At 42.1% G+C, this 72,089-nt stretch overlaps 1 protein-coding gene across 1 annotated transcript; it reads left to right on the top strand.

The window, feature by feature from the left end:
• Positions 1 to 35,889: 35,889 nt before the first annotated feature.
• LOC128704810 (uncharacterized) lies at positions 35,890 to 64,769 on the top strand. Its single transcript, XM_053799951.2, has 5 exons — positions 35,890 to 38,379; positions 44,950 to 45,098; positions 45,913 to 46,137; positions 49,558 to 49,770; positions 62,094 to 64,769. Exons 1-5 carry the CDS (start codon positions 35,967 to 35,969, stop codon positions 62,259 to 62,261), a joined length of 3,168 nt encoding a protein of 1,055 aa, XP_053655926.2. The 5' UTR covers positions 35,890 to 35,966; the 3' UTR covers positions 62,262 to 64,769.
• The last annotated feature ends 7,320 nt before the right edge of the window (positions 64,770 to 72,089 follow it).

Genomic DNA, 72,089 nt, shown 5'->3' with positions numbered 1-72,089 from the left:
TATTATTCCTGGGACCAAGAGAACATGTAGGTCTGGGACCAAGAGAACATGTAGGTCTGGGACCAAGAGAACATGTAGGTCTGGGACCAAGAGAACATGTAGGTCTGGGACCAAGAGAACATGTAGGTCTGGGACCAAGAGAATATGTAGGCCTGGGTACAAGAGAACATGTAGGTCTGGGACCAAGAGAACATGTAGGTCTGGGACCAAGAGAACATGTAGGTCTGGGACCAAGAGAACATGTAGGTCTGGGACCAAGAGAACATGTAGGTCTGGGACCAAGAGAACATGTAGGTCTGGGACCAAGAGAACATGTAGGTCTGGGACCAAGAGAACATGTAGGTCTGGGACCAAGAGAATATGTAGGCCTGGGTACAAGAGAACATGTAGGTCTGGGACCAAGAGAACATGTAGGTCTGGGACCAAGAGAACATGTAGGTCTGGGACCAAGAGAACATGTAGGTCTGGGACCAAGAGAACATGTAGGTCTGGGACCAAGAGAACATGTAGGTCTCGGTACAAGAGAACATGTAGGCCTGGGACCAAGAGAACATGTAGGTCTGGGACCAAGAGAATATGTAGGTCTCGGTACAAGAGAACATGTAGGCCTGGGACCAAGAGAACATGTAGGCCTGGGACCAAGAGAACATGTAGGTCTGGGACCAAGAGAACATGTAGGTCTGGGACCAAGAGAACATGTAGGTCTCGGTACAAGAGAACATGTAGGCCTGGGAACAAGAGAACATGTAGGTCTGGGACCAAGAGAACATGTAGGTCTCGGTACAAGAGAACATGTAGGCCTGGGACCAAGAGAACATGTAGGCCTGGGACCAAGAGAACATGTAGGTCTGGGACCAAGTGAACATGTAGGTCTGGGTCCAAGAGAACATGTAGGTCTGGGTCCAAGAGAACATGTAGGTCTGGGACCAAGAGACCATGTAGGTCTGGGTCCAAGAGACCATGTAGGTCTGGGTCCAAGAGAACATGTAGGTCTGGGACCAAGAGAACATGTAGGTCTGGGTCCACGTGAACATGTAGGTCTGGGTCCAAGTGACCATGTAGGTCTGGGTCCAAGTGAACATGTAGGTCTGGGTCCAAGTGAACATGTAGGCCTGGGTCCAAGAGAACATGTAGGTCTGGGCCCAAGTGAACATGTAGGTCTGGGTCCAAGTGAACATGTAGGTCTGGGTCCAAGTGAACATGTAGGCCTGGGTCCAAGAGAACATGTAGGTCTGGGTCCAAGTGAACATGTAGGTCTGGGTCCAAGTGAACATGTAGGCCTGGGTCCAAGAGAACATGTAGGTCTGGGTCCAAGTGAACATGTAGGTCTGGGTCCAAGTGAACATGTAGGTCTGGGTCCAAGTGAACATGTAGGCCTGGGTCCAAGAGAACATGTAGGTCTGGGTCCAAGTGAACATGTAGGTCTGGGTCCAAGTGAACATGTAGGTCTGGGTCCAGGTGAACATGTAGGCCTGGGTCCAAGTGAACATGTAGGTCTGGGTCCAAGTGAACATGTAGGCCTGGGTCCAAGAGAACATGTAGGTCTGGGTCCAAGTGAACATGTAGGTCTGGGTCCAAGTGAACATGTAGGCCTGGGTCCAAGAGAACGTGTAGGCTGGGAACCACAACAATCATAGTACTAGGGGGAGAGAACACAACAGTCACAGTACTAGGGGGAGAGAACACAACAGTCACAGTACTAGGTGGAGAGAACACAACAGTCACAGTACTAGGTGGAGAGAACACAACAGTCACAGTACTAGGGGGAGAGAACACAACAGTCACAGTACTAGGTGGAGAGAACACAACAGTCACAGTACTAGGTGGAGAGAACACAACAGTCACAGTACTAGGGGGAGAGAACACAACAGTCACAGTACTAGGTGGAGAGAACACAACAGTCACAGTACTAGGGGGAGAGAACACAACAGTCACAGTACTAGGGGGAGAGAACACAACAGTCACAGTACTAGGTGGAGAGAACACAACAGTCACAGTACTAGGTGGAGAGAACACAGCAGTCACAGTACTAGGGGGAGAGAACACAGCACAGTACTAGGGGGAGATAACACGACAATCATAGTACTAGGGGGAGAGAACAAAACAGTCAGAGTACTAGGGGGAGAGAACACAAGTCACAGTACTAGGGGGAGAGAACACGACAGTCACAGTACTAGGGGAAGAGAACACAACAGTCACAGTACTAGGTGGAGAGAACACAACAGTCACAGTACTAGGTGGAGAGAACACAACAGTCACAGTACTAGGGGGAGAGAACACAACAGTCACAGTACTAGGGGGAGAGAACACAACAGTCACAGTACTAGGGGGAGAGAACACAACAGTCACAGTACTAGGTGGAGAGAACACAACAGTCACAGTACTAGGGGGAGAGAACACAACAGTCACAGTACTAGGGGGAGAGAACACAACAGTCACAGTACTAGGGGAGAGAACACAACAGTCACAGTACTAGGTGGAGAGAACACAACAGTCACAGTACTAGGGGGAGAGAACACAACAATCACAGGACTAGGGGGAGAGAACACAACAGTCACAGTACTAGGTGGAGAGAACACAACAGTCACAGTACTAGGGGGAGAGAACACAACAGTCACAGTACTAGGGGGAGAGAACACAACAGTCACAGTACTAGGTGGAGAGAACACAACAGTCACAGTACTAGGGGGAGCGAACACAACAGTCACAGTACTAGTAGGAGAGAACACAACAGTCACAGTACTAGGTGGAGAGAACACAACAGTCACAGTACTAGGTGGAGAGAACACAACAGTCACAGTACTAGGGGGAGAGAACACAACAGTCACAGTACTAGGGGGAGAGAACACAACAGTCACAGTACTAGGTGGAGAGAACACAACAGTCACAGTACTAGGTGGAGAGAACACAACAGTCACAGTACTAGGGGGAGAGAACACAACAGTCACAGTACTAGGTGGAGAGAACACAACAGTCACAGTACTAGGGGGAGAGAACACAACAGTCACAGTACTAGGGTGAGAGAACACAGCAGTCACAGTACTAAAGGAAGAGAACACAACAGTCACAGTACTAGGGGGAGAGAACACAACAGTCACAGTACTAGGTGGAGAGAACACAACAGTCACAGTACTAGGGGGAGAGAACACAACAGTCACAGTACTAGGGGGAGAGAACACAACAGTCACAGTACTAGGTGGAGAGAACACAACAGTCACAGTACTAGGGGGAGCGAACACAACAGTCACAGTACTAGTAGGAGAGAACACAACAGTCACAGTACTAGGTGGAGAGAACACAACAGTCACAGTACTAGGTGGAGAGAACACAACAGTCACAGTACTAGGGGGAGAGAACACAACAGTCACAGTACTAGGGGGAGAGAACACAACAGTCACAGTACTAGGTGGAGAGAACACAACAGTCACAGTACTAGGTGGAGAGAACACAACAGTCACAGTACTAGGGGGAGAGAACACAACAGTCACAGTACTAGGTGGAGAGAACACAACAGTCACAGTACTAGGGGGAGAGAACACAACAGTCACAGTACTAGGGGGAGAGAACAAAGCAGTCACAGTACTAGGGGGAGAGAACACAACAGTCACAGTACTAGGGGGAGAGAACACAACAGTCACAGTACTAGGTGGAGAGAACACAAGTCACAGTACTAGGGGGAGAGAACACAACAGTCACAGTACTAGGTGGAGAGAACACAAGTCACAGTACTAGGGGGAGAGAACACAACAGTCACAGTACTAGGGGGAGAGAACACAACAGTCACAGTACTAGGGGGAGAGAACACAACAGTCACAGTACTAGGTGGAGAGAACACAACAGTCACAGTACTAGGGGGAGAGAACACAACAGTCACAGTACTAGGTGGAGAGAACACAACAGTCACAGTACTAGGTGGAGAGAACACAACAGTCACAGTACTAGGGGGAGAGAACACAACAGTCACAGTACTAGGGGGAGAGAAAACAGAGCAGTCACAGTACTAGGGGGAGAGAACACAACAGTCACAGTACTAGGTGGAGAGAACACAACAGTCACAGTACTAGGGGGAGAGAAAACACAGCAGTCACAGTACTAGGGGGAGAGAACACAAGTCACAGTACTAGGGGGAGAGAACACAACAGTCACAGTACTAGGTGGAGAGAACACAACAGTCACAGTACTAGGTGGAGAGAACACAACAGTCACAGTACTAGGGGGAGAGAAAACACAGCAGTCACAGTACTAGGGGGAGAGAACACAAGTCACAGTACTAGGGGGAGAGAACACAACAGTCACAGTACCAGGGGGAGAGAACACAACAGTCACAGTACTAGGTGGAGAGAACACAACAGTCACAGTACTAGGTGGAGAGAACACAACAGTCACAGTACTAGGTGGAGAGAACACAACAGTCACAGTACTAGGTGGAGAGAACACAACAGTCACAGTACTAGGTGGAGAGAACACAACAGTCACAGTACTAGGGGGAGAGAAAACACAGCAGTCACAGTACTAGGGGGAGAGAACACAAGTCACAGTACTAGGGGGAGAGAACACAACAGTCACAGTACTAGGTGGAGAGAACACAACAGTCACAGTACTAGGGGGAGAGAACACACCTGTGTAGTAGCCAGTCACTGCCAGGCATCAAACACCTTTTATTGCAGAGTAATAAAGGAATGGAACAGACTGCCTGCACATGTCAGAGCCAGTCATAGCATGAACCAGTTCAAGTAGACAGCTACAAGGTACCTAATGAATGTAGCCACAGAAAGGTGCCTAATTAATGTAGCCACAGAAAGGTACCTAATTAATGTAACCACAGAAAGGTACCTAATTAATGTAGCCACAGAAAGGTACCTAATGAATGTAGCCACAGAAAGGTACCTAATTAATGTAGCCACAGAAAGGTACCTAATTAATGTAGCCACAGAAAGGTACCTAATGAATGTAGCCACAGAAAGGTACCTAATTAATGTAGCCACAGAAAGGTATCTAATTAATGTAGCCACAGAAAGGTACCTAATGAATGTAGCCACAGAAAGGTACCTAATGAATGTAGCCACAGAAAGGTACCTAATTAATGTAGCCACAGAAAGGTACCTAATTAATGTAGCCACAGAAAGGTACCTAATGAATGTAGCCACAGAAAGGTACCTAATGAATGTAGCCACAGAAAGGTACCTAATTAATGTAGCCACAGAAAGGTACCTAATTAATGTAGCCACAAAAAGGTACCTAATTAATGTAGCCACAGAAAGGTACCTAATTAATGTAGCCACAGAAAGGTACCTAATGAATGTAGCCACAGAAAGGTACCTAATTAATGTAGCCACAGAAAGGTACCTAATTAATGTAGCCACAGAAAGGTGCCTAATTAATGTAGCCACAGAAAGGTACCTAATGAATGTAGCCACAGAAAGGTACCTAATTAATGTAGCCACAGAAAGGTACCTAATTAATGTAGCCACAGAAAGGTACTTAATTAATGTAGCCACAGAAAGGTACCTAATTAATGTAGCCACAGAAAGGTACCTAATTAATGTAGCCACAGAAAGGTACCTAATTAATGTAGCCACAGAAAGGTACCTAATTAATGTAGCCACAGAAAGGTACCTAATTAATGTAGCCACAGAAAGGTACCTAATGAATGTAGCCACAGAAAGGGACCTAATTAATGTAGCCACAGAAAGGTACCTAATTAATGTAGCCACAGAAAGGTACCTAATTAATGTAGCCACAGAAAGGTACCTAATTAATGTAGCCACAGAAAGGTACCTAATGAATGTAGCCACAGAAAGGTACCTAATTAATGTAGCCACAGAAAGGTACCTAATTAATGTAGCCACAGAAAGGTGCCTAATTAATGTAGCCACAGAAAGGTACCTAATGAATGTAGCCACAGAAAGGTACCTAATTAATGTAGCCACAGAAAGGTACCTAATTAATGTAGCCACAGAAAGGTACCTAATTAATGTAGCCACAGAAAGGTACCTAATTAATGTAGCCACAGAAAGGTACCTAATGAATGTAGCCACAGAAAGGTACCTAATGAATGTAAGCACAGAAAGGTACCTGATGATTGTAACCACGGAAAGGTACCTAATGAATGTAACCACAGAAAGGTACCTTATGTATGTAACCACAGAAAGGTACCTAATGAAAGTAGCCACAGAAAGGTACCTAATGAATGTAACCACAGAAAGGTACCTAATGAATGTATCCACACAAAGGAACCTAATGAAAGTAACCACAGAAAGGTACCTAATGAATGTAACCACAAAAAGGTACCTAATGAATGTAGCCACAGAAAGGTACCTAATGAATATTACCACAAAAAGGTACCTAATGAATGTAACCACAGAAAGGTACCTAATGAATGTATCCACACAAAGGAACCTAATGAAAGTAACCATAGAAAGGTACCTAATGAATGTAACCACAAAAATGTACCTAATGAATGTAGCCACAGAAAGGTAACTAATGAATGTAACCACAGAAAGGCATCTAATGAATGTAGCCACAGAAAGGTATCTAATGAATGTAACCACAGAAACGTACCTAATGAATGTAGCCACAGAAAGGTACCTAATGAATGTAACCACAGTAAGGTACCTAATGAATGTAACTACAGAAAGAAACCTAATGAATGCAACCACAGAAAGGTACCTAATGAATGTAACCACAGAGAGGTACCTAATGAATGTAACCACAGAAAGGTACCTAATGAATGTAACCACAGAAAGGTACCTAATGAATGTAACTAGAGAAAAGTACCTAATGGATGTAACCACAGAAAGGTATGCAATGAATGGAACCACAGAAAGGTACCTAATGAATGAAACCACAGAAAGGTACCTAATGAATGTAACCACAGAAAGGTACCTAATGAATGTAACCACAGAAAGTTACCTAATGAATGTAACCACAGAAAGATACCTAATGAATGTAACCACAGAAAGGTTAAAAATGAATGTAGCCACAGAAAGGTACCTAATGAATGTAACCACAGAAAGGTACCTAATGAATGTAACTACAGAAAGGTACCTAATGAATGCAACCACAGAAAGGTACCTAATTAATGTAACCACAGAGAGGTACCTAATGAATGTAACCACAGAAAGGTACCTAATGAATGTAACCACAGAAAGGTACCTAATTAATGTAACCACAGAGAGGTACCTAATGAATGTAACCACAGAAAGGTACCTAATGAATGTAACCACAGAAAGGTACCTAATGAATGTAACTAGAGAAAGGTACCTAATGAATGTAACCACAGAAAGGTACACAATGAATGGAACCACAGAAAGGTACCTAATGAATGTAACCACAGAAAGGTACCTAATGAATGTAACCACAGAAAGGTACCTAATGAATGTAACCACAGAAAGTTACCTAATGAATGTAACCACAGAAAGGTACCTAATGAATGTAACCACAGAAAGGTTAAAAATGAATGTAGCCACAGAAAGGTACCTAATGAATGTAACCATAGAAAGGTACCTAATGAATGTAACTACAGAAATGTACCTAATGAATGCAACCACAGAAAGGTACCTAATGAATGTAACCACAGAGCAGTACCTAATGAATGTAACCACAGAAAGTTGACGATCAAGAAGACGAATGGAAAGGTAGAAACGATGAAGAAGAAAGAGACTGCTGTGGAAACTGTTGTGGAAACATCTAATACATTCTCAGTGCTACCCGACGAATGTGAGTCGACTACTGGGAACGTCATGACGAACGACACCAAGGAAGGTACGAATATTGTTGTTGTTGGGGATAGCCAAGTAAGGTATATGGATAGGGCGTTCTGCTTGAAGGACAGGAGTAGGAGACAGAGAGTTTGCTTTCCTGGGGCTGGGATGGAGGATATTGTTAGCCGTCTGGATGACATCATGAGAGGTAATGGGAGTAATCCTATTATCTGTCTCAGTGCTGGAGGCAACAATGTTGGCAGACGTAGGAGTGAAGACCTGATTAGCAGGTATAGATCAGCAATAGAAATAATTAGGAGTAAGGGTGGGAACCCTCTCATATGTGGTATTTTGCCAAGGAGAGGAGTTGGAAATGAATGGTTGTCCAGGGCAATTGGTGTCAATTGCTGGCTGGACAAATACTGTAAGGAAAATGCGGTAACATTCATTGACAACTGGGACCTCTTCTATGGCAGAAATGACATGTATGCCAGGGATGGGGTTCACTTATCTAGGTGTGGGGTGGGAGCACTGGCAACTGCAGTGGAGGGAGCAGTTAGGACTTTAAACTAGGAGTAGTTAGTGGTATGGGTTTTGGCAGGAAAACAGTGAAGTCCCAGTGTAGTAATATTACGAGTTCTAGGGGAACTAGTAATAATAAGAACGAGGTAGATATTGAAAAGCCAGGGACCTTGGGTGATAAGGACAGTAATAGGTTTAGTAGAAAAATAGAAATGAGCAGGAAGGGTAAAGAGAAAGGAGAGTCTTTCAATGTTTATTATGCTAATTGTCGTAGTGCTAGGAATAAGATGGACGAGTTGAGATTAGTTGCTAGTGCAGGTAACATTGATGTATTTGCCTTAACTGAGACGTGGTTTAATTCAAAAAGTCGGGACATGCCTGCGGAATGTCATATTCAGGGTTTTAAATTGTTCCAAGAAGATAGAAGTATTGGGAAGGGGGGTGGGGTGGCATTGTATGTCCGAGATCGCTTGAACTGTTGCATAAAAACGGGTATTAAGTCTGAAGTAACACATACAGAGTCTGTTTGGATAGAATTTTCAGAGGGGCATGAAAAACTGATTTTAGGAGTGATATACCGTCCCCCAAACTTAGATAGGGACCAAGGGAAACTACTATGGGAGGAAATTGTTAAGGCCACAAGGCACGATAATGTAGTAATTCTAGGAGACTTTAACTTTAGTCATGTTGATTGGAATTTCTTGACTGGGAATTTAGAATCATACGACTTCTTAGAAGTATTTCAGGATTGTTTTTTGAAGCAGTTTGTGACAGAACCTACAAGGGGAAATAACCTGCTTGACTTAGTTATGGCAAACAATGAATCCCTTGTTAATAATTTAGAAATTTCAGAGGAACTGGGTGCTAGCGACCACAAATCAATTACATTTAGCATTGAATGGAAGTACGATAGTAGCGATAACTCAGTAACAGTCCCAGATTTTCGCTTAGCAGATTACGATGGGCTTAGAGAACACTTATCATCTGTTGACTGGGGTAACGAAGAGAGCTATCAATATGACAGTTTTCTGAACACTATACATGCTGCTCAAAGAGCGTTTATCCCATATAAAGAAATTAGATCAAATAGAAATGACCCAAAATGGATGAATAATAGGCTCAAATATCTACTAGGGCATAAGAAATGAATTTATAGGCGTATCAAAAGAGGTGAGGGTCATCTTATGAATCAGTATATTGACATTAAGAGGGACATTAAAAAGGGGATAAGAAAAGCTAAAAGGGACTATGAAATTAAAGTTGCTAGGGATTCTAAAACTAACCCAAAAAGTTTTTTCCAGGTCTATAGAACAAAAGTTAGAGATAAGATAGGTCCCCTTAAAAATAACTATGGGCACCTTACTGACAAAGAGAATGAAATGTGCTCGATTTTTAATAATTATTTTCTCTCAGTTTTTACACAGGAAGACACTAACAATATTCCAGTAATTAATTTTTACAGTGGGCCAGAAGAAGATAAATTATGTAACATCACAGTCACTAGTGAGATGGTTGTGAAGCAGATAGACAGACTGAAGCAAAATAAGTCACCGGGTCCTGATGAGGTTTTTTCAAGGGTTCTTAAGGAATGCAAAATGGAACTCTGTGAACCATTAACTAATATTTTTAATTTATCTCTTCAAACAGGTGTAGTGTCTGATATGTGGAAGATGGCTAATGTAATTCCTATTTTTAAAACAGGGGACAAGTCGTTACCGTCAAATTACCGCCCAATAAGCCTGACCTCAATTGTAGGCAAATTACTAGAGTCAATTATAGCTGAGATTATAAGAAGCCATCTCGATAAGCATAGCTTGATTAATGATACTCAGCATGGATTCACAAGAGGCCGGTCTTGTCTAACTAATTTATTAACTTTCTTCAGTAAAGCTTTTGAGGCTGTTGACCACGATAAAGAATTTGATATTATTTACTTAGATTTTAGTAAGGCTTTTGATAGAGTTCCGCACCATAGACTGTTAAAGAAAGTGGCAGCTCATGGCATTGGGGGAAAAGTGCTCTCGTGGATCGAGTCATGGCTCACTGACAGGAAGCAGAGAGTGTCCATAAATGGGGTTAAATCCGAGTGGGGATCTGTAACAACTGGCGTTCCACAGGGATCAGTCTTGGGCCCATTGTTGTTTATAATATATATCAATGATCTTGATGAGGGAATTACTAGTGATATGAGCAAATTCGCCGATGACACAAAGATAGGTAGGATAATTGATTCAAACGTAGATGTTATGGAACTTCAGGAGGATTTAAACAAACTCTATTCTTGGTCAGAAAAGTGGCAGATGCAGTTCAATGCAGATAAATGCAAGGTTCTGAAGCTTGGGAGTGCCCATAACCCTAGTACTTGGGGGTTATGGTGAGCAGCAACCTTAAACCAAGACAGCAATGCCTAAGCGTACGTAATAAGGTAAATAGATTACTGGGATTTATATAAAGAAGTGTAAGCAACAGAAGTCCAGAGGTCATACTGCAGCTTTATACATCATTAGTAAGGCCTCACCTAGATTATGCAGCTCAGTTCAGGTCTCCGTATTACAAAATGAACATAAATTCGTTAGAAAACATTCAGCGTAGGATGACTAAATTAACACATAGCATTAGAAATCTTCCTTATGAAGACAGATTGAAGACTCTTAAGTTACATTCACTTGTTAGACGAAGAATGAAGGGAGACCTGATCGAAGTGTATAAGTGGAAGATAGGTATTAATAAAGGGGATATTAATAAGGTCTTGAGGATGTCTCTCCAAGAGAGAACCCGCAGTAATGGATTTAAATTAGATAAGTTTAGATTTAGAAAGGACATAGGAAAGTATTGGTTTGGAAATAGGGTAGTTGATGAGTGGAACAGTCTACCTAGTTGGGTTATTGAGGCTAGGACTTTGGGTAGTTTCAAATCTAGGTTGGATAAGTACATGAGTGGGAGGGGTTGGATTTGAGTGGGACTTTCACATCAGAGCTTATTTCTTGGGTGGCATTCAAAATTGGGTTGGGCAAATGTTTGTTAGTGGGATGAATTGTAAAGGACCTGCCTAGTATGGGCCAACAGGCCTCCTGCAGTGTTCCTCCTTTCTTATGTATGTTCTTATGTATGTATCTAATGAATGTAACCACAGAAAGGTACCTAATGAATGTAACCACAGAAAGGTACCTAATGAATGTAACCACAGAAAGGTTAAAAATGAATGTAGCCACAGAAAGGTACCTAATGAATGTAACCATAGAAAGGTACCTAATGAATGTAACTACAGAAATGTACCTAATGAATGCAACCACAGAAAGGTACCTAATGAATGTAACCACAGAGAGGTACCTAATGAATGTCACCACAGAAAGGTACCTAATGAACGTAACCACAGAAAGGTACCTAATGAATGTAGCCACAGAAAGGTACCTAATGAATGTAACCACAGAAAGGTACCTAATGAATGTAATCACAGAAAGGTACCTAATGAATATAACCACAGAAAGGTACCTAATGAATGTAACCACAGAAAGGTATCTAATGAATGTAACCACAGAAAGGTACCTAATGAATGTAACCACAGAAAGGTACCTAATGAATATAACCACAGAAAGGTACCTAATGAATGTAGCCACAGAAAGGTACCTAATGAATATAACCACAGAAAGGTACCTAATGAATGTAATCACAGAAAGGTACCTAATGAAAATAACCACAGAAAGGTACCTAATGAATATAACCGCAGAAAGGTACCTAATAAATGTAACCACAGAAAGGTATCTAATGAATGTAACCACAGAAAGGTACCTAATGAATGTAACCACAGAAAGGTACCTAATGAATGTAACCACAGAAAGGTACATAATGAATGTAACCACAGAAAGGTACCTAATGAATGTAACCACAGAAAGGTACCTAATGAATGTAACCACAGAAAGGTTAAAAATTAATGTAACCACGGAAAGGTACCTAATGAATGTAACCACAGAAAGGTACCTAATGAATGTAACCACAGAAAGGTACCTAATGAATGTAATCACAGAAAGGTAAGTACTGAATGTAACCACAGAAAGGTACCTAATGAATGTAACCACAGAAAGGTAACTAATGGATGTAACCACAGAAAGGTACCTAATGAATGTAACCACAGAAAGGTACCTAATGAATGTAACCCTAGAAAGGTACCTAATGAATGTAGCCACAGAAAGGTACCTAATGAATGTAACCACAGAAACGTACCTAATGAATGTAAAAACAGAAAGGTACCTAATGAATGTAAACACAGAAAGGTACCTAATGAATGTAGCCACAGAAAGGTAAATAATGAATGTAACCACAGAAAGGTACCTAATGAATGTAACCACAGAAAGGTAACTAATGAATGTAGCCACAGAAAGGTACCTAATGAATGTAACCACAGAAAGGCACCTAATGAATGTAGCCACAGAAAGGTAACTAATGAATGTAACCACAGAAAGGTACCTAATGAATGTAAACACAGAAAGGTAACTAATGAATGTAACCACAGAAAGGTACCTAATGAATGTAAAAACAGAAAGGTACCTAATGAATGTAAACACAGAAACGTAACTAATGAATGTAACCACAGAAAGGTACCTAATGAATGTAACCACAGAAAGGTACCTAATGAATGTAGCCACAGAATGGTACCTAATGAATGTAAACACAGAAACGTAAGTAATGAATGTAACCACAGAAAGGTACCTAATGAATGTAACCACAGAAAAGTACCTAATTAATGTAACCACAGAAAGGTACCTAATGAATGTAACCAAAGAAAGGTACCTAATGAATGTAACCACAGAAAGGTAACTAATGAATGTAACCACAGAAAGGTACCTAATGAATGTAAACACAGAAAGGTACCTAATGAATGTAAACATAGAAACGTAACTAATGAATGTAACCACAGAAAAGTACCTAATGAATGTAACCACAGAATGGTACCTAATGAATGTAACCACAGAAAGGTACCTAATGAATGTAACCACAGAAAGGTACCTAATGAATGTAACCACAGAAAGGTAAGTACTGAATGTAACCACAGAAAGATACCTAATGAATGTAACCATAGAAAGGTACCTAATGAATGTAACCACAGAAAGGTACCTAATGAATGTAACCACAGAAAGGTTAATAATGAATGTAGCCACAGAAAGGTACCTAATGAATGTAACCATAGAAAGGTACCTAATGAATGTAACTACAGAAATGTACCTAATGAATGTAACCACAGAAAGGTAACTAATGAATGTAACCACAGAAAGGTACCTAATGAATGTAACCACAGAAAGGTTAATAATGAATGTAACCACAGAAAGGTACCTAATGAATGTAACCACAGAAAGGTACCTAATGAATGTAACCACAGAAAGGTACCTAATGAATGTAACCACAGAAAGGTTAATAATGAATGTAACCACAGAAAGGTTCCTAATGAATGTAGCCACAGAAAGGTACCTAATGAATGTAACCACAGAAAGGTATCTAATGAATGTAACCACAGACAGGTACCTAATGAATGTAACCAAAGAAAGGTACCTAATGAATGTAACCACAGAAAGGTACCTAATGAATGTAACCACAGAAAGGTACCTAATGAATGTAACCACAGAAAGGTACCTAATGAATGTAACCACAGAAAGGTACCTAATGAATGTAACCACAGAAAGGTACCTAATGAATGTAACCACAGAAAGGTACCTAATGAATGTAAACACAGAAAGGTACCTAATGAATGTAACCACAGAAAGGTACCTAATGAATGTAAACACAGAAAGGTACCTAATGAATGTAAACACAGAAAGGTACCTAATGAATGTAACCACAGAAAGGTACCTAATGAATGTAACCACAGAAAGGTACCTAATGAATGTAACCACAGAAAGGTACCTAATGAATGTAACCACAGAAAGGTACCTAATGAATGTAACCACAGAAAGGTACCTAATGAATGTAACCACAGAAAGGTACCTAATGAATGTAACCACAGAAAGGTACCTAATGAATGTAACCACAGAAAGGTACCTAATGAATGTAACCACAGAAAGGTACCTAATGAATGTAAACACAGAAAGGTACCTAATGAATGTAACCACAGAAAGGTACCTAATGAATGTAACCACAGAAAGGTACCTAATGAATGTAACCACAGAAAGGTACCTAATGAATGTAACCACAGAAAGGTACCTAATGAATGTAACCACAGAAAGGTACCTAATGAATGTAAACACAGAAAGGTACCTAATGAATGTAACCACAGAAAGGTACCTAATGAATGTAGCCACAGAAAGGTACCTAATGAATGTAACCACAGAAAGGTACCTAATGAATGTAACCACAGAAAGGTACCTAATGAATGTAACCACAGAAAGGTACCTAATGAATGTAACCACAGAAAGGTACCTAATGAATGTAACCACAGAAAGGTACCTAATGAATGTAACCACAGAAAGGTACCTAATGAATGTAAACACAGAAAGGTACCTAATGAATGTAACACAGAAACCTAATGAATGTACCTACCTATGAATGTAACCACAGAAAGGTACCTAATGAATGTAACCACAGAAAGGTACCTAATGAATGTAACCACAGAAAGGTACCTAATGAATGTAACCACAGAAAGGTACCTAATGAATGTAACCACAGAAAGGTACCTAATGAATGTAACCACAGAAAGGTACCTAATGAATGTAACCACAGAAAGGTACCTAATGAATGTAACCACAGAAAGGTACCTAATGAATGTAACCACAGAAAGGTACCTAATGAATGTAACCACAGAAAGGTACCTAATGAATGTAACCACAGAAAGGTACCTAATGAATGTAACCACAGAAAGGTACCTAATGAATGTAACCACAGAAAGGTACCTAATGAATGTAACCACAGAAAGGTACCTAATGAATGTAACCACAGAAAGGTACCTAATGAATGTAACCACAGAAAGGTACCTAATGAATGTAACCACAGAAAGGTACCTAATGAATGTAACCACAGAAAGGTACCTAATGAATGTAACCACAGAAAGGTACCTAATGAATGTAACCACAGAAAGGTACCTAATGAATGTAACCACAGAAAGGTACCTAATGAATGTAACCACAGAAAGGTACCTAATGAATGTAACCACAGAAAGGTACCTAATGAATGTAACCACAGAAAGGTACCTAATGAATGTAACCACAGAAAGGTACCTAATGAATGTAACCACAGAAAGGTACCTAATGAATGTAACCACAGAAAGGTACCTAATGAATGTAACCACAGAAAGGTACCTAATGAATGTAACCACAGAAAGGTACCTAATGAATGTAACCACAGAAAGGTACCTAATGAATGTAACCACAGAAAGGTACCTAATGAATGTAACCACAGAAAGTTACCTAATGAATGTAACCACAGAAAGGTACCTAATGAATGTAACCACAGAAAGGTACCTAATGAATGTAACCACAGAAAGGTACCTAATGAATGTAACCACAGAAAGGTACCTAATGAATGTAACCACAGAAAGGTACCTAATGAATGTAACCACAGAAAGGTACCTAATGAATGTAACCACAGAAAGGTACCTAATGAATGTAACCACAGAAAGGTACCTAATGAATGTAACCACAGAAAGGTACCTAATGAATGTAACCACAGAAAGGTACCTAATGAATGTAACCACAGAAAGGTACCTAATGAATGTAACCACAGAAAGGTACCTAATGAATGTAACCACAGAAAGGTACCTAATGAATGTAACCACAGAAAGGTACCTAATGAATGTAACCACAGAAAGGTACCTAATGAATGTAACCACAGAAAGGTAACTAATGAATGTAACCACAGAAAGGTACCTAATGAATGTAACCACAGAAAGGTACCTAATGAATGTAACCACAGAAAGGTACCTAATGAATGTAACCACAGAAAGGTACCTAATGAATGTAACCACAGAAAGGTACCTAATGAATGTAACCACAGAAAGGTACCTAATGAATGTAACCACAGAAAGGTACCTAATGAATGTAACCACAGAAAGGTACCTAATGAATGTAACCACAGAAAGGTACCTAATGAATGTAGCCACAGAAAGGTACCTAATGAATGTAACCACAGAAAGGTACCTAATGAATGTAACCACAGAAAGGTACCTAATGAATGTAACCACAGAAAGGTACCTAATGAATGTAACCACAGAAAGGTACCTAATGAATGTAACCACAGAAATGTACCTAATGAATGTAACCACAGAAAGGTACCTAATGAATGTAACCACAGAAAGGTACCTAATGAATGTAACCACAGAAAGGTACCTAATGAATGTAACCACAGAAAGGTACCTAATGAATGTAACCACAGAAAGGTACCTAATGAATGTAACCACAGAAAGGTACCTAATGAATGTAACCACAGAAAGGTACCTAATGAATGTAACCACAGAAAGGTACCTAATGAATGTAACCACAGAAAGGTACCTAATGAATGTAACCACAGAAAGGTAACTAATGAATGTAACCACAGAAAGGCAGGAGAATTATTTACTGTTCTAGCTAACACTTGTAAATATAAATAAGTAATTTTTATAGTATAAGATATTATCTTATTTATAGTATAGTAATAAGTTATTATCTTATTTATAGTATAGTAATAAGATATTATCTTATTTATAGTATAATAATAAGTTATTATCTTATTTATAGTATAGTAATAAGTTATTATCTTATTTATAGTATAATAATAAGTTATTATCTTATTTATAGTATAATAATAAGTTATTATCTTATTATAGTATAATAATAAGTTATTATCTTATTTATAGTATAGTAATAAGTTATTATCTTATTATAGTATAATAATAAGTTATTATCTTATTTATAGTATAATAATAAGTTATTATCTTATTTATAGTATAATAATAAGTTATTATCTTATTTATAGTATAATAATAAGTTATTATCTTATTTATAGTATAATAATAAGTTATTATCTTATTATAGTATAATAATAAGTTATTATCTTATTTATAGTATAATAATAAGTTATTATCTTATTTATAGTATAATAATAAGTTATTATCTTATTTATAGTATAATAATAAGTTATTATCTTATTTATAGTATAATAATAAGTTATTATCTTATTTATAGTATAATAATAAGATATTACTAAGGCCACAGTAGTAATAAGTCATTTGGTCTGACTTTTCTGGGTAATCCTGGAGAATTATTTACACATATACTGCCATGATAATCTATGTAACTGTTATAATAATCTATGTAACTGTTATGATAATCTATGTAACTGTTATGATAATCTATGTAACTGTTATGTTAATCTATGTAACTGTTATGATAATCTATGTAACTGTTATAATAATCTATGTAACTGTTATGATAATCTATGTAACTGTTATGATAATCTATGTAACTGTTATGATAATCTGTGTAACTGTTATGATAATCTATGTAACTGTTATGTTAATCTATGTAACTGTTATGATAATCTATGTAACTGTTATGATAATCTATGTAACTGATATGATAATCTATGTATCTGTTATGATAATCTATGTAACTGTTATGATAATCTATGTAACTGTTATGATAATCTATGTAACTGTTATGATAATCTATGTAACTGTTATGATAATCTATGTAACTGTTATGATAATCTATGTAACTGTTATGATAATCTATGTAACTGTTATGATAATCTATGTAACTGTTATGATAATCTATGTAACTGTTATGATAATCTATGTAACTGCCATGATAATCTATGTAACTGTTATGATAATCTATGTAACTGTTATGATAATCTATGTAACTGCCATGATAATCTATGTAACTGTTATGATAATCTATGTAACTGTTATGATAATCTGTGTAACTGTTATGATAATCTATGTAACTGTTATGATAATCTATGTAACTGTTATGATAATCTATGTAACTGTTATGATAATCTATGTAACTGTTATGATAATCTATGTAACTGTTATGTTATGATAATCTATGTAACTGTTATGATAATCTATGTAACTGTTATGATAATCTGTGTAACTGTTATGATAATCTATGTAACTGTTATGATAATCTATGTAACTGTTATGATAATCTGTGTAACTGTTATGATAATCTATGTAACTGTTATGATAATCTATGTAACTTATGATAATTTATGTAACTGTTATGTTATGATAATCTATGTAAAGGTTATGATGATCTATGTAACTGTTATGATAATCTATGTAACTGTTATGTTATGATAATCTATGTAACTGTTACGATAATCTATGTAACTGTTATGATAATCTATGTAATTGTTATGATAATCTATGTAACTGTTATGATAATCTATGTAACTGTTATGTTATGATAATCTATGTAACTGTTATGATAATCTATGTAAAGGTTATGATGATCTATGTAACTGTTATGATAATCTATGTAACTGTTACGATAATCTATGTAACTGTTATGATAATCTATGTAATTGTTATGATAATCTATGTAACTGTTATGATAATCTATGTAACTGTTATGATAATCTGTGTAACTGTTATGATAATCTATGTAACTGTTATGATAATCTATGTAACTGTTATGATAATCTATGTAACTGTTACGATAATCTATGTAACTGTTACGTTATGATAATCTATGTAACTGTTATGATAATCTATGTAACTGTTATGATACTCTATGTAACTGTTATGTTATGATAATCTATGTAACTGTTATGATAATCTATGTAACTGTTATGATAATCTATGTAACTGTTATGATAATCTATGTAACTGTTATGATAATCTATGTAACTGTTATGATAATCTATGTAACTGTTACGATAATCTATGTAACTGTTATGTTATGATAATCTATGTAACTGTTATGATAATCTATGTAACTGTTATGATAATCTATGTAACTGTTATGATAATCTATGTGACTGTTATGATAATCTATGTAATTATGATAATTTATGTAACTGTTATGATAATCTATGTAACTGTTATGATAATCTCTGTGACTGTTATGATAATCTATGTAACTGTTATGTTATGATAATCTATGTAACTGTTATGTTATGATAATCTATGTAACTTTTATGATAATCTATGTATTATTATTATTATTATAATCAAGGGGGAAGCGCTAAACCCGGAGGATTATACAGCGCCTGGGGGGGGGATGTGGAAGGCATTCAGGCTTAATTCGGGGAACTGGAGCACAGATCCAATTCCCTAAATCAAGAGCCCCTCACCAACATCAAGGAACCTTCCTTGAGGGGATAATCTATGTAACTGTTATGATAATCTATGTGACTGTTATGATAATCTATGTAACTGTTATGATAATCTATGTAACTGTTATGATAATCTATGTAACTGTTATGATAATCTATGTAATTATGATAATCTATGTAACTGTTATGATAATCTATGTGACTGTTATGATAATCTATGTGACTGTTATGATAATCTATGTAATTATGATAATCTATGTAACTGTTATGATAATCTATGTAACTGTTATGATAATCTATGTAATTATGATAATCTATGTAACTGTTATGATAATCTATGTAACTGTTATGATAATCTCTGTGACTGTTATGATAATCTATGTAACTGTTATGTTATGATAATCTATGTAATTATGATAATCTATGTAATTATGATAATCTATGTAATTATGATAATCTATGTAACTGTTATGATAATCTATGTAACTGTTATGATAATCTCTGTGACTGTTATGATAATCTATGTAACTGTTATGTTATGATAATCTATGTAACTGTTATGTTATGATAATCTATGTAATTATGATAATCTATGTAATTATGATAATTTATGTAATTATGATAATCTATGTAACTGTTATGATAATCTATGTAACTGTGAATACCTAAATAAACTTATTAAGGGGAGTTTGGCTCCAACACCTGGGATGAAGATCCCTGGCTAGGAGATAATAGGTCTGACACAGCAGTGGTGTGATGTAGTGGTCAGCAGGTGTGGCTGTGTCAGCTGGCTGACTGGCTGCTCTGCTGACACAACCCTCCATCACCTGGATGGTCAACCCTCCATCACTGTTACTCCATCACTGTTACTCCATCACTGTTACTCCATCACTGTTACTCCATCACAGTTACTCCATCACTGTTATTCCATCACTGTTATTCCATCACTGTTATTCCATCACTGTTATTCCATCACTGTTACTCCATCACTTACTCCATCACTGTTACTCCATCACAGTTACTCCATCACTTACTCCATCACTTACTCCATCACTGTTACTCCATCACAGTTACTCCATCACTGTTATTCCATCACTGTTATTCCATCACTGTTATTCCATCACTGTTACTCCATCACTTACTCCATCACTGTTACTCCATCACAGTTACTCCATCACTTACTCCAGTGTTACTCCATCACTGTTACTCCAGTGTTACTTCCTCGCTGTTACTCCAGTGTTACTTCCTCACTGTTACTCCAATGTTACTCCATCACTGTTACTCCAGTGTTATCCCATCACTGTTACTCCATCAGTTACTCCATCACTGTTACTCCATCACTGATATTCCATCACTGTTACTCCAGTGTTACTCCATCACTGTTACTCCAGTGTTACTTCCTCACTGTTACTCCACTGTTACTCCATCACTGTTACTCCAGTGTTATCCCATCACTGTTACTCCATCAGTTACTCCATCACTGTTACTCCATCACTGATATTCCATCACTGTTACTCCAGTGTTACTCCATCACTGTTACTCCAGTGTTACTTCCTCACTGTTACTCCACTGTTACTCCATCACTGTTACTCCAGTGTTATCCCATCACTGTTACTCCATCAGTTACCCCATCACTGTTACTCCATCACTGATATTCCATCACTGTTACTCCTGGTGGTGTGTTATCCTGGTGGTGTGTTATCCTGGTGGTGTATTATCCTGTTAGTGTGTTATCCTGGTGGTGTATTATCCTGGTGGCGTGTTATCCTGGTTGTGTATTATCCTGGTGGTGTGTTATCCTGTTAGTGTGTTATCCTGGTATTGTATAATGGTGGTGTATTATCCTGGTTGTGTATTATCCTGGTGGTGTGTTATCCTGTTAGTGTGTTATCCTGGTATTGTATAATGGTGGTGTATTATCCTGGTGGTGTATTATCCTGGTGGTGTGTTATCCTGGTGGTGTATTATCCTGGTGGCGTGTTATCCTGGTTGTGTATTATCCTGGTGGTGTGTTATCCTGGTGGTGTATTATCCTGGGAGTGTATTATACTGGTGGTGTATTATCCTGGTGGTGTGTTATCCTGGTAGTGTGTTATCCTGGTGGTGTGTTATCCTGGTAGTGTGTTATCCTGGTGTGTTATCCTGGTAGTGTGTTATCCTGGTAGTGTGTTATCCTGGTGGTGTGTTATCCTGGTAGTGTGTTATCCTGGTGGAGTGTTATCCTGGTAGTGCATTATTCTGGTGGTGTGTTATCCTGGTGGTGTATTATCCTGGTAGTGCATTATTCTGGTGTTGTATTACCCTGGTGGTGTGTTATCCTGGTGGTGTGTTATTCTGGTGGTGTGTTATCCTGGTAGTGTATTATTCTGGTGGTGTGTTATCCTGGTGGTGTATAATCCTGGTAGTGCATTATTCTGGTGTTGTATTACCCTGGTGGTGTGTTATCCTAGTGGTGTGTTATCCTGGTGGTGTGTTATCCCGGTGGTGTGTTATCCTGGTGCTGTATTATCCTGGTGGTGTGTTGTCTTGGTGGTGTGTTATCCTGGTGCTGTATTATCCTGGTGGTGTGTTATCTTGGTGGTGTGTTATCCTGGTAGTGTATTATCCTGGTGGTGTGTTATCCTGGTGGTGTGTTACCCTGGTGGTGTGTTATCCTGGTGGTGTGTTACCCTGGTGGTGTGTTATCCTGGTGGTGTGTTATCCTGGTGGTGTGTTATCCCGGTGGTGTGTTATCCTGGTGGTGTATTATCCTGGTGGTGTGTTATCCTGGTGGTGTGTTATCCTGGTGGTGTGTTATCCTGGTGGTGTGTTATCCTGGTGGTGTGTTATCCTGGTGGTGTGTTATCCTGGTAGTGCATTATTCTGGTGTTGTATTACCCTGGTGGTGTGTTATCCTGGTGGTGTGTTATCCTGGTGGTGTGTTATCCTGGTGGTGTGTTATCCTGGTGGTGTGTTATCCCGGTGGTGTGTTATCCTGGTGGTATATTATCCTGGTGGTGTGTTATCTTGGTGGTTTGTTATCCTGGTAGTGTATTATCCTGGTGGTGTTATCCAGACTCCCACCAGCAGTGTGGCGACTTATCAGGCTGTACCCCAGGTTCTACCCCAGGCTGTACCCCAGGTTCTACCCCAGACTGTACCCGAGGTTCTACCCCATGCTGTACCCCAGGTTCTACCCCAGACTGTACCTGAGGTTCTACCCCAGGCTGTACCCCAGGCTGCCGTCTTCATGGGTTTCTTGGGTTTCTGGTAAGATAAGATAAGATAAGATTTCGTTCGGATTTTTAACCCCGGAGGGTTAGCCACCCAGGATAATCCAAGAAAGTCAGTGCGTCATCGAGGACTGTCTAACTTATTTCCATTGTGGTCCTTAATCTTGTCCCCCAGGATGCCACCCACACCAGTCGACTAACACCCAGGTACCTATTTGCTGCTAGGTGAACAGGACAACAGGTGTAAGGAAACGTGTCGAAATGTTTCCACCCGCCGGGAATCGAACCCGGGCCCTCCGTGTGTGAAGCCGGAGCTTTAGCCACCAGGCCACCGGGCCACCGGGCCTGGTTATATTATATAAAATGAGTGAAATCGGCCTTTATCAGACGTCAGTCTGAGGCCCAGACCAGGCAGTAACTTAGGTCTGTGGCCCAGATCAGGCAGTAACTTAGGTCTGTGGCCCAGATCAGGCAGTAACTTAGGTCTGTGGCCCAGATCAAGCAGTAACTTAGGTCTGTGGCCCAGATCAAACAGTAACTTAGGTCTGTGGCCCAGATCAGGCAGTAACTTAGGTCTGTGGCCCAGATCAGGCAGTAACTTAGGTCTGTGGCCCAGATTAGGCAGTAAGTTAGGTCTGTGGCCCAGATCAGGCAGTAACTTAGGTCTGTGGCCCAGATCAAGCAGTAACTTAGGTCTGTGGCCCAGATCAAACAGTAACTTAGGTCTGTGGCCAAGATCAGGCAGTAACTTAGGTCTGTGGCCCAGATCCAACAGTAACTTAGGTCTGTGTCCCAGATCAGGCAGTAACTTAGGTCTGTGGCCCAGATCAAGCTGTAACTTAGGCCTGAGGCCCAGATCAGGAAGTAACTTAGGCCTGAAGCCCAGATCAGGCAGTAACTTAGACCTGTGGCCCAGATCAGGAAGTAACTTAGGCCTGTGGCCAAGATCAGGCAGTAACTTAGGCCTGAGGCACAGATCAGGCAGTAAATTAGGCCTGTGGCCCAGATCAGGAAGTAACTTAGGCCTGAGGTGAAAATCAGGAAGTAACTTAGGCCTGTGGCCCAGATCAGGAAGTAACTTAGGCCTGAGGCCCAGATCAGGCAGTAACTTAGGCCTGAAGCCTAGATCAGGCAGTAACTTAGGTCTGAGGCCTAGATCAGGCAGTAACTTAGGCCTGAGACACAGTTCAGGCAGTAACTTAGGCCTGACGCCTAGATCAGGCAGTAACTTAGATCTGAGGCCTAGATCAGGCAGTAACTTAGGCCTGAGGCACAGTTCAGGCAGTAACTTAGGCCTGAGGCCCAGATCAGTCAGTAACTTAGCCCTGTGGCCCAGATCAAGAAGTAACTTAGGCCTGTGGCCAAGATCACCCAGCAACTTAGGCCTGTGGCCCAGATCAGGAAGTAACTTAGGCCTGCGGCCCAAATCAGGCAGTAACTTAATCCTGTGGACCAGATCAGGAAGTAACTTAGGCCTGTGGCCAAGATCAGGAAGTAACTTAGGCCTGTGACCTAGATCAGGAAGTAACTTAGGCCTGAGGCCCAGATCAGGAAGTAACTTAGGTCTGTGGCCCAGATCAAGCAGTAACTTAGGTCTGAGGCCCAGGTCACGAAGTAACTTTGGCCTGAGGCCGAGATCAGGAAGTAACTTAGGCCTGAGGCGTAGATCAGGAATTAACTTAGGCCTGTGGCCCAGATCAGGAAGTAACTTAGGCCTGAGGCCCAGATCAGCAGTAACTTAGGCCTGTGGCCCAGATCAGGAAGTAACTTAGGCCTGAGGCCCAGATCAGGAAGTAACTTAGGCCTGTGGCCCAGATCAGGAAGTAACTTAGGCCTGTGGCCCAGATCAGGAAGTAACTTAGGCCTGAGGCCCAGATCAGGCAGTAACTTAGGCCTGAGGCCCAGATCAGGAAGTAACTTAGGCCTGTGGCCCAGATCAAGCAGTAACTTAGGTCTGTGGCCCAGATCAGGAAGTAACTTAGGCCTGTGGCCCAGATCAGGAAGTAACTAAGGCCTGAGGCCCAGATCAGGAAGTAACTTAGGCCTGTGGCCCAGATCAGGAAGTAACTTAGGCCTGAGGCCCAGATCAGGCAGTAACTTAGGCCTGAGGCCCAGATCAGGAAGTAACTTAGGTCTGTGGCCCAGATCAGGAAGCAACTTAGGCCTGAGGCATAGATCAGGCAGGAACTTAGGCCTGAGGCCCAGATCAGGAAGTAACTTAGGCCTATGGCCCAGATCAGGAAGCAACTTAGGCCTGAGGCCCAGATCAGGCAGTAACTTAGGCCTGAGGCCCAGATCAGGCAGTAACTTAGGCCTGAGGCCCAGATCAGGAAGTAACTTAGGCCTGTGGCCCAGATCAAGCAGTAACTTAGGCCTGAGGCCCAGATCAGGAAGTAACTTAGGCCTGTAGCACAGATCAGGAAGTAACTTAGGCTTAAGGCCCAGATCAGGAAGTAACTTAGGCCTGTGGCCCAGATCAGGAAGTAACTTAGGCCTGAGGCCCAGATCAGGCAGTAACTTAGGCCTGAGGCCCAGATCAGGAAGTAACTTAGGCCTGTGGCCCAGATCAAGCAGTAACTTAGGTATGTGGCCCAAATCACGAAGTAACTTTGGCCTGTGGCCCAGATCAGGAAGTAACTTAGGCCTGTGGCCCAGATCAGGAAGTAACTTAGGCCTGAGGCCTAGATCAGGCAGTAACTTAGGCCTGAAGCCTAGATCAGGCAGTAACTTAGGCCTCAGGCCCAGATCAGGAAGTAACTTAGACTTGAGGCCCAGATCAGGAAGTAACTTAGGCCTGAGGCACATATCAGGAAGTAACTTAGGCGTGAGGCCCAGATCAGTAAATAACTTAGGCCTGCTGCCCAGATAAGGAAGCAACTTAGGCCTGACGCCTAGATCAGGCAGTAACTTAGGCTTAAGGCCCAGATCAGGAAGTAACTTAGGCCTGTGGCCCAGATCAGGAAGTAACTTAGGCCTGTGGCCCAGATCAGGAAGTAACTTAGGCCTGTGGCCAAGATCAGGAAGTAACTTAGGCCTGTGGCCCAGATCAGGAAGTAACTTAGGCCTGTGGCCAAGATCAGGAAGTAACTTAGGCCTGTGGCACAGATCAGGAAGTAACTTAGCCCGTTGGCCCAGATCAGGAAGTAACTTAGGCCTGAGGCCCAGATCAGGAAGTAACTTAGGCCTGTGGCCCAGATCAGGAAGTAACTTAGGCCTGTGGCCCAGATCAGGAAGTAACTTAGGCTTGAGGCCCAGATCAGGAAGTAACTTAGGCCTGTGGCCCAGATCAGGAAGTAACTTAGGCCTGTGGCCCAGATCAGGAAGTAACTTAGGCCTGTGGCCCAGATCTGGAAGTAACTTAGGCCTGAGGCCCAGATCAGGCAGTAACTTAGGCCTGAGGCTCAGATCAGGAAGTAACTTAGGCCTGTGGCCCAGATCAAGCAGTAACTTTGGCCTGTGGCCCAGATCAGGAAGTAACTTAGGCCTGAGGCCTAGATCAGGCAGTAACTTAGGCCTGAAGCCTAGATCAGGCAGTAACTTAGGCCTCAGGCCCAGATCAGGAAGTAACTTAGGCCTGTGGCCCAGATCAGGAAGTAACTTAGGCCTGAGGCACATATCAGGAAGTAACTTAGGCCTGAGGCCCAGATCAGGCAGTAACTTAGGCCTGAAGCCTAGATCAGGCAGTAACTTAGGCCTCAGGCCCAGATCAGGAAGTAACTTAGGCCTGTGGCCCAGATCAGGAAGTAACTTAGGCCTGTGACCCAGATCAGGAAGTAACTTAGGCCTGTGGCCCAGATCAGGAAGTAACTTAGGCTTGTGGCCCAGATCAGGAAGTAACTTAGGCCTGTGGCCCAGATCAGGAAGTAACTTAGGCCTGAGGCCCAGATCAGAAAGTAACTTAGGCATGTGGCCCAAATCAGGAAGTAACTTAGGCCTGTGGCCCAGATCAGGAAGTAACTTAGGCCTGTGGCCTAGATCAGGAAGTAACTTAGGCCTGAGGCCCAGATCAGGAAGTAACTTAGGCCTGAGGCCCAAATCAGGAAGTAACTTAGGCCTGAAGCCTAGATCAGGCAGTAACTTAGGCCTGAGGCCTAGATCAGGCAGTAACTTAGGCCTGAGGCACATATCAGGAAGTAACTTAGGCCTGAGGCCCAGATCAGTAAGTAACTTAGGCCTGTGGTACAGATAAGGAAGTAACTTAGGTATGTGGCCCAGATCAGGAAGTAACTTAGGCCTGAGGCCCAGATCAGGAAGTAACTTGGGCCTGAGGCCCAGATCAGGAAGTAACTTAGGCCTGTGGCCCAGATCAGGAAGTAACTTAGGCCTGTGGCCCAGATCAGGAAGTAACTTAGGCTTGTGGCCCACATCAGGAAGTAACTTAGGCCTGTGGCCCAGATCAGGAAGCAACTTAGGCTGTGGCCCAGATCAGGAAGTAACTTAGGCTTGTGGCCCAGATCAGAAAGTAACTTAGGCCTGAAGCCCAGATCAGGAAGTAAATTCGGCCTGAGGCCCAGATCAGGAAGTAACTTAGGCCTGAAGCCTAGATCAGGCAGTAACTTAGGCCTGAGGCCTAGATCAGGCAGTAACTTAGGCCTGAAGCCTAGATCAGGCAGTAACTTAGGAATGAGGCCTAGATCAGGCCGTAACTTAGGCCTGAGGCACAGATCAGGCAGTAACTTAGGCCTGAGGCCTAGATCAGGCCGTAACTTAGGCCTGAGGCACAGATCAGGCAGTAACTTAGGCCTGAGGCACATATCAGGAAGTAACTTAGGCTTGTGGCCCAGATCAGAAAGTAACTTAGGCCTGAAGCCCAGATCAGGAAGTAAATTCGGCCTGAGGCCCAGATCAGGAAGTAACTTAGGCCTGAAGCCTAGATCAGGCAGTAACTTAGGCCTGAGGCCTAGATCAGGCAGTAACTTAGGCCTGAAGCCTAGATCAGGCAGTAACTTAGGCCTGAGGCCTAGATCAGGCCGTAACTTAGGCCTGAGGCACAGATCAGGCAGTAACTTAGGCCTGAGGCACATATCAGGAAGTAACTTAGGCCTGAGGTCCAGATCAGGAAGCAACTTAGGCCTGTGGCCTAGATCAGGAAGTAACTTAGGCCTGAGGCACAGATCAGGCATAATTTTGGCCTGAGGCCCAGATCAGGAAGTAACTTAGGCCTGAGGCCCAGATCAGGCAGTAACTTAGGCCTGTGGCCCAGATTAGGCAGTAACTTAGGCCTGATGCCCAGATGAGGAAGTAACTTAGGCCTGAGGCCCAGATCAGCAAGTAACTTAGGCCTGAGGCCCAGATCAGGCAGTAACTTAGGCCTGAGGCCCAGATCAGGCAGTAACTTAGGCCTGTGGACCAGATTAGGCAGTAACTTAGGCCTGATGCCCAGATGAGGAAGTAACTTAGGCCTGAGGCCCAGATCAGGCAGTAACTTAGGCCTGAGGCCCAGATCAGGCAGTAACTTAGGCCTGAGGCCCAGATGAGGCAGTAGCATGGTGCACACAGCGCGGATATTAGTGCAGAAGCTAGTTATGTTCCAGTGTACATTAGTGGTAGTTATGTTCCAGTGTACATTACTGGTAGTTATGTTCCAGTGTACATTACTGGTAGTTATGTTCCAGTGTACATTACTTGTAGTTATGTTCCATTGTACATTAGTGGTAGTTATGTTCCAGTGTACATTGCTGGTAGTTATGTTCCAGTGTACATTAGTGGTAGTTATGTTCCAGTGTACATTAGTGGTAGTTATGTTCCAGTGTACATTAGTGGTAGTTATGTTACAGTGTACATTAGTGGTAGTTATGTTCCAGTGTACATTAGTGGTAGTTATGTTCCAGTGTACATTAGTGGTAGTTATGTTCCAATGTATATTAGCGGTAGTTATGTTCCAGTGTATATTAGCGGTAGTTATGTTCCAGTGTACATTAGTGGAAGTTATGTTCCAGTGTACATTAGTGGTAGTTATGTTCCAGTGTACATTAGTGGTAGTTATGTTCCAGTGTACATTAGTGGTAGTTATGTTCCAGTGTACATTAGTGGTAGTTATGTTCCAGTGTACATTAGTGGTAGTTATGTTCCAGTGTACATTAGTGGTAGTTATGTTCCAGTGTACATTAGTGGAAGTTATGTTCCAGTGTACATTAGTGGTAGTTATGTTCCACTGTATATTAGTGGTAGTTATGTTCCACTGTATATTAGTGGTAGTTATGTTCCAGTGTACATTAGTGGTAGTTATGTTCCAGTGTACATTAGTGATAGTTATGTTACAGTGTACATTAGTGGTAGTTATGTTCCAGTGTACATTAGTGGTGGTTATGTTCCAGTGTACATTAGTGGTAGTTATGTTCCAATGTATATTAGTGGTAGTTATGTTCCAGTGTATATTAGCGGTAGTTATGTTCCAGTGTACATTAGTGGAAGTTATGTTCCAGTGTACATTAGTGGTAGTTATGTTCCAGTGTACATTAGTGGTAGCTATGTTCCAGTGTACATTAGTGGTAGTTATGTTCCACTGTATATTAGTGGTAGTTATGTTCCAGTGTACATTAGTGGTAGTTATGTTCCAGTGTACATTAGTGGTAGTTATGTTCCACTGTATATTAGTGGTAGTTATGTTCCAGTGTATATTAGCGGTAGTTATGTTCCAGTGTACATTAGTGGAAGTTATGTTCCAGTGTACATTAGTGGTAGTTATGTTCCAGTGTACATTAGTGGTAGTTATGTTCCACTGTATATTAGTGGTAGTTATGTTCCAGTGTACATTAGTGGTAGTTATGTTCCACTGTATATTAGTGGTAGTTACGTTCCAGTGTACATTAGAGGTAGTTATGTTCCACTGTATATTAGTGGTAGTTACGTTCCAGTGTACATTAGAGGTAGTTATGTTCCAGGGTATATTAGATGTAGTTACGTTCCAGGGTATATTAGATGTAGTTATGTTCCAGGGTATATTAGATGTAGTTATGTTCCAGGGTATATTAGATGTAGTTATGTTCCAGGGTATATTAGATGTAGTTATGTTCCAGGGTATATTAGATGTAGTTACGTTCCAGGGTATATTAGATGTAGTTACGTTCCAGGGTATATTAGAGGTAGTTACGTTCCAGGGTATATTAGATGTAATGTTCCAGGGTATATTAGATGTAGTTATGTTCCAGGGTATATTAGATGTAGTTATGTTCCAGGGTATATTAGATGTAGTTATGTTCCAGGGTATATTAGAGGTAGTTACGTTCCAGGGTATATTAGATGTAGTTACGTTCCAGGGTATATTAGATGTAATGTTCCAGGGTATATTAGATGTAGTTATGTTCCAGGGTATATTAGATGTAGTTACGTTCCAAAGTATATTAGATGTAGTTATGTTCCAGGGTATATTAGAAGTAGTTATTTTCCAGGGTATATTAGATATAGTTACGTGCCAGGGTATATTAGAGGTAGTTACGTTCCAGGGTATATTAGATGTAGTTACGTGCCAGGGTATATTAGAGGTAGTTACGTTCCAGGGTATATTAGAGGTAGTTATGGACACCTCTGGGATGTACACTTGTATAACTAACATAATTTAATAACTCCACGAACTACTTTAGTTTGGGTGATTTAATTAAGCGAGAAGTCAAGTTAGCCGCGATAGACTCTGGGGACTTGTAGTTAGGATATACTCCACGTACATGGGGAAGCCAGGACCACTAGTTGTGTTGTAGTATGTACATGGGGAAGCCAGGACCACCAGTTGTGTTGTAGTATGTACATGGGGAAGCCAGGACCACCAGTTGTGTTGTAGTATGTACATGGGGAAGCCAGGACCACTAGTTGTGTTGTAGTATGTACATGGGGAAGCCAGGACCACTAGTTGTGTTGTAGTATGTACATGGGGAAGCCAGGACCACTAGTTGTGTTGTAGTATGTACATGGGGAAGCCAGGACCACTAGTTGTGTTGTAGTATGTACATGGGGAAGCCAGGACCACTAGTTGTGTTGTAGTATGTACAGGGGGAAGCCAGGACCACTAGTTGTGTTGTAGTACGTACATGGAGAAGCCAGGACCACCAGTTGTGTTGTAGTATGTACATGGGGAAGCCAGGACCACTAGTTGTGTTGTAGTATGTACATGGGGAAGCCAGGACCACTAGTTGTGTTGTAGTATGTACATGGGGAAGCCAGGACCACTAGTTGTGTTGTAGTATGTACATGGGGAAGCCAGGACCACTAGTTGTGTTGTAGTATGTACATGGGGAAGCCAGGACCACTAGTTGTGTTGTAGTATGTACATGGGGAAGCCAGGACCACTAGTTGTGTTGTAGTATGTACATGGGGAAGCCAAGCATGGGGAAGCAGGACCACTAGTTGTGTTGTAGTATGTACATGGGGAAGCCAGGACCACTAGTTGTGTTGTAGTATGTACATGGGGAAGCCAGGACCACTAGTTGTGTTGTAGTATGTACATGGGGAAGCCAGGACCACTAGTTGTGTTGTAGTATGTACATGGGGAAGCCAGGACCACTAGTTGTGTTGTAGTATGTACATGGGGAAGCCAGGACCACTAGTTGTGTTGTAGTATGTACATGGGGAAGCCAGGATCACCAGTTGTGTTGTAGTATGTACATGGGGAAGCCAGGATCACCAGTTGTGTTGTAGTATGTACATGGGGAAGCCAGGACCACCAGTTGTGTTGTAGTATGTACATGGGGAAGCCAGGACCACCAGTTGTGTTGTAGTATGTACATGGGGAAGCCAGGACCACTAGTTGTGTTGTAGTATGTACATGGGGAAGCCAGGACCACCAGTTGTGTTGTAGTATGTACATGGGGAAGCCAGGACCACTAGTTGTGTTGTAGTATGTACATGGGGAAGCCAGGACCACCAGTTGTGTTGTAGTATGTACATGGGGAAGCCAGGACCACTAGTTGTGTTGTAGTATGTACATGGGGAAGCCAGGATCACCAGTTGTGTTGTAGTATGTACATGGGGAAGCCAGGACCACCAGTTGTGTTGTAGTATGTACATGGGGAAGCCAGGACCACTAGTTGTGTTGTAGTATGTACATGGGGAAGCCAGGATCACCAGTTGTGTTGTAGTATGTACATGGGGAAGCCAGGATCACCAGTTGTGTTGTAGTATGTACATGGGGAAGCCAGGACCACTAGTTGTGTTGTAGTACGTACATGGGGAAGCCAGGACCACTAGTTGTGTTGTAGTATGTACATGGGGAAGCCAGGATCACCAGTTGTGTTGTAGTATGTACATGGGGAAGCCAGGACCACTAGTTGTGTTGTAGTATGTACATGGGGAAGCCAGGACCACTAGTTGTGTTGTAGTATGTACATGGGGAAGCCAGGACCACCAGTTGTGTTGTAGTATGTACATGGGGAAGCCAGGACCACTAGTTGTGTTGTAGTATGTACATGGGGAAGCCAGGACCACCAGTTGTGTTGTAGTATGTACATGGGGAAGCCAGGACCACTAGTTGTGTTGTAGTATGTACATGGGGAAGCCAGGACCACTAGTTGTGTTGTAGTATGTACATGGGGAAGCCAGGACCACCAGTTGTGTTGTAGTATGTACATGGGGAAGCCAGGACCACTAGTTGTGTTGTAGTATGTACATGGGGAAGCCAGGACCACCAGTTGTGTTGTAGTATGTACATGGGGAAGCCAGGACCACTAGTTGTGTTGTAGTATGTGCATGGGGAAGCCAGGACCACTAGTTGTGTTGTAGTATGTGCATGGGGAAGCCAGGACCACTAGTTGTGTTGTAGTATGTACATGGGGAAGCCAGGACCACTAGTTGTGTTGTAGTATGTGCATGGGGAAGCCAGGACCACTAGTTGTGTTGTAGTATGTACATGGGGAAGCCAGGACCACTAGTTGTGTTGTAGTATGTACATGGGGAAGCCAGGACCACCAGTTGTGTTGTAGTATGTACATGGGGAAGCCAGGACCACTAGTTGTGTTGTAGTATGTACATGGGGAAGCCAGGACCACCAGTTGTGTTGTAGTATGTACATGGGGAAGCCAGGACCACTAGTTGTGTTGTAGTATGTACATGGGGAAGCCAGGACCACCAGTTGTGTTGTGGTATGTACATGGGGAAGCCAGGACCACTAGTTGTGTTGTAGTATGTACATGGGGAAGCCAGGACCACTAGTTGTGTTGTAGTATGTACATGGGGAAGCCAGGACCACTAGTTGTGTTGTAGTATGTACATGGGGAAGCCAGGAGGCTGCTCCTGCAGCTCAGTTAGGTTACCAAGGAACTGAAGGAACACTGTGCGTAAGATAAGTTACTGTAGGTGTCACCACTGACTGCCAAGTTACTGTAGGTGTCACCACTGACTGCCAAGTTACTGTAGGTGTCACCACTGACTGCCAAGTTACTGTAGGTGTCACCACTGACTGCCAAGTTACTGTAGGTGTCACCACTGACTGCCAAGTTACTGTAGGTGTCACCACTGACTGCCAAGTTACTGTAGGTGTCACCACTGACTGCCAAGTTACTGTAGGTGTCACCACTGACTGCCAAGTTACTGTAGGTGTCACCACTGACTGCCAAGTTACTGTAGGTGTCACCACTGACTGCCAAGTTACTGTAGGTGTCACCACTGACTGCCAAGTTACTGTAGGTGTCACCACTGACTGCCAAGTTACTGTAGGTGTCACCACTGACTGCCAAGTTACTGTAGGTGTCGCCACTGACTGCCAAGTTACTGTAGGTGTCACCACTGACTGCCAAGTTACTGTAGGTGTCACCACTGACTGCCAAGTTACTGTAGGTGTCACCACTGACTGCCAAGTTACTGTAGGTGTCACCACTGACTGCCAAGTTACTGTAGGTGTCACCACTGACTGCCAGAGTTGACCACCTTACAAGTTACCTACTTAGGCTTGCATTTTGCACCATGCCTGTTGTCCTCTGTTAGACCTAGTTCACAGCTAGTAGGTAAGTAAGGTGGTGGTAGAGAGATAAGTAAGGAGGTAGTAGGGAGGTAAGGCAGTGGTAGAGAGGTAAGTAAGGGGGTGGTAGGGAGGTAAGTAAGGAGGTGGTAGGGAGGTAAGGCAGTGGTAGAGAGGTAAGTAAGGGGGTGGTAGGGAGGTAAGTAAGGCAGTGGTATTGAGGTAAGTAAGGGGGTGGTAGTGAGGTAATGGGGTGGTAAGGAGGTAAGTATGGGGGGTGGTAGGGAGGTAAGTAAGGCAGTGGTAGGGAGGTAAGTAAGGGGGTGGTAGGGGCTTATGTATGTGGGTGGTAGGGAGGTAAGTAAGGGTGTGGGAGTGAGGTAATGGGGTAGTAAGGAGGTAAGTATGGGGGTGGTAGGGAGGTAAGTAAGGGGGTGGTAGGGAGGTAAGGGGGTGGTAGGGAGGTAAGTAAGGGGGTGGTAGGGAGGTAAGGGGGTGGTAGGGAGGTAAGTAAGGCACTCGTAGGGAGGTAAGTAAGGGGGTGGTAGGGAGGTAAGTAAGGGGGTCGTAGGGAGGTAAGTAAGGGAGGGGTAAGGAGGTAAGTAAGGTGGTGGTAGGGAGGTAAGTAAGGGGGTGGTAGGGAGGTAAGGGGTGGTAGGGAGGTAAGGGGTGGTAGGGAGGTAAGTAAGGCACTGGTAGGGAGGTAAGTAAGGGGGTGGTAGGGAGGTAAGTAAGGGGGTCGTAAGGAGGTAAGTAAGGTAGTGGTAAGGAGGTAAGTAAGGTGGTGGTAGGGAGGTAAATAAGGGGGAAGAAGGGAGGTAAGTAAGGGGGTGGTAGGGAGGTAAACAAGAGGGTAGTAGAGGGTTATGTATGGGGGTGGTAGGGAGGTAAGTAAGGGGGTAGTAGGGGGTTATGTATGAGGGTGGTAGGGAAGTAAGTAAGGGGGTGGTAGGGAGGTAAGTAAGGGGGTAGGAAGGTAAGTAAGGTGGTGGTAGGAAGGTAAGTAAGGTGGTGGTAGGGAGGTAAGTAAGGGGGTGGTAGGAAGGTAAGTAAGGTAGTGGTAGGAACGTAAGTAAGGTGGTGGTAGGAAGGTAAGTAAGGTGGTGGTAGGAAGGTAAGTAAGGGGGTGGTAGGAAGGTAAGCAAGGTGGTGGTAGGAAGGTAAGTAAGGTAGTGGTAGGAAGGTAAGTAAAGGGGTGGTAGGGGGTTTAGTATGGGGGTGGTACGGAGGTAAGTAAGGTAGTGGTAGGGAGGTAAGTAAGGGGGTGGTAGGGGGTTTAGTATGGGGGTGGTAGGGAGGTAAGTAAGGGGGTTTAGTATGGGGGTGGTAGGGAGGTAAGTAAGGGGGTGGTACGGAGGTAAGGTAGTGGTAGGGAGGTAAGTAAGGGGGTGGTACGGAGGTAAGGTAGTGGTAGGTAGGTAAGTAAGGGGGTGGTAGGGGGTTTAGTATGGGGGTGGTAGGGAGGTAAGTAAGGGGGTGGCAGGGGGTTTAGTATGGGGGTGGTAGGGAGGTAAGTAAGGTAGTGGTAGGGAGGTAAGGGAGTGGTAGGGGGTTTAGTCTGGGGGTGGTAGGGAGGTAAGTAAGGGGGTGGTAGGGAGGTAAGTAAGGGGGTGGTAGGGGGTTTAGTATGGGGTGGTAGGGAGGTAAGTAAGGGGGTGGTAGGGGGTTTAGCATGGGGGTGGTACGGAGGTAAGGTAGTGGTAGGGAGGTAAGTAAGGGGGTGGTAGGGGGTTTAGTATGGGGGTGGTAGGGAGGTAAGGAAGGGGGTGGTAGGGGGTTTAGTATGGGTGTGGTAGGGAGGTAAGTAAGGTAGTGGTAGGGACGTAAGTAAGGGGGTGGTAGGGGGTTTAGTATGGGGTGGTAGGGAGGTAAGTAAGGTAGTGGTAGGAAGGTAAGTAAGGGGGTGGTAGGGGGTTTAGTATGGGGGTGGTACGGAGGTAAGGTAGTGGTAGGGAGGTAAGTAAGGGGGTGGTAGGGGGTTTAGTATGGGGGTGGTAGGGAGGTAAGCAAGGGGGTGGTAGGGAGGTAAGTAAGGGGGTGGTATTGAGGTAAGTAAGGGGGTGGTAGGGAGGTAAGTATAGGGGTGGTAGGGGGTTTAGTATGGGGGTGGTAGGGAGGTAAGTATCGGGGTGGTAGGGGGTTTAGTATGGGGGTGGTAGGGAGGTAAGCAAGGGGGTGGTATTGAGGTAAGTAAGGGGGTGGCAGGGAGGTAAGTATGGGGGTGGTAGGGGGTTTAGTATGGGGGTGGTAGGGAGGTAAGTAAGGGGGTGGCAGGGAGGGTGGGTGACAGTGGGTGGATATATAAGAGGTGGGTATTGTTGGGGTAGTAGTGTTAGTGTGAGTGGGTTGGGCAGGAGTGTGCCAAGGAGCTGCCATACCCTCACTCACACGCTGACTACCATGATGGCAGTAACAACAGTCATCACTGTCATGGTAGTCGATGTCCTACTGGTGCTGGCTGCCATCACCTCAGCCATCCCTCTACCTTCAGTACTGCTCACTACACTCAACCAGACACTGAAAGACAGTGTACTGCAGCGTACAGACAGTGTACTGCAGCGTACAGACAGTGTACTGCAGCGTACAGACAGTGTACTGCAGCGTACAGACAGTGTACTGCAGAAAGACAGTGCATGGCAGCACAGAGACAGTGTATTCCAGTACAGAGGCAGTGAATTGCAGCACAGAGACAGTGTATTGCCAAAAGACAGTGTATTGCAGCACAGAGACAGTGTATTGCAAAAAGATAGTGTACTGAAGCACAGAGACAGTGTACTGCAACATAGAGACAGTGTAGTACAACACAGAGACAGTGTACTGCAGCACAGAGGCAGTGTATTACAGAAAGACAGTGTACTGGAACACAGAGACAGTGTATTGCAGGTAGACAGTGCACTGCAGGTAGACAGTGTACACCAAACAGACAGTGTAGATCAGCAGGTAGACAATGTACAGCAGGTAGGCAGTGTACAGCAGGTAGACAGTGTAGACCAGCAGGTAGACAGTGTACCAGTGATGTATGGTACACGTACAACTTACAATCAGCTTCCACAACCTCTCAATGTTTTGCCCTGGTGTTCGAAATGTGTCCCTAGGACAGTGATGGAGGCACTAGTGGCTGCCTTCAGTAGTAATGAAAGTAACACTGCTACTGCTGTTGCTACTGTTGGTGTTGCTACGTCCAGGAACACAGGGAACAGTACTACTGCTGGTGTTGCTACGTCCAGGAACACAGGGAACAGTACTACTGCTGGTGTTGCTACGTCCAGGAACACAGGGAACAGTACTACTGCTGGTGTTGCTACGTCCAGGAACACAGGGAACAGTACTACTGCTGGTGTTGCTACGTCCAGGAACACAGGGAACAGTACTACTGCTGGTGTTGCTACGTCCAGGAACACAGGGAACAGTACTACTGCTGGTGTTGCTACGTCCAGGAACACAGGGAACAGTACTACTGCTGGTGTTGCTACGTCCAGGAACACAGGGAACAGTACTACTGCTGGTGTTGCTACGTCCAGGAACACAGGGAACAGTACTACTGCTGGTGTTGCTACGTCCAGGAACACAGGGAACAGTACTACTGCTGGTGTTGCTACGTCCAGGAACACAGGGAACAGTACTACTGCTGGTGTTGCTACGTCCAGGAACACAGGGAACAGTACTACTGCTGGTGTTGCTACGTCCAGGAACACAGGGAACAGTACTACTGCTGGTGTTGCTACGTCCAGGAACACAGGGAACAGTACTACTGCTGGTGTTGCTACGTCCAGGAACACAGGGAACAGTACTACTGCTGGTGTTGCTACGTCCAGGAACACAGGGAACAGTACTACTGCTGGTGTTGCTACGTCCAGGAACACAGGGAACAGTACTACTGCTGGTGTTGCTACGTCCAGGAACACAGGGAACAGTACTACTGCTGGTGTTGCTACGTCCAGGAACACAGGGAACAGTACTACTGCTGGTGTTGCTACGTCCAGGAACACAGGGAACAGTACTACTGCTGGTGTTGCTACGTCCAGGAACACAGGGAACAGTACTACTGCTGGTGTTGCTACGTCCAGGAACACAGGGAACAGTACTACTGCTGGTGTTGCTACGTCCAGGAACACAGGGAACAGTACTACTGCTGGTGTTGCTACGTCCAGGAACACAGGGAACAGTACTACTGCTGGTGTTGCTACGTCCAGGAACACAGGGAACAGTACTACTGCTGGTGTTGCTACGTCCAGGAACACAGGGAACAGTACTACTGCTGGTGTTGCTACGTCCAGGAACACAGGGAACAGTACTACTGCTGGTGTTTCCCTAGTTGTTACAAGCAGCAGTAACAGCAACACCTCCCCTCCATCACCCTCCAACACACCACCACCCTCTAACACAGCATCACCCAGCATCAACACAGCATCACCCAGCATCAACACAGCATCACCTATCATCAACACAGCATCACCCAGCATCAACACAGCATCACCCTCCAACACAGCATCACCCAGCATCAACACAGCATCACCCAGCATCAACACAGCATCACCCTCCAACACAGCATCACCCAGCATCAACACAGCATCACCCTCCAACACAGCATCACCCAGCATCAACACACAGGAGATGAGACAGATACGTATAGAGATGATCAAGGTTCAGATGCTCTCTAAGATGAACCTGAGGGAGAGACCTGAGGTAGAGAACCTTCAAGTGAACCTACCTAGGTTCATAACTGGTGGTGGGTTCCTACCACCCACTCAACCCACCTCCACGCCCACCTACCCACCTACAACACGAACTTCAATATTCCTGGCCACTAACAGTGAGTACATGACCAACTGTTACGATTATTATTATTATTATTATTATTATCATTATTACTATTATCTGAATTATTATTTATAAGGGAAAGAACTAGACCCCTCGAAGGGCTGATAACCCAGGATAACCCAGGATAACCCAGTAAGGTTCACAACCCAAGATTGTTAGTTGTGAATTGTTGTAGTCATGGTATTTTGGGTTGTGAATTGTTGTAGTCATGGTATTGTGGGTTAGTTGTGAATTGTTGTAGTCATGGTATTGTGGGTTGTGAATTGTTGTAGTCATGGTATTGTGGGTTGTGAATTGTTGTAGTCATGGTATTGTGGGTTGTGAACTGTTGTAGTCATGGTATTGTGGGTTGTGAATTGTTGTAGTCATGGTACTGTGGGTTGTGAATTGTTGTAGTCATGGTATTGTGGGTTGTGAACTGTTGTAGTCATGGTATTGTGGGTTGTGAATTGTTGTAGTCATGGTATTGTGGGTTGTGAATTGTTGTAGTCATGGTATTGTGGGTTGTGAATTGTTGTAGTCATGGTATTGTGGGTTGTGAATTGTTGTAGTCATGGTATTGTGGGTTGTGAATTGTTGTAGTCATGGTATTGTGGGTTAGTTGTGAATTGTTGTAGTCATGGTATTGTGGGTTAGTTGTGAATTGTTGTAGTCATGGTATTGTGGGTTAGTTGTGAATTGTTGTAGTCATGGTATTGTGGGTTGTGAATTGTTGTAGTCATGGTATTGTGGTTTGTGAATTGTTGTAGTCATGGTATTGTGAATTATTGTAGTCATGGTATTGTGGGTTGTGAATTGTTGTAGTCATGGTATTGTGGGTTGTGAATTGTTGTAGTCATGGTATTGTGAATTATTGTAGTCATGGTATTGTGGGTTGTGAATTGTTGTAGTCATGGTATTGTGGGTTAGTTGTGAATTGTTGTATTCATGGTTTTGTGGGTTGTAAATTGTTGTAGTCATGGTATTATGGGTTGTGAATTGTTGCAGTCATGGTATTGTGGGTTAGTTGTGAATTATTGTAGTCATGGTATTGTGGGTTGTGAATTGTTGTAGTCATGGTATTGTGGGTTAGTTGTGAATTGTTGTATTCATGGTATTGTGGGTTGTGAATTGTTGTATTCATGGTATTGTGGGTTGTGAATTGTTGTAGTCATGTTATTCTGGGTTGAGAATTGTTGCAGTCATGGTATTGTGGGTTAGTTGTGAATTGTTGTAGTCATGGTATTGTGGGTTGTGAATTGTTGTAGTCATTGTATTGTGGGTTATGAATTGTTGTAGTCATGGTATTGTGGGTTAGTTGTGAATTGTTGTAGTCATGGTATTGTGGGTTAGTTGTGAATTGTTGTTGTCGTGGTATTGTGGGTTGTGAATTATTGTAGTCATGGTATTGTGGATTGTGAATTGTAGTCATAGTATTGTGGGTTAGTAGTGAATTGTTGTAGTCATGGTATTGTGGGTTAGTTGTGAATTGTTGTAGTCATGGTATTGTGGGTTAGTTGTGAATTGTTGCAGTCATGGCATTGTGGGTTAGTTGTGAATTGTTGTAGTCATGGTATTGCGGGTTAGTTATGAATTGTTGCAGTCATGGCATTGTGGGTTAGTTATGAATTTTTGTAGTCATGGTATTGTGGGTTAGTTGTGAATTGTTGCAGTCATGGTATTGTGGGTTAGTTGTGAATTGTTGTAGTCATGGTATTGTGGGTTAGTTGTGAATTGTTGCAGTCATGGTATTGTGGGTTAGTTGTGAATTGTTGTAGTCATGGTATTGTGGGTTAGTTATGAATTGTTGCAGTCATGGCATTGTGGGTTAGTTGTGAATTGTTGTAGTCGTGGTATTGTGGGTTGTGAATTGCTGTAGTCATGGTATTGTGGGTTAGTTGTGAATTGTGGTAGTCATGGTATTGTGAGTTAGTTGTGAATTGTTGTAGTCATGGTATTGTGAGTTAGTTGTGAATTGTTGTAGTCATGGTATTGTGGGTTAGTTGTGAATTGTTGTCGTGGTATTGTGGGTTGTGAATTGTTGTAGTCATGGTATTGCGGGTTAGTTGTGAATTGTTGTAGTCATGGTATTGCGGGTTGTGAATTGTTGTAGTCGTGGTATTGTGGACTGTGAATTGTTGTAGTCATGGTATTGTGGGTTAGTTGTGAATTGTTGTAGTCATGGTATTGCGAGTTAGTTGTGAATTGTTGTAGTCATGGTATTGCGGGTTGTGAATTGTTGTAGTCATGGTATTGTGGGTTGTGAACTGTTGTAGCCATGGTATTGTGGGTTGTGATTTGTTGTACTCATGGTATTGTGGGTTGTGAATTGTAGTCATGGTATTGTGGGTTGTTAATTGTTGTAGTCATGGTATTGTGGGTTGTGAATTGTTGCAGTCATGGTATTGTGGGTTGTGAATTATTGAAGTCACGGTATTGCGGGTTGTGAATTGTTGTAGTCATGGTATTGTGGGTTGTGAATTGTTGTAGTCATGGTATTGTGGGTTGTGAATTGTTGTAGTCATGGTATTGTGGGTTGTGAATTGTTGCACTCATGGTATTGTGGGTTGTGAATTGTAGTAGTCATGGTATTGTGGGTTGTGAATTGTTGTAGTCATGGTATTGTGGGTTGTGAATTGTTGTAGTCATGGTATTGTGGGTTGTGAATTGTTGCAGTTATGGTATTGTGGGTTGTGAATTGTTGTAGTCATGGTATTGTGGGTTGTGAATTGTTGTAGTCATGGTATTGTGGGTTGTGAATTGTTGTAGTCATGGTATTGTGGGTTGTGAATTGTTGTAGTCATGGTATTGTGGGTTGTGAATTGTTGTAGTCATGGTATTGTGGGTTGTGAATTGTTGTAGTCATGGTATTGTGGGTTAGTTGTGAATTGTTGTAGTCATGGTATTGTGGGTTAGTTGTGAATTGTTGTAGTCATGGTATTGTGGGTTAGTTGTGAATTGTTGTAGTCATGGTATTGTGGGTTAGTTGTGAATTGTTGTAGTCATGGTATTGTGGGTTAGTTGTGAATTGTTGTAGTCATGGTATTGTGGGTTAGTTGTGAATTGCTGTAGTCATGGTATTGTGAGTTAGTTGTGAATTGTTGTAGTCATGGTATTGTGGGTTAGTTGTGAATTGTTGTAGTCATTGTATTGTGGGTTAGTTGTGAATTGTTGTAGTCATGGTATTGTGAGTTGTGAATTGTTGTAGTCATGGTATTGTGGGTTAGTTGTGAATTGTTGTAGTCATGGTATTGTGAGTTAGTTGTGAATTGTTGTAGTCATGGTATTGTGGGTTAGTTGTGAATTGTTGTAGTCATGGTATTGTGGGTTAGTTGTGAATTGTTGTAGTCATGGTATTGTGAGTTAGTTGTGAATTGTTGTAGTCATGGTATTGTGAGTTAGTTGTGAATTGTTGTAGTCATGGTATTGTGGGTTAGTTGTGAATTGTTGTAGTCATGGTATTGTGGGTTAGTTGTGAATTGTTGTAGTCATGATATTGTGGGTTAGTTGTGAATTGTTGTAGTCATGATATTGTGGGTTAGTTGTGAATTATAACCTGCAGACATCGATACAAGACAGAGGGATGTTAGGAAATATTTCTTCAGGTTGACGTTAAGAAGTGTAATAAGGTGAAGGAGACAGGTCAGGAAGCAACCATGGTGACGATGTAAGTGGTGGGGGCCAGGAGCTGAGACTCGACCCCTGGTAAACATAAGTAGGTAGGTACACCCAGTGATCAGCTGGGTATCACGTGCCCGAGACTCCTGTCTTTCTGTAGTGCCCAGGACACGTGCCCCTCTCTCTCCCCCTCTCTCTCTCTCTCTCTCTCTCTCTCTCTCTCTCTCTCTCTCTCTATATATATATATATATATATATATATATATATATATATATATATATATATATATATATATATATAATCTTTATTTCTACCAGTACATGTACAAGGTATACAAGTACATGTACAAGGTATACAAGTACATGTACAAGGTATACAAGTACATGTACAAGGTATACAGACCACAGTTGACATCAATGACATACTACTATATAGAAAGCCGCTTGTTATGCCGAGCATTTCCCGCAAATTAGGTCATTTTTGTCCCAGGATGCGACCCACACCAGTCCACTAACACCCAGGGACCCTTTTTACTGATGAGTGAAAACGGACAACCGGTGTAAGGAAACGCGCCTAATGTTTCCACCCTCGCCGGGAAGTGAACCCGGAACCTCGCCGTGTGAAGCCAGAGCTTTTGCCACCAGGCCACTCTCTCACTCCCTCTAGTATTATTTAGTGATAATATCAGTCACTGGGCTACTTGATACAGCCATAAATGTTCCTCATTGGAAAGACCTGAAGAGCTTAGATCCGAGGAAGTGGAGGAAGTTTGGTTCAATGATTTAAGTTTAAAGTCTACTACACAAAGGTCATGACGGCTGGACAACAGTGTCTGAGTGTGGGTAATAAAGTTTGGGAGTCATGGTCAGTAGAGATGTGGAGCCAAGACAACAGTGTCTGAGTGTGGGTAATAAAGTTAATACATTACTTGGATTTATATCAAGAAGTATAAGTAACAGAAGTCCAAAATTTATTTTACAGCTCTATACATCACTTGGGTTATTCAGCTCAGTTTTGGTGGCCAGAGATCTGGCAGTTCCTCCCACGTACACTATATCACATCCTCCACATGGTATAGTAGACACTCCTAAGGTCCTGCCGGAGTTATTGTTAGGTTTTTGTACTAGGCCTCTAGCAGAAGTAGAAAACTTAGATATTTTAACAAGTGTAAAACCCTAAGACTCTGACACGGGCGCAGGAGTTGACACTATACCATGTGAGGGATGTGACAAAGTATATGTGGGAGAAACAGCCAAATCTCTGGATATTAGAATCAAGGAACACAAAAGTTTGTAACCGTGATCATAAAAACATGTTCAACACAGGCCCATGTTCAACACAGGCCCATGTTCAACACAGGCCCATGTTCAACACAGGCCCATGTTCAACACAGGCCCATGTTCAACACCTCATGAGGTTCATTGAGGCTGAATTAGTCATTAAGGGAGAAGATTTAAGGGAGTGAAAGTGGACAGCGGCTGCCCTAACTACTGTCAGTAACAGCCATCAAAACTCCGGATGTCACTGTATCCAAAATGTTGATCGACAGGATATTACCCATTCTGAAGACCACTGAAACATGCTGACAGGTCGTTTTCAAACCCATCTCACTACACTTGTATCACTACTACTACTACTACTACTACTACTACTACTACTACTACTACTACTACTACTACTACTACTACCACCACCATCACCACCACCAGTACTATAATCAATGTTCTGAAATATACCTGTATTTCTGGTCATTTTGTTGACATGACCAGATCATTTCTCAGTATTAGTGAGGTGTCAGTCAGAGAGTGTTGCCAGGCAGTGTCAGCATTATGCTGTCTTGCTGCTGATATGCTGACACCTGCATCATGCTGACTCCTGTATCATACATGCTGACACCAAGGACACGATCACCAGGTACATCTTCCCACACTCGGGTTACCTGTACGTTACTGACCAGACCTGCACGTTACTGACCAGACCTACACGTTACTGACCAGACCTGTACGTTACTGATCATACATGTACGTTACTGACCAGACCTGTACGTTACTGACCAGACCTGCACGTTACTGATCAGACCTGTACGTTACTGACCATACATGTACGTTACTGACCAGACCTGTACGTTACTGACCATACATGTACGTTACTGACCATACCTTGTGTGCACTCACGTATGTGTGGTTACAGAGGTCGATTCATAGCTCCTGGCCCCTTACTGTGTGTGTGTGTGTGTGTGTAGTGATAGTGGTAGTGGTGGTAGTGGTGGTGACAGTGGTGGTGGTCATAGTGGTGGTGGTGGTCATAGTGGTGGTGGTGGTCATAGTGGTGGTGGTGGTCATAGTGGTGGTGGTGGTCATAGTGGTGGTGGTGGTCATAGTGGTGGTGGTGATAGTGGTGCTGGTGTTAGTGGTGGTGATGATAGTGGTGGTGATGATAGTGGTGGTGGTGGTAGTGGTGGTGGTAGTAGTAGTAGTGGTGATGGTGGTGGTGATAGTGGTGGTGGCTAAGAGACAATGCTGGGCGAGTGCTGACACCTGGGTGGTAGTCAGCAGAGCTTCTGTTCCCACGGTGGTGGCGCTGACGCCAGGATTTTGGTGGTGTTGGTGGTTAGACCACCTGAGCAGCTATACATAGTGTTGGGTGTTAGGTGACTGGTGTGGGTGGCATCCTGGGGGAGAGAATTCAAGAACTAGAGGAAACCTAAGCCAGTTTGATGGCTTGGCTTTACTGGGTTATCTTAATCACTAACCCTCTGGGTTATCCTAATCACTAACCCTCTGGGTTATCCTAATCACTAACCCTCTGGGTTATCCTAATCACTAACCCTCTGGGTTATCCTAATCACTAACCCTCTGGGTTATCCTAATCACTAACCCTCTGGGTTATCCTAATCACTAACCCTCTGGGTTATCCTAACAAAATCTTCAGTTGTAAGATAGTAACGTATTATGTACTCCACAGGAGCCTGGTGCAGGGGCCATGGACGAGCTGCTTGCTTCCAATTTACCATGGATGGTTCTGCACCCATGAGGGTAGAGAAAGCCACGCTCTGGGTATGGAAGACCCAGGATCATGGTGATGGTGGCACCCAGACTGTTATTATCAAGGAGGTAGGTACCATGCCCCTACCTCACTCTTATTGTCAAGGAGGTAGGTACCATGCCCCTACCTCACTCTTATTGTCAAGGAGGAAGGTACCATGCCCCTACCTCACTCCTACAGTCAAGGAGGTAGGTACCATGCCCCTACCTCACTCCTACAGTCAAGGAGGTAGGTACCATGCCCCTACCTCACTCTTATTGGCAAGGAGGTAGGTACCATGCCCCTACCTCAATCTTACCGTCAAGGAGGTAGGTACCTAGCCCCTACCTAACTCCTACAGTCAAGGAGGTAGGTACCATGCCCCTACCTCACTCTGTCAAGGAGGTAGGTGCCATGCGCCTACCTCACTCTTATTGTCAAGGAGGAAGGTACCATGCCCCTACCTCACTCCTACAGTCAAGGAGGTAGGTACCATGCCCCTACCTCACTCCTACAGTCAAGGAGGTAGGTACCATGCCCCTACCTCACTCTGTCAAGGAGGTAGGTACCATGCCCCTACCTCACTCTTACCGTCAAGGAGGTAGGTGCCTTGCCGCTACCTCACTCTATCAAGGAGGTAGGTACCTTGCCCCTACCTCACAGCAGGTAGGTACCTTACCCTCTTTATTAGTAAATAATATATGAACATATCTTGGGTATATCTGGACATGTGTATACCTATAACTACGTTAGGTATGCCTCGCCACATTATACCTTTAACAGTATATATACCTAGGCAGATTTATCTCACAACTGTATATTTGGAATATCTGGGCACGTGTATATCTTGTACTGGGTATACCTGGGCATGTCTTCTGAAAATATGTTTGGTATACCACACAGGTATCCCCACGTACCCAGCACAGAATACCAGTGACACACCTGGCTACTAGCACCAGGTCAGGCTGGGTCCAGGTGGACCTGACTCACCAGGTATACAGGTGGATGACAGGTGGCAAGACACAGCTGGAGCTACAAGTGTCCTGCCCCACCTGTCAGGGTCGACACTATCCGGTGTCCACTCTACCAGACCACAGACCATTTATAGTAGTGGTCACTGAACCACAGGTGGGTATTACTGCTATATAAGGTCCATGGTACCATGATGTATGGTCCATGGTACCATGATGTATGGTCCATGGTACCATGATGGTCCATGGTACCATGATGTATGGTCCATGGCACCATAATGTATGGTCCATGGCACCATAATGTATGGTCCATGGTACCATGATGTATGGTTCATGGTACCATGATGTATGGTCCATGGTACCATGATGTATGGTCCATGGTACCATGATGTATGGTCCATGGTACCATGATGTATGGTCCATGGCACCATAATGTATGGTCCATGGCACCATAATGTATGGTCCATGGTACCATGATGTATGGTCCATGGTACCATGATGTATGGTCCATGGTACCATGATGTATGGTCCATGGTACCATGATGTATGGTTCATGGTACCATAATGTATGGTTCATGGTACCATAATGTATGGTTCATGGCACCATAATGTATGGTCCATGGTACCATGATGTATGGTCTATGGTACCATTATGTATGGTCCATGGTACCATGATGTATGGTCTATGGTACCATGCTGTATGGTCCATGGTACCATGATGTATGGTCCATGGTACCATGATGTATGGTCCATGGTACCATGATGTATGGTACATGGTACCATGATGTATGGTCCATGGTACCATGATGTATGGTTCATGGTACCATAATGTATGGTTCATGGTACCATAATGTATGGTTCATGGCACCATAATGTATGGTCCATGGTACCATGATGTATGGTCTATGGTACAATTATGTATGGTCCATGGTACCATGATGTATGGTCTATGGTACCATGCTGTATGGTCCATGGTACCATGATGTATGGTCCATGGTACCATGATGTATGGTCCATGGTACCATGATGTATGGTCCATGGTACCATGATGTATGGTCCATGGTACCATGATGTATGGTCCATGGTACCATGATGTATGGTCCATGGTACCATGATGTATGGTCCATGGTACCATGATGTATGGTCCATGGTACCATGATGTATGGTCCATGGTACCATGATGTATGGTCCATGGCACCATTTATGGTTCATGGCACCATAATGTATGATCCATGGTACCATGATGTATGGTCCATGGTACCATGATGTATGGTCCATGGCACCATGATGTATGGTCCATGGTACCATAATGTATGGTCCATGGCACCATGATGTATGGTCCATGGTACCATGATGTATGGTCCATGGTACCATAATGTATGGTCCATGGTACCATGATGTATGGTCCATGGTACCATGATGTATGGTCCATGGTACCATGATGTATGGTACATGGTACCATAATGTATGGTACATGGCATCATAATGTATGGTACATGGTACCATGATGTATGTTCCATGGTACCATGCTGTATGGTCCATGGCACCATGATGTATGGTCAATGGCACCATATATGGTCCATGGCACCATGATATATGTTCCATGGCACCATAATGTATGGTCCATGGTACCATGATGCATGGTCCATGACACCATGATGCATGGTCCATGGTACCATGATGCATGGTCCATGACACCATGATGCATGGTCCATGACACCATGATGTATGGTCCATTGCACCATGATGTATGGTCCATGGTACCATGATGCATGGTCCATGACACCATGATGTATGGTCCATTGCACCATGATGCATGGTCCATGGTACCATGTTGTATGGTTTATAGTACCATGATGTATGTGCCATGGCACCATGATATATAGCCCTTGGTACCATAATGTATGGTGCATGACACCATAATGTATGGTGCATGGCACCATAATGTATGAACCATGGTACAATAATGTATGGTCCAAGGCACCAAAATGTATGGTCCATGGAACCATAATGTATGATCCATGGCACCATAATGTATGGTTCATGGTACCATAATGTATGGTCCACACCATAATGTATGGTCCATGTAATGTATGGTCCATGGCACCATAATGTGTGGTCCATGGCACCATAATGTGTGGTCCATGGCACCATAATGTATGGTCCATGGCACCATAATGTATGGTCCATGGCACCATAATGTGTGGTCCATGGCACCATAATGTGTGGTCCATGGCACCATAATGTGTGGTCCATGGCACCATAATGTGTGGTCCATGGCACCATAATGTGTGGTCCATGGCACCATAATGTGTGGTCCATGGCACCATAATGTGTGGTCCATGGCACCATAATGTGTGGTCCATGGCATCATAATGTGTGGTCCATGGCACCATAATGTGTGGTCCATGGCACCATAATGTGTGGTCCATGGCACTATAATGTGTGGTCCATGGCACCATAATGTGTGGTCCATGGCACCATAATGTGTGGTCCATGGCACCATAATGTGTGGTCCATGGCACCATAATGTGTGGTCCATGGCACCATGTGTGGTCCATGGCACCATAATGTGTGGTCCATGGCACCATGTGTGGTCCATGGCACCATAATGTGTGGTCCATGGCACCATAATGTGTGGTCCATGGCACCATGTGTGGTCCATGGCACCATAATGTGTGGTGCATGACACCATAATGTATGGTGCATGGCACCATAATGTATGAACCATGGTACAATAATGTATGGTCCAAGGCACCAAAATGTATGGTCCATGGAACCATAATGTATGATCCATGGCACCATAATGTATGGTTCATGGTACCATAATGTATGGTCCATGGCACCATAATGTATGGTCCATGGCACCATAATGTATGGTCCATGGCACCATAATGTATGGTCCATGGCACCATAATGTATGGTTCATGGTACCATAATGTATGGTCCATGGCACCATGATGTATGGTCCATGGCACCATAATGTATGGTCCATGGCACCATAATGTGTGGTCCATGGCACTATAATGTGTGGTCCATGGCACCATAATGTGTGGTCCATGGCACCATGTGTGGTCCATGGCACCATAATGTGTGGTCCATGGCACTATAATGTGTGGTCCATGGCACCATAATGTGTGGTCCATGGCACCATGTATGGTCCATGGCACCATGTGTGGTCCATGGCACCATAATGTGTGGTCCTTGGCACCATAATGTATGGTCCATGGCACCATAATGTATGGTCCATGGCACCATAATGTATGGTCCATGGCACCATAATGTGTGGTCCATGGCACCATAATGTGTGGTCCATGGCACCATAATGTGTGGTCCATGGCACCATGTGTGGTCCATGGCACCATAATGTGTGGTCCATGGCACCATGTGTGGTCCATGGCACCATAATGTGTGGTCCATGGCACCATGTATGGTCCATGGCACCATATTGATGGTGTTGATGTTGCTGAAGTTGTTGATGTTACTGATGTTATTATTGTTATTATTACTGATGCTGTTGTTGATGTTATTATTGATGTTATTACTGATGTTGTTGATGTTATTATTGATATTATAGGTACGAAAGCGGAGGTCATCAAGAGAGTGTTCATCACTATGGGGTGGAGGTTGTTGTCGTCAATCCATCAATGTAAGTGTGACAGAGATGGGATGGCAGGACTGGATGATCCATCCTCGGTCCTTCACCTTCTACTATTGTCATGGCGCCTGTGCTGTCAGCGTACAGTCTGCCAACGCTCCAGGAACATCACGATATAGCAACACTCTACAGGTATATATATACATATATATACATATATATAGGCTTAACAATTCGCAAACAGGCGAAATTCTTTACAAACATTATCTGTACGTCCACAGCAAGATTCAAACCTGCAAACTCTGTATCAGAGTACACAATACTTTACCATGTATCATGCTGTGGACGTAGAGATAATGTTTAACTTAACGACGGAGTTCTGTTCCTAAAACCACTTCGCTAAACAAATTCGTCACTAAATGAGGATCATAATATAATGGTGGTGGGATTGTGTTAACCATCTTTGATATTGTTTTAATGTTAATTTTCCATCTATATAATATCTTTAGTATATATTTAAATGTTTATACAGTAGTGTACTGTACAATGTAATAAACAGAATAGAAGAAATCAGCTCTAATATGCATTATTTAGGTATGCATACTGGTCAGAGAGCCTGTCGTAAGTCTGAGTCGTCAGTAAATGAGTATGTCACTAAGTGAGGAGAGGCTCATATATATATATATATATATATATATATATATATATATATATATATATATATATATATATATATATATATATATATATGTTGAGTGAATGCGTGGGGAGTTTTGAATCAAGTGTGAGAGTAATGGTGGTTGGGGATTTCAATGCTAAAGTGGGTAAAAATGTTATGGAGGGAGTAGTAGGTAATTTTGGGGTGCCAGGGGTAAATGTAAATGGGGAGCCTTTAATTGAGCTATGTGTAGAAAGAAATTTGGTAATAAGTAATACATATTTTATGAAAAAGAGGATAAATAAATATACAAGGTATGATGTAGCACGTAATGAAAGTAGTTTGTTAGATTATGTATTGGTGGATAAAAGGTTGATGGGTAGGCTCCAGGATGTACATGTTTATAGAGGGGCAACTGATATATCGGATCATTATTTAGTTGTAGCTACAGTTAGAGTAAGAGGTAGATGGGAAAAGAGGAAGGTGGCAACAACAAGTAAGAGGGAGGTGAAAGTGTATAAACTAAGGGAGGAGGAAGTTCGGGCGAGATATAAGCGACTATTGGCAGAAAGGTGGGCTAGTGCAAAGATGAGTAGTGGGGGGGTTGAAGAGGGTTGGAATAGTTTTAAAAATGCAGTATTAGAATGTGGGGCAGAAGTTTGTGGTTATAGGAGGGTGGGGGCAGGAGGAAAGAGGAGTGATTGGTGGAATGATGAAGTAAAGGGTGTGATAAAAGAGAAAAAGGTAGCTTACGAGAGGTTTTTACAAAGCAGAAGTGTTATAAGAAGAGCAGAGTATATGGAGAGTAAAAGAAAGGTGAAGAGAGTGGTGAGAGAGTGCAAAAGGAGAGCAGATGAAAGAGTGGGAGAGGGACTGTCAAGAAATTTTAATGAAAATAAGAAAAAATTTTGGAGTGAGTTAAACAAGTTAAGAAAGCCTAGGGAAAGTATGGATTTGTCAGTTAAAAACAGAGTAGGGGAGTTAGTAGATGGGGAGAGGGAGGTATTAGGTAGATGGCGAGAATATTTTGAGGAACTTTTAAATGTTAAGGAAGAAAGGGAGGCGGTAATTTCATGCACTGGCCAGGGAGGTATACCATCTTTTAGGAGTGAAGAAGAGCAGACTGTAAGTGTGGTGGAGGTACGTGAGGCATTACGTAGAATGAAAGGGGGTAAAGCAGCTGGAACTGATGGGATCATGACAGAAATGTTAAAAGCAGGGGGGGATATAGTGTTGGAGTGGTTGGTACTTTTGTTTAATAAATGTATGAAAGAGGGGAAGGTACCTAGGGATTGGCGGAGAGCATGTATAGTCCCTTTATATAAAGGGAAAGGGGACAAGAGAGATTGTAAAAATTATAGAGGAATAAGTTTACTGAGTATACCAGGAAAAGTATACGGTAGGGTTATAATTGAAAGAATTAGAGGTAAGACAGAATGTAGAATTGCGGACGAACAAGGAGGTTTCAGAGTGGGTAGGGGATGTGTAGATCAAGTGTTTACATTGAAGCATATATGTGAACAGTATTTAGATAAAGGTAGGGAAGTTTTTATTGCATTTATGGATTTAGAAAAGGCATATGATAGAGTGGATAGAGGAGCAATGTGGCAGATGTTGCAAGTTTATGGAATAGGTGGTAAGTTACTAAATGCTGTAAAGAGCTTTTATGAGGATAGTGAGGCTCAGGTTAGGGTGTGTAGAAGAGAGGGAGAATACTTCCCGGTAAAAGTAGGTCTTAGACAGGGATGTGTAATGTCACCATGGTTGTTTAATATATTTATAGATGGGGTTGTAAAAGAAGTAAATGCTAGGGTGTTAGGGAGAGGGGTGGGATTAAATTATGGGGAATCAAATTCAAAATGGGAATTGACACAGTTACTTTTTGCTGATGATACTGTGCTTATGGGAGATTCTAAAGAAAAATTGCAAAGGTTAGTGGATGAGTTTGAGAATGTGTGTAAAGGTAGAAAGTTGAAAGTGAACATAGAAAAGAGTAAGGTGATGAGGGTATCAAATGATTTAGATAAAGAAAAATTGGATATCAAATTGGGGAGGAGGAGTATGGAAGAAGTGAATGTTTTCAGATACTTGGGAGTTGACGTGTCAGCGGATGGATTTATGAAGGATGAGGTGAATCATAGAATTGATGAGGGAAAAAAGGTGAGTGGTGCGTTGAGGTATATGTGGAGTCAAAAAACGTTATCTATGGAGGCAAAGAAGGGAATGTATGAAAGTATAGTAGTACCAACACTCTTATATGGATGTGAAGCTTGGGTGGTAAATGCAGCAGCGAGGAGACGGTTGGAGGCAGTGGAGATGTCCTGTCTAAGGGCAATGTGTGGTGTAAATATTATGCAGAAAATTCGGAGTGTGGAAATTAGGAGAAGGTGTGGAGTTAATAAAAGCATTAGTCAGAGGGCAGAAGAGGGGTTGTTGAGGTGGTTTGGTCATTTAGAGAGAATGGATCAAAGTAGAATGACATGGAAAGCATATAAATCTATAGGGGAAGGAAAGAGGGGTAGGGGTCGTCCTCGAAAGGGTTGGAAAGAGGGGGTAAAGGAGGTTTTGTGGGTGAGGGGCTTGGACTTCCAGCAAGCGTGCATGAGCGTGTTAGATAGGAGTGAATGGAGACGAATGATACTTGGGACCTGACGATCTGTTGGAGTGTGAGCAGGGTAATATTTAGTGAAGGGATTCAGGGAAACCGGTTATTTTCATATAGTCGGACTTGAGTCCTGGAAATGGGAAGTACAATGCCTGCACTTTAAAGGAGGGGTTTGGGATATTGGCAGTTTGGAGGGATATGTTGTGTATCTCTATACGTATATGCTTCTAAACTGTTATATTCTGAGCACCTCTGCAAAAGCAGTGATAATGTGTGAGTGTGGTGAAAGTGTTGAATGATGATGAAAGTATTTTCTTTTTGGGGATTTTCTTTCTTTTTTGTGGGTCACCCTGCCTCGGTGGGAGACGACCGACTTGTTGAAAAAAAAAAAAAAAAAAAAAAAAATATATATATATATATATATATATTTATATATTAATATATTTATATATATATATATATAATATATATATATATAATATATATAATATATATATATATATATATAATATATATAATATATATATATATATATATGTAGGTAGAAGGTTGGTAGACAGCAACCACCCAGGGAAGTACTACCGTCCTGCCAGATGACTGTGAAACAAAAACCTGTAACTGTTTTGCATGATGGTAGGATTGCTGGTGTTTTTTCTGTCTCATAAACATGCAAGGTTTCAGGTACGTCTTGCTACTTCTGCTTACACTTAGGTCACACTACACATACATGTACAAGCATATGTATACACACCCCTCTGGGTTTTCTTCTATTTTCTTACTAGCTCTTGTTCTTGTTTATTTCCTCTTATCTCCATGGGGAAGTGGAACAGAATTCTTCCTCCGTAAGCTATGCGTGTTGTAAGAGGCGACTAAAATGCCAGGAGCAAGGGGCTAGTAACCCCTTCTCCTGTATATATTACTAAATATGAAAGGAGAAACTTTTGTTTTTCCTTTTGGGCCACCCTGCCTCGGTGGGATACGGCTGGTGTGTTGAAAGAAAGAAAGAATATATATATATATATATATATACAGTGGACCCCCGCATAACGATTACCTCCGAATGCGACCAATTATGTAAGTGTATTTATGTAAGTGCGTTTGAACGTGTATGTTTTGGGGTCTGAAATGGACTAATCTACTTCACAATATTTCTTATGGGAACAAATTCGGTCAGTACTGGCACCTGAACATACTTCTGGAGTGAAAAAATATCGTTAACCGGGGGTCCACTATATATATTTTATATATATATATATATATTATATATATATTATATATTATATATATATATATATATATATATATATATATATATATATATATATATATTATATATATATTATATATTATATATATATATATAGACACCCCCAATTTATGAACAAATTACATTCCAGAAGGCTGTTCATATCTTGAATTGCTCGTAAGTCATTATTTTGCCATTTTTCTATTGTTACAATTATTATTATTGCTTTTAATATTATTGTTCTCTCTCTGCGCCAGTGTTCATTGAGAACTTAAAGACAATACTGTACAGTATTACTAATGTACAGTTCTTAATAATAAAGTATATTATAATAAATACTGTAATAAAAACTTTTTACCTTTCTTATTAACACTTTAACTAACACGGCAGTCTGTTCGTATGTCTCAGTGTTCAGAACTGCAATGTTTGTAAGTAGGTAGCATGTGTATATACATGAAATAAGATCACAGTAAACAGGTGATATCACAATATGCAGAACCATGGTGAAAAAATATTGAAATTGCAAGAACTTTCATGACTTCTCACATTATCAAGTGACTATGATTATCAGTCAGACTTAAGAAATATAAAGCACTTTATATTATGAATAAAGCTGTTTCTGGCAATCTGCCACAACAATTTAAGCAATAGGTAAATCATAGGCCTGAACCTAGAATAACTTCTCATAACAAGAATGTACTTGTTGTACCATACACTGAGAATTTATCAGTTCTGCCAAATGCCCTAAAGAGACTCAATATACAAGTTGTTTTTAAGAATTCATGGACTGCTAAGAGTATGCTGATCAAGAATTCTCCAAAACCTGGTATACTTGGTGTGTACAGGATTGGGTGTCAAGGATGTAACCTTTCATATGTTGGGCAGATGGGAAAACCTTTAAAGGTTAGAACCACTCAACAGCAGTATTCAGTAAGGACTGCTCAAGAATCTAGTGCAACATTCAACAACACACAAGTCTGTAATAATCGTTCCAAGTGGGCTGAGTTAAAAGCCATTGTTCCATGTACTTCATGGCTAGAAAGAAATATTCTTGAGTCGGCAATTATTTTACATGATAAACTTTCATTATTTAATGGTAGTTATGGGTTATTTAAGCTTGATTCATTTATAACTGAGGCTATCATGCACAATCTGAAACCCAATTCTTATATGAATGCCATGGATTGCCTTACGTGTCAGGGTTCCACAAATAGGCACTACTACGAGTCCTCTTCCTAGTGAGGCTCGACCTGTGTCTACCCACAAAATGAGTTTGCCCTAGATTTACATTTTCCTTATATAGTTGTGTAATTTTCCCAAAGGCAAATTGCCACACAAAGCTTTATTCACAATATAAAGTGATTTATATTTCTTAAGTCCAATCGATAATCTTGATAACCAATTTGTTACCAATGTTAATTTTGCTGGATGACCAGTATGTTACCAATGTTAATTTTGCTAGATGACCAGTATGTTACCAATGTTAATTTTGTTAGATAACCACTAAATTATCTTTGCTTATGCACCGATTTTTATCTGTTTCCTGTAATACTTAATCTCCCTGGCACTAGGCACTGGTTGTGCCTGGCACTAGGCACTGGTCATGTCTGGGGTAATGAATGTTCCCCTCCACTACCCTCAGACTCAGCAAAGCGTCTCTCGGAACAAATTTGCTAAAATTACTTACTAATTTCTGCAACATTGCAAGGTCCTGATGATGTGTTGATTGCAACACATAAGGCCCAGAACTATCACTCAACTCTCTCTGTGGTTTTTTGCATATACATATATATATATATATACACACCACACATTGCCCTCAGACATGACATCTCCACTGCCTCCAGCCTTCTCCTCGCTGCAACATTCATCACCCACGCTTCACACCCATATAAGAGCGTTGGTAAAACTATACTCTCATACATTCCCCTCTTTGCCTCCAAGGACAAAGTTCTTTGTTTCCACAGACTCCTAAGTGCACCACTCACTCTTTTTCCCTCATCAATTCTATGATTCACCTCATCTTTCATAGACCCATCCGCTGACACGTCCACTCCCAAATATCTGAATACGTTCACCTCCTCCATACTCTCTCCCTCCAATCTGATATTCAATCTTTCATCACCTAATCTTTTTGTTATCCTCATAACCTTACTCTTTCCTGTATTCACCTTTAATTTTCTTCTTTTGCACACCCTACCAAATTCATCCACCAATCTCTGCAACTTCTCTTCAGAATCTCCCAAGAGCACAGTGTCATCAGCAAAGAGCAGCTGTGACAACTCCCACTTTGTGTGTGATTCTTTATCTTTTAACTCCACGCCTCTTGCCAAAACCCTCGCATTTACTTCTCTTACAACCCCATCTATAAATATATTAAACAACCACGGTGACATCACACATCCTTGTCTAAGGCCTACTTTTACTGGGAAAAAATTTCCCTCTTTCCTACATACTCTAACTTGAGCCTCACTATCCTCGTAAAAACTCTTCACTGCTTTCAGTAACCTACCTCCTACACCATACACTTGCAACATCTGCCACATTGCCCCCCTATCCACCCTGTCATACGCCTTTTCCAAATCCATAAATGCCACAAAGACCTCTTTAGCCTTATCTAAATACTGTTCACTTATATGTTTCACTGTAAACACCTGGTCCACACACCCCCTACCTTTCCTAAAGCCTCCTTGTTCATCTGCTATCCTATTCTCCGTCTTACTCTTAATTCTTTCAATTATAACTCTACCATACACTTTACCAGGTACACTCAACAGACTTATCCCCCTATAATTTTTGCACTCTCTTTTATCCCCTTTGCCTTTATACAAAGGAACTATGCATGCTCTCTGCCAATCCCTAGGTACCTTACCCTCTTCCATACATTTATTAAATAATTGCTGCCTCCTCTTTTATATATTCACCTCTCTATATATATATATATATATATATATATATATATATATATATATATATATATATATATATATATATATATATATATATATATATATATATATATATACATATGCAAGGAATTCGCAAGAGCAGGTGAAATATACACAAACACTGATCTCTGGCTGAAGGAGACTCGAACCTACGAACCTTGGAACAAGGTATGCAGTGCTATACCAATCTACCCACACTGGACCAATACCTTGGAGTCCATCTTGAGCTAGACTTTGATCCAAGGCAGCCAGCTTTCAGGAAGAAGGCTTACAGCTTTTCATCTCATCCCCTGCATGCATCAGCCTTACTACAGATATTAACAATGCAAGGAATTCGCAAGAGCAGGCAAAATATAGTAAGGCTGATGCATGCAGGGGATGAGATAAAAAGCTGTAAGCCTTCTCCCTGAAAGCTGGCTGCCTTGGATCAAAGTCTAGCGCAAGCTGGACTCCAAGGTATTGGTCCAGTGTGGGTAGATTGGTAAAGCACTGCGTACCTTGTTCCGAGGTTCGTAGGTTCAAGTCTCCTTCAGCCAGAGATCAGTGTTTGTTTATATATACACCTACCATCCGACTTATGACCGAGTTCGGTTCCGAGAAACCGGTCGTAAGTCGAAATGGTAGTATGTCGAACTTTACTACTGAATATCAACAAAACATTTTTGTAATGACTTTATTTTATTGTTTTATTTTGGTATTTCATGTTTTACTTTACTTTTTATGTTGTTAGTACTGTATTTTATACTGTAAGGTTTAGGATAAACACTCTGTACAACACAAATAGTTGTTTATTTCCCAGAAATTTGGGATAAAAAACACGGTCGTAAGTCGAGTGGTCGTAAGTCGAGCAGGTCGTAAGTCGGATGGTAGGTGTGTGTATATATATATATATATATATATATATATATATATATATATATATATATATATATATATATATATATATATATATATATATACAGTGGTCCCTCGATAATCGTAGGGCTCGATAGTCGTAATTTTCGGAAATCGTAATGATATTTTCATCAAAACATTGGCTCGCTAATCGTAGATTGACTCGCGAATAGTCATTCGTCAGGGATGCGTACTCACACTCTGAGCCGCCCCAGCCTCCCTTCCCAGCCAGTGTGGCATTGTTTACCATTGAGCGACGGTCCCCTCACTTGCTCATACGAAATATTTCATAATATTCCATTCATTTTAGTGCTTGCAACTACTAAATAAGCTACCATGGCACCAAAGAAAGCTCCTAGTGCCAAGCCTTTGGTAAAGAAGGTGAGAAATACAATTGAATTTAAGAAAAACATCATTGAACAATATGAAAGTGGTGTACGTATGGCCGAACTGGCCAGGATATATAACAAACCCCATACAACCATAGCTTCCATCGTGGCCAAGAAAAAGGAAATCAAGGACGCTGTTGTTGCAAAGGGGGTAAATATGCTGACAAAAATGAGGTCATCAGTACTCCAAGAGGTTGAGAAGTTATTATTGGTGTGGATAAACGAGAAACAATTAGTAGGAGATAGTCTTATGACGTCGATTATTTGTGAAAATGCTAGGCAGTTGCACGACGATCTGGTAAAGAAATTGCCTGCAACTAGTGGTGATGTGAGTGAATTTAAGGCCAGCAAAGGTTGGTTTGAGAGATATAAGAACCGTATTGGCATATACAGTATGGTAAGGCATGGTGAGGCTGCCAGTTCGAACCACAAAGCGGCTGAAAAATATGTGCATGAATTCAAAGAGTACATAGAGGTTGAAGGACTGAAACCTGAACAAGTGTTCAATTGTGACGAAACAGGCCTCTTTTGGAAGAAAATGCCAAAGAGGACCTACATTACTCAGGAGGAAAAGGCACTGCCAGGACACAAGCCTATGAAAGACAGGCTGACGCTCATGTTCTGTGCTAATGCTAGTGGGGATTTCAAAGTGAAGCCGTTACTAGTGTACCATTCTGAAAATCCCAGAGTGTTCAGGAAAAACAATGTTATGTGTTGTGTTTTGGAAATCTAATAGTAAGGCATGGGTCACGAGGGAAATTTTCGTCAAGTGGTTCAATGAAGTGTTTGGCCCTAGTGTTAAGAATTACCTCCTGGAAAAGAAATTGGATCTCAAGTGCCTCCTAGTAATGGACAATGCACCTGCTCATCCTCCAAACTTGGATGACCTAATTTTCTAGGAGTTTGGGTTCATCACAGTAAAGGTCTTGCCCCCGAATACCACTCCTCTCCTCCAACCCATGGACCAGCAGGTCATTGCAAACTTTAAAAAACTCTACACCAAAGCAATGTTTCACAGGTGCTCTAATGTGACCTCAGACACTCACTTGACCCTAAGAGAGTTTTGGAAAGAACACTTCAGTATCCTCCATTGCACAAGCCTTATAGGTAAGGCTTGGGAGGGAGTGACTGCCAGGACTTTGAACTGTACTTGGAGAAAATTGTGGCCAGATTGTGTCCACAAGAGGGATTTTGAAGGGTTTGAGGCAGCCCCTGATGAGCCTATGTCAGTTGTGAACTCTATTGTGGCACTGGGGAGTTCCATGGGGTTGGATGTGAGTTTGGAGGATGTGGAAGAGTTGGTGGAAGACCACAACGAAGAGCTAACCACTGAGGAGCTGCAAGAGCTTCAGTAGGAACAGGAACAGATTGCAGTTCAGAATCTTGCTGCAGAGGAGGAGGAAGAGAGATGGAAGAAGTTGCCTTCTTCAAAAATTAAGGAGATTTTTGAAATGTGGGGTAAGATGGAAAGATTTATGGAGAAACATCACCCTGACAAGGCTGTTGCAAGCCATGTTGGCAACATGTACAGTGACAAAGTCTTTGCCCATTTTAGGGAAGTGTTAAAGATACGCCAGAAACAAAGCTCTCTGGAGAGTTTTTTTGCGGGACAGGACTCCAGTGACTCTCAAGCTGGTCCTAGTGGCATTAAGAAACAGAGAAGAGAAGTAACCCCAGAAAAGCACTTGGTACCTGAGGTGTTGCTGGAAGGGGATTCCCCTTCCAAACTATAAACAATCCACTCTCTCTCCTCCTCCAGTCTCCCATACACTAAGAAGAATCACCAATAAAGGTAAGTGTTATGCTGTTAATGTTTCATTCATCATGTCCCATTGTATTGTTTATGTACTACATGTATATTTCATGTAAAAAAATTTTTTGTTTTAATACTTCTGGGTGTCAGGAATGGATTAATTGTATTTACATTATTTCTTATGGGGAAAATTGATTCAAAAATCGTGAATTTCGATAATAGTAACACCTCCAGGAACGGATTAATTACGATAAACTAGGGACCACTGTATATACACCTACCATCCGACTTACGACCACTCGACTTATGACCGTGTTTTTTATGCCAAATTTCTGGGAAATAAACAACTATTTGTGTTGTACAGAGTGTTTATCTTAAACCTTATAGTATAAAATACAGTACTAACAACATAAAAAGTAAAGTAAAACATGAAATACCAAAATAAAACAATAAAGTCATTACAAAAATGTTTTGTTGATATTCAGTAGTAAAGTTCAACTTACGACCATTTCGACTTACGACCGGTTTCTCGGAACCGAACTCGGTCGTAAGTCGGATGGTAGGTGTGTATATATTTATATATATATATATATATATATATATATATATATATATATATATATATATATATATATATATATATATATATAGATATATATATATATATATATATATATACACACAATGTCGTGCCGAATAGGTAAAACTGGTCAATTAGCAAGAACTCATTTAAAGTTAAGTCCTTTCTAAAAATTTCTCTTATACATTTAATGATACATTTTTTCATTTATGTTAATGTGTGTGTGTGTGTGTGTGTGTGTACTCACTAACTGTGGTTGCAGGGGTCGAGTCACAGCTCCTGACTCTGCCTCTTCACTGGTGGCTACTAGGTCCACTCTCTCCCTGCTCCATGAGCTTTATCATACCTCATCTTAAAGCTATGTATGGATCCTGCCTCCACTAAATCACTCTCCAGACAATTCCACTTACTGACAACTCTATTGTTAAAGAAATACTTTCTAACATCCCTGTGACTCATCTGAGTCTTCAACCTCCAGTTGTGACCCCTTGTTGCTGTGACCCCTAGGTGTTGTGTCCCTTTGTTGCTGTGTCTCCTTGTTGATGTGTCCCCTTGTTGCTGTGACCCCTAGGTGTTGTGTCCCCTTGTTGCTGTGTCCCCTTGTTGCTGTATCCCCTTGTTCTTGTGTCACATCTCTGAAACATCCTGTCTCTGTCCACCTTGTCAGTTCCTCTCAGTATTTTGTGTTGTTATCATGTCCCTACTATCCTTCTGTCAGGCTGAGTTCCCTTAACCTTTCCTCATAGGTGATTCCCCTTAGCTCCAGGACTAGTCTTGTTGCAAACCTTTGCACTTACTCCAATTTCCTGACATGCTGGACCAGGTGTGGGCTCCACACTGGTGCTGCATACTCCAATATAGGCCTTACATACATGGTGTACAGTGTCTGATGTACACGGTGTACAGAATCTTGAACGGCTCATTACTGAGATGCCAGAATGCTATTTTCAGGTTTGCCAGGCGCCCATATGCTGTAGCAATTATCTGGATGATGTGCTTGGTGTTATACTCACCCCAATATCCTCTTTCCTGAGTGAGGTTTGCAGTCTTTGGCCACCTAGCCTGTACTCTGTCTGTGGTCTTCTCTGACCTTCCCCGATCTTCATGACTTTGCACTTGGTGGGGTTAAACTCCAGGAGCCAGTTGTTGGACCAGGCTTGCAGCCTGTCTAGATCCCTTTGTAGTCCTGCCTGGTCCTCCTCCGACTGAATTTTCCTCATTAACTTGACCTGCGTGTGTGTGTACTCACCTATTTGTGGTTGCATTGGTTGATTCACAGCCCCTGGCCCCATACGTGTTTGTGTGTGTGCACATGTGTGAGGGGCTACAGACAGAGACAATCAGTCAGTCAGTGGATTTGTATAAATTTGTATAAATTATGCCAAAATGCATTAATGTATTGTTGTAATGCAGTATTGTTGTATTATATTATTGTATTACAGATGCTGGTGTTACGAGAGAGAGAGTCATGGTTGAGACAAGCTCTAGCTCCCTGTTGTTCACCCACCAGCTACACCTCCATGCAGGTGTTGTTCAGGTCTGGTACTGACCGGGTGGAACACATGCAAATACCTGACTTCCTGGTACAGTCATGTGGCTGTAATGGTTAGCATAACAGTGCTTGTCACTGTAATATATCTGTCCACACACCTGGGTGATGCTGTATGTAATGTACAGCAGCTGTAGTCACTGTTATTGACACTGTACCTTGAACAATGTGCATAACAGTGACACTGTACCCTGAACAATGTGCATAGCAGTGGCACTGTACCCTGAACAATGTACATAACGGTGACACTGTACCATGAACAATGTGCATAGCAGTGGCACTGTACCCTGAACAATGTACATAACGGTGACACTGTACCCTGAACAATGTATGTAAGTGACACTGTACTCAGAATAATGTACATAACAGTGACATTGTACCATGAACAACCTGCATAACAGTGACACTGTACCATGAACAATGTACATAACAGTGACACTGTACCCTGAACAATGTGCATAGCAGTGGCACTGTACCCTGAACAATGTACATAACAGTGACACTGTACCCTGAACAATGTACATAACAGTGACACTGTACCCTGAACAATGTATGTAAGTGACACTGTACTCAGAATAATGTACATAACAGTGACATTGTACCATGAACAACCTGCATAACAGTGACACTGTACCATGAACAATGTACATAACAGTGACACTGCACCCTGAACAATGTACATAACAGTGACACTGTACCATGAACAATGTACATAACAGTGACACTGTACCCTGAACAATGTACATAACAGTGACACTGCACCCTGAACAATGTACATAACAGTGACATTGTACCATGAACAACCTGCATAACAGTGACACTGTACCATGAACAATGTACATAACAGTGACACTGCACTCTGAACAATGTACATAACAGTGACACTGTACCATGAACAATGTACATAACAGTGACACTGTACCATGAACAATGTACATAACAGTGACACTGTACCCTGAACAATGTACATAACAGTGACACTATCATGAACAATGTGGAACAAAAGTACACTGATGTGGTCAGTGTGGTAACATAGTTATGTAACATGCAGTTATGTGACATGGTTATGTTACATAGTTATGTGACATGGTTATGTAGCAAGGAGTTATGTGACATGGTTATGTAACATGCAGTTATGTGACATAGTTATGTAGCAAGGAGTTATGTGACATGGTTATGTAACATGCAGTTATGTGACATAGTTATGTAACATACAGTTATGTGACATGGTTATGTAACATACAATTATGTGACATAGTTATGTAACAGTTATGTGACATGGTTATGTAACATACAGTTATGTGACATGGTTATGTAACATACAGTTATGTGACATGGTTATGTAACATACAGTTATGTGACATGGTTATGTAACATACAGTTATGTGACATGGTTATGTAACATGCAGTTATGTGACATAGTTATGTAACATAGTTATGTGACATGGTTATGTAACATACAGTTATGTGACATGGTTATGTAACATGCAGTTATGTGACATGGTTATGTAACATAGTTATGTGACATGGTTATGTAACATACAGTTATGTGACATGGTTATGTAACATACAGTTATGTGACATGGTTATGTAACATAGTTATGTGACATGGTTATGTAACATACAGTTATGTGACATGATTATGTAACATACAGTTATGTGACATGGTTATGTAACATACAGTTATGTGACATGGTTATGTAACATGCAGTTATGTGACATGGTTATGTAACATACAGTTATGTGACATGGTTATGTAACATACAGTTTTGTAACATACAGTTATGTCACATAGTTGTCACATAGTTACATCACATAGCTGTCACATAGTTACATCACATAGTTGTCACATAGTTACATCACATAGTTGTCACATAGTTACATCACATAGTTGTCACATAGTTACATCACATAGTTGTCAGTTACATCACATAGTTGTCACATAGTTACATCACATAGTTGTCACATAGTTACATCACATAGTCACATCACATAGTCACATCACAGATACATCACATAGTTGTCACATGGTTACATCACATAGCTATCACATAGTTGTCACATAGTTACATCACATAGTTACATCACATAGTTGTCACATAGTTACATCACATAGTTGTCACATAGTTACATCACATAGTTACATCACATAGTTGTCACATAGTTACATCACATAGTTGTCACATAGTTACATCACATAGTTACATCACATAGTTGTCACATAGTTACATCACATAGTTACATCACATAGTTGTCACATAGTTACATCACATAGTTACATCACATAGTTGTCACATAGTTACATCACATAGTTACATCACATAGATACATCACATAGTTGTCACATAGTTACATCACATAGTTACATCACATAGATACATCACATAGTTGTCACATAGTTACATCACAGTTACATACATCACATAGTTACATCACATAGTTATGTCACATCAAGATCTCATTTTCTTGCATAATATTGTATAATAAATTTATTGTTGCAAAATACATTTAATGTTGACCATGTTTTAGTGTACACTGAAGACCATTGTACACTATGTACATTGTACACTATGTACATCATGTACATTGTACACTATGTACATCATGTACATTGTACACTATGTACATCATGTACATTGTACACTATGTACATCATGTACATTGTACACTATGTACATTGTACACTATGTACACTATGTACATTGTACACTATGTACATCATGTACATTGTACACTACGTACATCATGTACATTGTACACTATGTACATCATGTACATTGTACACTACGTACATCATGTACATTGTACACTACGTACATCATGTACATTGTACACTACGTACATCATGTACATTGTACACTATGTACATCATGTACATTGTACACTATGTACATCATGTACATTGTACACTATGTACATCATGTACATTGTACACTATGTACATCATGTACATTGTACACTACGTACATCATGTACATTGTACACTATGTACATCATGTACATTGTACACTATGTACATTGTACACTACGTACATCATGTACATTGTACACTATGTACATCATGTACATTGTACACTATGTACATCATGTACATTGTACACTATGTACATGTACATTGTACACTATGTACATCATGTACATTGTACACTATGTACATCATGTACATTGTACACTATGTACATCATGTACATTGTACACTATGTACATTGTACACTATGTACATGTACATTGTACACTACGTACATCATGTACATTGTACACTACGTACATCATGTACATTGTACACTATGTACATCATGTACATTGTACACTATGTACATCATGTACATTGTACACTATGTACATCATGTACATTGTACACTACGTACATCATGTACATTGTACACTATGTACATGTACATTGTACACTATGTACATCATGTACAGTGTACACTACGTACATCATGTACATTGTACACTATGTACATCATGTACATTGTACACTATGTACATTGTACACTATGTACATCATGTACATTGTACACTATGTACATGTACATTGTACACTATGTACATCATGTACATTGTACACTATGTACATCATGTACATTGTACACTATGTACATCATGTACATTGTACACTATGTACATCATGTACATTGTACACTATGTACATCATGTACATCGTACACTATGTACATCATGTACATTGTACACTATGTACATGATGTACATTGTACACTATGTACATATGTATGTATGAACTCTCATGTATCTCTGGACTGTATTATACATTAATGTATTATACATCAGGGCAGTTACTGACTGAATGATGGTAATGTATTTTCGTCAATGAGTCACCTTGATCAGTAGGAAGGTGAAGGTTCAGGTGGTCTCCTAATTAGTGAGTTTTTTAATGTGGTAATTAGGTGATCTGTGGTTTAAAGTTAATGAAAGAACCCGTGAACGATCCTGAGGCGGGATCGATCACTGCTCACCTAGCAGTAAGTAGGTACCTGAGTGTTAGTTACCTTAGACTTGCTGTCAGTGTTCATCTAGCAGTAAGTAGGTACCTGGGTGTTAGTCACCTTACACTTGCTGTCAGTGTTCACCTAGCAGTAAGTAGGTACCTGGGTGTTAGTCACCTTACACTTGCTGTCAGTGTTCATCTAGCAGTAAGTAGGTACCTGGGTGTTAGTTACCTTACACTTGCTGTCACTGTTCACCTAGCAGTAAGTAGGTACCAGGATGTTAGTTACCTTACACCTGCTGTCAGTGTTCACCTAGCAGTAAGTAGGTACCTGGGTGTTAATTACCTTACACTTGCTGTCAGTGTTCACCTAGCAGTAAGTAGGTACCTGGGTGTTAGTTACCTTACACCTGCTGTCAGTGTTCATCTAGCAGTAAGTAGGTACCTGGGTGTTAGTCACCTTAGACTTGCTGTCAGTGTTCACCTAGCAGTAAGTAGGTACCTGGGTGTTAGGTGACTTGTTGGTGGCATCCTGGGGGAGGGAGTAAGGATCATTGCCTGGCTTATCCTGGGATATTAAACCATCCGAGATGAATAATCCAGTGTTATCCTAGGATAATAACTATTTGGAGTTAATAATCCTAAGTTATCCTAGGATAATAACCATTTGGGGTTATTCTAGAATAATCATTTTGGGTTAATAATCCTATCTTAGGCCTATTTTCCCCTTGGTGAAATATTTAAATTTTGTCAAGTTTACCCATAAATTATTTACGTTTTCTTCTTTACAATTAAAGTTTTCTGTAACTGAATTACGAACAGTAGGCCTACTAGCCCATGCTAGGTAGGTCTAACTCACTGTCATCATTACAGCAGGCCTACTGGCCCATGCTAGGTAGGTCTAACTCATGGTCATCATTACAGCAGGCCTACTGGCCCATGCTAGGTAGGTCTAACTCATGGTCATCATTGCAGCAGGCCTACTAGCCCATGCTAGGTAGGTCTAACTCATGCTCATCACTGTAAGCAAATTCAGTCTATCCTCGTAGGATAGACAGTGCCCTCAGTCTATCCTCGTAGGATAGACAGTGCCCTCAGTCTATCCTCGTAGGATAGACAGTGCCCTCAGTCTATCGTCGTAGGATAGACAGTGCCCTCAGTCTATCGTCGTAGGATAGACAATGCCCTCAGTCTATCCTTGTAGGATAGACAGTGCCCTCAGTCTATCCTCGTAGGATAGACAGTGCCCTCAGTCTATCGTCGTAGGATAGACAGTGCCCTCAGTCTATCCTCGTAGGATAGACAGTGCCCTCAGTCTATCGTCGTAGGATAGACAGTGCCCTCAGTCTATCCTCGTAGGATACAGTGCCCTCAGTCTATCCTCGTAGGATAGACAGTGCCCTCAGTCTATCCTCGTAGGATAGACAGTGCCCTCAGTCTATCCTCGTAGGATGGACAGTGCCCTCAGTCTATCCTCGTAGGATAGACAGTGCCCTCAGTCTATCCTCGTAGGATAGACAGTGCCCTCAGTCTATCGTCGTAGGATAGTGCCCTCAGTCCATCGTCGTAGGATAGACAGTGCCCTCAGTCTATCGTCGTAGGACAGACAGTGCCCTCAGTCTATCGTCGTAGGACAGATTTCTGATACATGGGATCAAATTTATTACCCACAGAGGCACTGTATTATCTACAGTGGTACTGTATTATCCACAGTGGTACTGCCCACAGTGGTACTGCCCACAGTGGTACTGTATTATCCACACTGGCAGTTATCCAGAGTGGTACTGTATTATCCACAAGGGTACTGTATCACCCAGTGGTACTGTTATCCAGTGGTACTTTATCACCTAAAGTGGTACTACCTGTGGTACTGTATTATCCACAGTGGTACTGTGTTATCCACAGTCGTACTTTATTATCCACAGTGGTACTACCCAGTGGTACTGTATTATCCACAGTGGTACTACCCACAGTGGTACTGTATTATCCACAGTGGTACTACCCACAGTGGTACTGTATTATCCACAGTGGTACTACCCTGTGGTACTATATTAACCACAGTGGTACTACCCAGTGGTACTGTATTATCCACAGTGGTACTACCCAGTGGTACTGTATTATCCACAGTGGTACTACCCACAGTGGTACTGTATTATCCACAGTGGTACTACCCACAGTGGTACTGTATTATCCACAGTGGTACTACCCTGTGGTACTGTATTAACCACAGTGGTACTACCCAGTGGTACTGTATTATCCACAGTGGTACTACCCAGTGGTACTGTATTATCCACAGTGGTACTACCCAGTGGTACTGTATTATCCACAGTGGTACTACCCACAGTGGTACTGTATTAACCAGTGGTACTATCCAGTGGTACTGTATTATCCACAGTGGTACTACCCACAGTGGTACTGTATTATCCACAGTGGTACTACCCACAGTGGTACTGTATTAACCACAGTGGTACTACCCACAGTGGTACTGTATTATCCACAGTGGTACTACCCGCAGTGGTACTGTATTATCCACAGTGGTACTACCCACAGTGGTACTGTATTATCCACAGTGGTACTACCCTGTGGTACTGTATTATCCAGTGGTACTACCCACAGTGGTACTGTATTATCCACAGTGGTACTACCCACAGTGGTACTGTATTATCCACAGTGGTACTACCCACAGTGGTACTGTATTTCCCAGTGTTCACTTCTTTCTGGCTGTGTTCAGTGTTCTTCCTGTGTTCAATGTCCTTCCTGGCTGTGTTCAGTGTTCTTTCTGGCTGTGTTCAGTGTTCTTCCTGTGTTCAATGTCCTTCCTGGCTGTGTTCACTGTTCTTTCTGGCTGTGTTCAGTGTTCTTCCTGTGTTCAATGTCCTTCCTGCTGTGTTCACTGTTCTTTCTGGCTGTGTTCAGTGTTCTTCCTGTGTTCAACGTCCTTCCTGGCTGTGTTCAGTGTTCTTCCTGGCTGTGTTCAGTGTTCTTCCTGGCTGTGTTCAGTGTTCTTCCTGGCTGTGTTCAATGTTCTTCCTGGCTGTGTTCAGTGTTCTTCCTGGCTGTGTTCAGTGTTCTTCCTGGCTGTGTTCAGTGTTCTTCCTGTGTTCAATGTCCTTCCTGTCTGTGTTCAGTGTTCTTCCTGGCTGTGTTCAGTGTTCTTCCTGGCTGTGTTCAGTGTTCTTCCTGGCTGTGTTCAATGTTCTTCCTGGCTGTGTTCAGTGTTCTTCCTGGCTGTGTTCAATGTTCTTCCTGGCTGTGTTCAGTGATCTTCCTGGCTGTGTTCAGTGTTCTTCCTGGCTGTGTTCAGTGTTCTTCCTGGCTGTGTTCAGTGTTCTTCCTGGCTGTGTTCAGTGTTCTTCCTGGCTGTGTTCAGTGTTCTTCCTGGCTGTGTTCAGTGTTCTTCCTGACTGTGTTCAGTGTTCTTCCTGGCTGTGTTCAGTGTTCTTCCTGGCTGTGTTCAGTGTTCTTCCTGGCTGTGTTCAGTGTTCTTCCTGGCTGTGTTCAGTGTTCTTCCTGGCTGTGTTCAGTGTTCTTCCTGACTGTGTTCAGTGTTCTTCCTGGCTGTGTTCAGTGTTCTTCCTGACTGTGTTCAGTGTTCTTCCTGGCTGTGTTCAGTGTTCTTCCTGGCTGTGTTCAGTGTTCTTCCTGGCTGTGTTCAGTGTTCTTCCTGGCTGTGTTCAGTGTTCTTCCTGGCTGTGTTCAGTGTTCTTCCTGGCTGTGTTCAGTGTTCTTCCTGACTGTGTTCAGTGTTCTTCCTGGCTGTGTTCAGTGTTCTTCCTGGCTGTGTTCAGTGTTCTTCCTGGCTGTGTTCAGTGTTCTTCCTGGCTGTGTTCAGTGTTCTTCCTGGCTGTGTTCAGTGTTCTTCCTGGCTGTGTTCAGTGTTCTTCCTGGCTGTGTTCAGTGTTCTTCCTGGCTGTGTTCAGTGTTCTTCCTGGCTGTGTTCAGTGTTCTTCCTGGCTGTGTTCAGTGTTCTTCCTGACTGTGTTCAGTGTTCTTCCTGGCTGTGTTCAGTGTTCTTCCTGGCTGTGTTCAGTGTTCTTCCTGGCTGTGTTCAATGTTCTTCCTGGCTGTGTTCAGTGTTCTTCCTGTCTGTGTTCAGTGTTCTTCCTGGCTGTGTTCAGTGTTCTTCCTGGCTGTGTTCAGTGTTCTTCCTGGCTGTGTTCAGTGTTCTTCCTGGCTGTGTTCAGTGTTCTTCCTGGCTGTGTTCAGTGTTCTTCCTGGCTGTGTTCAGTGTTCTTCCTGGCTGTCTTCAGTGTTCTTCCTGGCTGTCTTCAGTGTTCTTCCTGGCTGTGTTCAGTGTTCTTCCTGGCTGTGTTCAGTGTTCTTCCTGGCTGTGTTCAGTGTTCTTCCTGGCTGTGTTCAGTGTTCTTCCTGGCTGTGTTCAGTGTTCTTCCTGGCTGTGTTCAGTGTTCTTCCTGGCTGTGTTCAGTGTTCTTCCTGGCTGTGTTCAGTGTTCTTCCTGGCTGTGTTCAGTGTTCTTCCTGGCTGTGTTCAGTGTTCTTCCTGGCTGTGTTCAGTGTTCTTCCTGGCTGTGTTCAGTGTTCTTCCTGGCTGTGTTCAGTGTTCTTCCTGGCTGTGTTCAGTGTTCTTCCTGGCTGTCTTCAGTGTTCTTCCTGGCTGTGTTCAGTGTTCTTCCTGGCTGTGTTCAGTGTTCTTCCTGGCTGTGTTCAGTGTTCTTCCTGGCTGTGTTCAGTGTTCTTCCTGGCTGTGTTCAGTGTTCTTCCTGGCTGTGTTCAGTGTTCTTCCTGGCTGTGTTCAGTGTTCTTCCTGGCTGTGTTGAGTGTTCTTCCTGGCTGTGTTCAGTGTTCTTCCTGGCTGTGTTCAGTGTTCTTCCTGGCTGTGTTCAGTGTTCTTCCTGGCTGTGTTCAGTGTTCTTCCTAGCTGTGTTCAGTGTTCTTCCTGGCTGTGTTCAGTGTTCTTCCTGACTGTGTTCAGTGTTCTTCCTGGCTGTGTTCAGTGTTCTTCCTGGCTGTGTTCAGTGTTCTTCCTGGCTGTGTTCAGTGTTCTTCCTGACTGTGTTCAGTGTTCTTCCTGGCTGTGTTCAGTGTTCTTCCTGTCTGTGTTCAGTGTTCTTCCTGGCTGTGTTCAGTGTTCTTCCTGGCTGTGTTCAGTGCTCTTCCTGGCTGTGTTCAGTGTTCTTCCTGGCTGTGTTCAGTGTTCTTCCTGGCTGTGTTCAGTGTTTTTCCTGGCTGTGTTCAGTGTTCTTCCTGACTGTGTTCAGTGTTCTTCCTGGCTGTGTTCAGTGTTCTTCCTGGCTGTGTTCAGTGTTCTTCCTGGCTGTGTTCAGTGTTCTTCCTGGCTGTGTTCAGTGTTCTTCCTGGCTGTGTTCAGTGTTCTTCCTGGCTGTGTTCAGTGTTCTTCCTGGCTGTGTTCAGTGTTCTTCCTGGCTGTGTTCAGTGTTCTTCCTGGCTGTGTTCAGTGTTCTTCCTGGCTGTGTTTAATGAAGATAAAATATATATATTTTCATAATTAATTATATGACGATTTTATAATTTATTAAAAAAAATAAATTATGTATTAAGTCTTTATTTTAACCTTCATAAATAAATATATATATATATATATATATATATATATATATATATATATATATATATATATATATATATATATATATATATATATATATATCTGGCACCTGGACAAGTATCTTGTCCAGAAACACGGCTGGATAGTCTGGGATAGTCTAAATAGTCTGGAACTTATCGAAGGTTCTCGCAAAGTCTGTGTCATCCAGAGCATCCAAGACCATGTCATAGTGGTCCAGTAGTTGTGAGAGGCAGGAGCGACCATCCAAGACCATGTCATAGTGGTCCAGTAGTTGTGAGAGGCAGGAGCGACCATCCAAGACCATGTCATAGTGGTCCAGTAGTTGTGAGAGGCAGGAGCGACCATCCAAGACCATGTCATAGTGGTCCAGTAGTTGTGAGAGGCAGGAGCGAC

The sequence above is a fragment of the Cherax quadricarinatus genome, chromosome 8, assembly GCF_038502225.1.
Source record: "Cherax quadricarinatus isolate ZL_2023a chromosome 8, ASM3850222v1, whole genome shotgun sequence".
In the NCBI taxonomy this organism is placed as follows: Eukaryota; Metazoa; Arthropoda; class Malacostraca; order Decapoda; family Parastacidae; genus Cherax; species Cherax quadricarinatus.
The sequence above is the reverse complement of the archived record's forward strand: the minus strand, read 5'-3'. Positions and strand labels throughout refer to the sequence as shown.

What these genes read in the sequence shown, in the direction of transcription:
- LOC128704810 (XM_053799951.2), top strand. Translation starts at nt 35,967, where the DNA reads ATGATGGCAGTAACAACAGTCATCACTGTCATGGTAGTCGATGTCCTA. An exon ending in AATATTCCTGGCCACTAACA is followed by an intron (nt 38,380 to 44,949) that starts GTGAGTACATGA and finishes TGTACTCCACAG; the next exon opens with GAGCCTGGTGCAGGGGCCAT. An exon ending in GATATAGCAACACTCTACAG is followed by an intron (nt 49,771 to 62,093) that starts GTATATATATAC and finishes ATTGTATTACAG; the next exon opens with ATGCTGGTGTTACGAGAGAG.